The following is a 69,599-nucleotide window of genomic DNA, read 5'->3' as shown; positions in this document are numbered from 1 at the left end:
TCGAGGATGTGGAGCAGTGGGAACTCTCACACTCAGCTGGGAGGCGTGTAAATGCTGCGATCACTTTGGAAAACAGTTCAGCAGTTTCTTACAAAGTTAAACAGGCACCTACCATGATACGGTCATTCTCCTCCAAGGTTATTTATTGACCCAAGAGAAATGAAAGCAAACGTCCACACAAAATCTGGCACGTGAATGCTCAGAGTAGCTTTATTTGTAACAGCCAAATCCTGGAAACAAGGCAAGTGTGCATCAGCAGGTGAACAGAGAAACAAGTGTGCGTGGGTGACGGGGCGTGTGGCCCAGGGGCGCACAGGAGGGCACAGAGGCCACGGCCAGCGAGGCCCCAGGCCTCTCCTAGTGCCTGGGGCAGGCAAGCCCCTTGTGGTGCAGCGAGCAGGCAGGGAGGCAGGGTGACCACCTGTGAGCTCCGAGAGGTCAGGAGAGATGCACGCTGCACACCACGCGCCCGGCAGGCGCAGGGCCGGCAGCAGGCAAGAGCCCTGCCCCCCCCCAGCTCGCGTTCGGGGGGAGGGAGTGGCAGCTGCTCCTTGAGGATGGTGCCCTCCCCCCTCCCCACTCGAGTGGAGCCAGGAAGGGGCTGTGGCACTGCTGGCATCCGCTACCACGGCGCCCCGGCCTCAGTAGCCCCCAAGCCCAGGCAGAGGGTGGAGGCCAGAGGGTCCCCCGCCCCAAGGCCCCCTCACACCCCTCCCTATCACGTTTCAAGCATCTCAAACATACGCAGAGCCTCTGACGGGCAGCCCTGGGGTTGGGGAGACCACCCCCCCAGGCGGGGGACCCGGCTGCGATCCATCAGGGAGGGCCTCTAGGGTCTACAGCCCCTTTCAAGCAGAGCATCTCCCGGCCCCCAGCCCCCCTAGAGCGGGGGCAGTAGTGATTATGCTGAGGACTCAGCTTCTAGGAAGGAGGGTTTAAAGACCCCGCCTCCCCCTGCCTGGGCCCAACGCAACGAGGGGACAGATGCCAGAAGAAAGGTGGGCGGGAGGACAGAAGCGGGGGAGGGCGATTTATGGCATAAACATAGCACTTGTGTGTGGAAGAAAAATATTTTCTTTGAACAAACAAGACTCTCAGCCTTGTTTCCCAGAAGCACTATTATCTCCAAAGAGCACTGCTTCTAAAAGAAAGAAAAAAATAACGGGCAAGGGGTAGAGGGAGAAGAAAAACAGCTTTGCAGCCGCAGAACAAATGCTCCAGGGCCATGGGGGCCTTTGCAGGGGGCGGCGGGCCGGGGGGCCCCGGCTGCCCTCCCCTCACCCCAAGCCCCGGGGCCTGGTCTGGGCCCAGTTCCCTCACCTCCAGCGGGCTTGGCAGCTCGCGTCTCAGCGTCATTCTGGGGGCCCACAGCCAGGCCCCCAAACCCCGCACAATTACTCGGGACCTACTGTGCGCTGGGCCTGGGAGATGCAGAACACAAGGAGCTCAGGCTGCAGCAGCACAGAGCGGTCCTGCGCCAGCCTTGCCCTTGCCGGGTAGGGGTGGGGGGAGAACGGGACGGCAGCGGTGTTGGCGCTGGACCACTTCTTTTCTCTTGCACCCCGTGGTGTGTGCCACTGGCCCTCGGGGGCGGCCTCTCGGCCCTTGCACAACCCACACCCACGTAAAGACAGGCTGATATACGTGAGGATGACGGCATTGCTGCATCCAGGGTTTGCTGTGGTTGGTTGTTGGTTTGTTTTAACATTTAGAACTTTAAACACATTTTCGGAACAAAAATCCCTAGCGTCAGATTTTGTTTTTACAGACACGAGGGTTCCCAAAGCCTGACTTGCGACAAACAGTCCCACCCGTGCCCAGCCTGGGCGCTCAGACAGGGAGGACGGAACAGCATCTTCCCATTGGTGGGGGGGGGTCTTACCATCCCCGGAGGAACAGAGAAGCCAACGGGGCCACGAGATAGGAGCCATACTACTGGGGAGATGGTGTCCGTTTTTTCTGGGGGTGAACAAAAGCAGTGTGTACTGACACCTCAGATTCTAAACATCTTTAGACCCTGACATTTTATTTCTAAAATTGCTTCTGTCCTGAAGAAAAAATTATGCACAAATATTAAGTTTATAAGAACGCTCACTGCAGCACTGTTTACAAAAGCAAAAAGCTAGAAACAACCTAGATGTCCAAACATTGGGGATCAGTTAATAACGAGTAAATAAAGTTGTCACAAATCACGGCACAGAAGATTATGTGAGGCAGAAACATGTGCACCACGTAAACAAACAATCAAAAACAACATTGGGGACTTCCCTGGTGGCGCGGTGGTTAAGAATCCACCTTCCAAAGCAGGGGACACGGGTTTGAGCCCTGGTCCGGGAAGATCTCACATGCCGCGGAGCAACTAAGCCTGTGCGCCACAACTACTGAGTCTGCGCTCTCGAGCCTGCGAGCCACAACTACTGAAGCCCACGCGCCTAGAGCCCGTGCTCCGCAACAAGAGAAGCCACTGCAATGAAAAGCCCGTGCACCGTAACGAAGAGTAGCCCCCGCTCGCTGCCACTAGACAAAGCCCACACACAGCAACGAAGACCCAATGCAGCCAAAAAAAAAAAAAAAGAGAACATTGGGCAAAGTTGGTAGGGTATAATCCCATTTTAATTTTTTCAATATATACATACACTATTACTCCAAAGAGAAAAGCTAGAAAGTTATACTCCAAACTATTAATATTGGGACTTGAATTATTTTTCCTTTTGTTTACCCACACTAATTAGATTTTCCAAATGAACATTATTTATTATTATTATTATAATTTTATTTTTTTTGGCCACACCGCACAGCTTGCAGGATCTCAGTTCCCCAACCAGGAATTGAACTCAGGCAATGGCAGTGAAAGTGCCGCATTCTAACCACTAGACTGCCAGGGAAGTCCCAAATGAACATTATTTTATTAGAAAAAAAAAAAAAGACTGATTTAAAAACTGAATTCAGTAGGATAATGGCAATTAACAGGGAAAGTCTGAACAAGGTACAGAAGTAGTGCAGGAAAAGAAGTGGTTCATTCTGTTTGGAAGGGCCAGGACCAGGGAGAAACCCTCCTAGACCAATGTCAAAGTCCTCTGGATTTTGAGGGACATGTCAATGTTTGCCAAAGTCAAACCCCAGCAGAGGAAAAAGCGTAACCAACCAACAGGAGACAACTGGTACCCATGTGTGTCCCTGAGCCTGGCTCGTCAGACAGCCAAGTCCCCAAGGAAGGCGCAGGTTCCTGGCCTTGCTCCTAGAGGGCAGAAGCAGCCAGTGTGGGAGCTTAAAGCATATGGGCTTGAACTGTCTCTGGGTCCGCTGAGAGCAAGATGTGCCAGCAGTAAAAAGTGTTGGGAAGCACACGTTTATTTATATAAAAATAAAGGTACTCGGGAATTCCCTGGAGGTCCAGTGGTTAGGATTCGGTGCTTTCCCTGACATGGCCTGGGTTCAATCTCTGGTCGGGGAACTAAGATCCTGCAAGCCGTTCAGCACAGCCTAAAAAAAAGAAAAGAAAAAAAAGGTCCTCATCTCTCTAATACAGAGAGTACCTATAAATCAGTAAGAAAAAAACAACAGAAAAATGAAAATCCCAGTGGCCTTTAAAATACCTGAAAAGATGGGAGTTCCCTGGCAGTCCAGTAGTTAGGACTCTGCCCTTTTACTGCCGAAGGTACGGGTTCATTCCCTGGTCGGGGAACTGAGATCCCACAAGCCGCACGGTGTGGCCAAATAAAGTAAATAAATTAAATAAAATACTTGAAAAGATGTTCAATTTTGCTCATAAAAGAAATGCTCAGTAAAATTACACTGAGTTACTGTTTTTCACCCACCAAGTTTGCAAAATCCAAAAGTTAGAGAACACCCTCTACTGGCAAGACTATGGGAAACAGACACTCTTGTATATTGTTAGTGGGAATGTAAATTGGTTCAACCAATCCCCGTGGAAGACAATTTGAGCAGTATCTACCAAAATTACAAATGTATATACTCTCTGATGCAGCTATTCCTCTTCTAGGAATTTATTTTATAGATACATGCACATCTGTAAAATAACAGATATTCAAGTGATTAATTTGTAGCATTCCATGTAATCACAAAAGACTGAAAACCATCTAAATGTCCAACCACAGGAGATGGGTTAAATACATGATAGTACACCATCCAGTGGAATACTACGCAGCTGTCAAAACTGAATGAGGAGGTGATGGGAGCAAAAATGACTGAGCAAGAACCTTCAAAAATTCACTCCTCATAAAATCAATGGAAAAAAACGGGCAGAAATCAGAATCAACTTCTTCAGAGCTCTGGAAATTAACCAGAGGCTTGCAGCAAACTGGAATGTGTTTAAGAAAACTGACTGAATCTCAGTAGGAAAAGCAAGCTTTGTGGATTTTTAATTTGTCTTATCCCACCTCCCTTTCTCAGCTTTGAAAACTAACAGCCCACATTCCCAGCCCCAGAAGTAGCAGAACTGATCTGAGGCTCTTCCAAAGCCTTATTCCCAAAAAACTGGCATTATTGGACATGTGGTTCCATGGAAGAACCCACTGGAAAAAAATTATCTTTATTTAACCTAACTCAGAGCTCACTCAGTGCTAAAAAGCCTTTCACAGAGGGGCATTTATCTAAAACAATTACAAGCGAGTGTTTTTTTTTTTAAAGAAATACTCTTTTATTTATTTATTTATTCATTCATTCATTCATTCTTGGCTGTGTTGGGTCTTTGTTGCTGTGCAGGGTCTTTCTCTAGTTGCGGCGAGCGGGGGCCACTTTTTGTTGCGGTGAGTGGGCTTCTCATTGTGGTGGCTTCTCTTGTTGCGGAGCACGGGCTCTAGGCGCGCGGGCTTCAATGGTTGCAGCACGTGGGCTTCAGTAGCTGTAGCACATGGGCTCAGTAGTTGTGGCACACGGGCTTAGTTACTCCACGGCATGTGGGATCTTCCTGGACCAGGGCTTGAACCCATGTCCCCTGCTTTGGAAGGCAGATTCTTAACCACTGCGCCACCAGTGAAGTCCCAAGCAAATGTTTTAATGCTACAGCTGCCTGAGGCAATGAATAACAGTTGGAGCAAGTAACAGACTAACCAAAATAAAAGATAAATAAATAAGTAATAAATAGATAACAGACTGACCAAATAGCTGAGGAATGAGATGTCTATGGAGGGCTTTGAAAAGCTCCAACATATTTGGATCTTACATCTTTGGTGGGCAAGGGATCTCTCTGGGGCACTAATCTCATTTGTGAGAGCTCTGCCCTCATGACCTAATCACCTCCCAAACGCCCCACCTCCTAATACCATCCCCGTGGGGGTTAGGATTTCAATATATAAATTTGGGGGGACACAAATATTCAGACCATAGCACTATATGATTGCACTTATATGAACAACCTAGAGCAGTCAAACTATAGAGAAGAAAAGTAGAAGGTGGGGGCCAGGGGCTGGGGGAGGGGGAATGAGCAGTTAGTGTTTAATGGGGACAGAGCTGCAGTTTGGGAAGATGAAGAGACTTCTCGGGATGGACGGTGGTGACGGCTGCACAACAATGTGAATGCACTTAATGCCACTAAACTGTACAATTAAAAATGGCTATGGTAGGGCTTCCCCGGTGGTGCAGTGGTTAAGAATCTGCCTGCCAATGCAGGGGACACAGGTTTGAGCCCTGGTCTGGGAAGATCCCACATGCCGCGGAGCAACTAGGCCCGTGAGCCACAACTACTGAGCCTGCGCGTCTGGAGCCTGTGCTCCGCAACAAGAGAGGCCGCGATAGTGAGAGGCCCGCGCACCGCGATGAAGAGTGGCCCCCGATTGCCGCAACTGGAGAAAGCCCTCGCACAGAAACGAAGACCCAACCCAGCCAAAAATAATTAATTAATTAATTAATTAATTAATTAATTAATTAATTAATTTAAAAAAAGGTTATGGTAGGGCTTCCCTGGTGGTGCAGTGGTTAAGAATCTGCCTGCCAATGCAGGGGACACGGGTTCGAGCCCTGGTCCAGGAAGATCCCACATGCCGCGGAGCAACTGAGCCCATGCGCCACAACTACTGAGCCTGTGCTCTAGAGCCCACGAGCCACAACTACTGAGCCCGCGTGCCACAACTACTGAAGCCCGCGCACCTAGAGCCCGTGCTCCACAACAAGAGAAGCCGCCACAATGAAAAGCCCATGCACCACAACGAAGAGTAGCCCCCGCTTGCCGCAACTAGAGAAAGCCCGCGCACAACAACGAAGACCCAAGGCAGACAAAGATGAATAAAATAAATACATTTATAAAAAATAAAATAAAATAAAATTTTAAAAAATGGTTATGGTAGTTTAAAAAAGTGGGGGAAGGACAGAGTGTATATTCATATTTGCTTGTATATAAAGAAACTCTAGAAAGAGACATAAAAAACTAAAGCAGTGGTTCCCTGAGGGCGAGAGAGGAATGGGTGGTGAAATGGGTGGCTGAGGACAGGAGTAAGAAAGGACTTCGCACTAGGAATCTTCTCATATTTATTCATTGGTTTGTTGGTTTGTTTGTTTGTTTTTGCCCTACCATGCGGCTCCCAGGATCTCAGTTCCCCGACCAGGGATTGAACCCGGGCCACAGCAATGAAAGCGCGGAGTCCTGACCACTGGACCGCCAGGGAAGTCCCCTTTATTCATTGTTGAATCACATGAATATATTCCTATTTCAAAAATTACACTTAAAATCAAAACCAGTGAAAAAGAGTAACTGTGAACCATGAAGAAATGAATGCGAGTCTGACCAAACCTCTGGATCCAGCTGCCCACTTGGAGGAAACACAGACCGGGCACAATGGCACCTCGGGATGCCGTCAGCAAAAGCCAGACCGTGGGACGATCTCCAGGTCCGCCGGCCTAGGCTCTCCAAAATATCAATTGTTCAGGAAAGAAAGGGATGGATGGGACCCTCTGGACAGGACTTTCAGACACGGCGACGAAACTGCGAGATGGAGCTGCAGAGTCGGAGGGGACGCTTGGACTGCTGGGCGAGGGAGGTGGTCACGGCCGGAGCATCGAAACTCTGCTTCTCGGTACTTTATGCTAACTCATCAAGCTGTCTGTTTTCTCTGACTTTCTGTACTTTTTTTTTTTTTTTAAGAAAATGTTAAAAGAAACGCAGGCCTTCCACGCCCTCCCCGCCGAGCAGGGGAGCACTGCTTTGTGGCTGGAAACGGAGTGTCCGCTGGCGTGGGGCCTGCAGAAGGCGGCTGGCGGACAGGCCACGGCTGGCGGGGAGGGAGCTGAGCCTCCCTGGTTTGTTCTGGAGAGCAAGGTAACCGTGCACAAAGCTTATGGCTCCTCTGCTGAAAACCAGGCTGTGTCTTTGAAGAATTCCCTCAGATCACCGAGGCTTTGCAAAACGCTCTCCCCTCCAGACCTAGGCAGGAGCACCTGGACCACCCACCCCAGGGCTGGCTCTGGGTTCTCCTCATCCCACCTTGACTTAAGGAGGGCCCCTCTCCACCCCCAGCGATGGTCTGAACTGCCCAAACTTTCCTTCTCATGGGACCCAGACTCTCTTTTTTTTTTTTAAAGAAATATATGTGTTTTTTGGGTTTGTTTTTGGTTTGTTTTTGTTTTTTTGGCCATGCCACGCAGCATGCAGGATCTTAGTTCCCCGACCAGGGATCAAACCCATGCCCCCAGCAGTGGAAGCGCGGAGCCCTAACCACTGGACTGCCAGGGAATCCCCCAGCCTCATTTTGGGGAGCCCACTCCCCCAAAGACCCCTCCACTAATGGCTGGTGTATACTTGTGCTGGTCCACATTTTGCTCTGCACAAACGTATCCTGGAAAGGACTTCTTTTCTAACCAAAATAGATATATACATATATACAAGATCTCGCAACTTGCCTTTGGGATTAATATACCGTGAACATTTTTTGTTTTAATAGATCCGGAGACGATCTGTTCTTGTTGAGAGCTTCATCCTAGAATATGTTTTTTAATGAAATTATGTTTTTTATGTGTGTGTTTTTCTGTTTACATCTCAGAATTAATTTCATCTGTGCCCATTGTAGAAAATCTGGAAAAAGAAGAGAATTAATAACACACACAAGGAGAAACCCTCCCACCCACAGGAAACGTGCCTGCATTTCCTTCCACTCATTCTTTCAGTCACCTGTTTTCCTCCCGCATTTGCTGGTGGGCTCTCAGTGCAGGATGGATGGGAGAAGGAGTGGGGAAGGGCCCCGATGGTGTATTCCTTTCCAATTGCTGATATTGTGTCAATTACCACAGCTCTGGAAGTCAGGAGTCTGACACAGGTCTCACTGGGCTAAAATCAAGGTGTCACCAGGGCCGTGTTCCCTCTGGCGGCTCCACGGGAGAATGAATCCACGTCCTGGCTTTTTCCAGCTTCTCAAGGCCACCTGCATTCCTTGGCTGGTGTTCCTCCAGCAGTGTAGGGCTGAATCCTTCTTAAGCCTCCCTCCTGGACTTCCAAGGACCCCTGTGATCCCATTGGGCCCATCAGGATAACCTTCCCATCTCAAAGCCTGCTGACTAGCAAACGTACTTCCACTTTGCCAGTAACCTAGCATAGTCACAGGATCTGGGGATTAGGGTGTGGACGTCTTTGGGGACCAGATTCTACCTCTGCAGACGGCCGGGCCTGATGCTGCCAGGACCCAGGCCCAAGGCCCATGTACGAGGTGAGTGGGAGGGAGGAGCCAGGGCTCTGAGACCACATTCCTCAATCCTGGAATACCCGGCTGGAGGTCACTGCCCTCCCTGGACACAAATGCAAATGGTGGGGAATCACCGTTTGGTAGGATTTACATCATCTTCAATGTATTAATTTTAGTTTATCTGCATTGCTCATTTGTATGCCTTAGCAGTCATTTATGTCCTGGGGGATTGGTACATTCGAAATCAGGGAACGTAGCAAATAAAAATACCTGTGTTGGGAGGTGACCTTCACGTTCTGAAGCCAGGGACTGAGATGGGGGCTGTCACCTTGCGCAAAGATGCTAAATCCACTCCCTAAATACAACTCTAAGCTCCCCCCAGCCTTAAAAAATTCCCACTTAGACCCAGAAATTTCACTAACGAGAGTCTCTCCTAAAGAAATAATTCTAAATATAGAAAAACGCTCCAGCACAAGGCTGTCCAGAGCCGCTTTCCTTGGAAGACTGACTAATTAGAAACAACCTAATTGTCCGACAGCGGGGGACCAGCGGGCCTGTGACAGCAAAGCCTCATCATTAAAAGGATGAGTCCGGGAGAACACAGGCAAGATGCTTTCATCGTGGTGAGCGTAACGCAGCACCCGGAATCGGATGATCACAGCTACAGATGGTTTTTAAAAGCAGGGAACAAAGGCTTGAAGGACATTAACAAAAACATCAGCAGACGTTCTCTCTGGCTGGGGAGGACGGGGGCGATTTCTCTTCCCCTTTGTTCTACCTCTCGGAATTTTTCAAGTTCCCTGGATGAACATAACAGAAAAGTCTACCTTTAAGTGAATTGGTTGTGTTAACTGACTGGTGTGTAAAATTAATCCAGTCCCTTTGCGTGGGTGTGTGAACGTGTGCGTGTTACACATGAGTGTGAGTGCATGTTACACATGAGTGTGAGTGCATGTGTGAGAGTGCAAGCGACGGGGAACTGGAGTGCGTGTCTGAACGTTGAGCGTGACTGGGTGTGAACGTGAATGCGTGGGTGGGCGTGAGGACAAATGCTACAGGTATCAACGTGTGTGTGTGTATGCAAATGTATGTATGTGAGTGGATGCATGTGTACACATGGGTGTGAATGTGGAGGGGGCATCAGTGTGGGTGTGTGACCGAGTATGTGATTACATGACAGTGTGAATCATGCAAGTGCTCGTGTGAATGTGTGAGATGGGTGGGGTTTAAGTATGTGATACGAATACGAATATGGGGCTGTTTGTGGACCTGCGAGAGTGGGTGTGACTGTAAGCGTGAGTGTGTGAATGTCAGGTGTGTGCAGGAGGGTACGGCCGTGAGCGTGTGTGTTGGAGCGTGTCTGTGAATCTGTGTGCAGTTGTGAATGGATGTGAGAGTAGTCATGAGTGTGTGTGAACGCTGGGTGTGTGCGCACACGTGAGGGCCATGACTGATGGCGCGTCTCTGGAGGGGCAGACCCCTGCCCTCCCTGCGGTGGGGAGAGGACTCCCCGCAAAACTGCCCGCCCGGGAGAGGCCCCTCCAGCCCTGGAAGCGGGCGCCCCGCACCCCCCAGCACCTGCCCGGCTCTGCACAGGCTGCAGGAGCCCCCAACACCCTGGGCCTCGCCAGCCGCCGGTGGACAGCCCAGCCCCGGCGGCCCATCTGCACGGGCTGTGCCCCTCGCATCTGTCCACCATCCTGCCCCCAGCAGGGAGGAGCGCCCGGCGAGGGCCCAGGGTGGCCGTCCTGCTCCTAGACCTTCCCCATCGACTCCCCCAGGCCGGGAGCCGGGGCTTCAGCTCAGCATAAGAGCCAGCGGCCGCGCGACAACCGTGATGCGGACCTCGCAGAGGAGACCCCGGGGCGGGGCCCAGCCAGGCATCGCCTCGGCGTCTCGGGCTTGAAACCCAGAGGGTGCCCATTGCACAGGGAGGACAAAGGAGAGACGCCAAACAAGGGACATCGGGTCATCGCTGAGAGGCCTGGTCTGAGAACACGGAAGAGCCCACCCTTCCGCAGAGGCCTCCCTGATCCCCAACCCAGACTGCGGCCCCTTCCCCGCCGTCCCCTCTTGGGTGGCACTTACCACGGCCGGGAACGCAGCTCAGGTGGGCATCCTGGTCAACAGCCAGCACCAACCGCCCAACGTATGAGTGAAGGTGCTTCCAGAAGATCCCAGCCCCCGCAAGAGGCTCTGGACGTGGTGGAACAGAGGCGAACCACCTCGCCGTGACCTGTCCCTGCCCCACGGAAGCCGCGAGCATCTCCAAAAGGCCCCTTACAGCCTGAAGTTGGGGCGGTTTGTCGTGCGGTTTCCTCGGCCTTGCTCCTCCCCCTCCCCACTTACCCGTCACCCTAACGATCGCGTCTCACGCGTGTGTGAAGCGGAGCCCCCGGCATTTCTCGTACCCGCACGCCCATCTGATCTCCCCCTGCTGCTGCCTTTGGACACAGCAGGGCAGAGGGTGGGTCCTGCCCCTCATGGGAAGGTCACTGCTGACCCCTTGAAGGACCGTCCCCTCAGTTTTCTCGCCGGCTCCCGGGCGGAAGTGAACCATGGTGGCGAGTCCCGTGGGTGTGCACCAGGCTTGGGGGACCCACTCAGGGCTCAGGCAGGATCAGGAAGGACGGAGGCTCCCGTCTCCACGCTGCCGCTGCAGCTCAGGCGACTCTGGCCTCGAGGACCACCCGGGGGCTCAGGGGGCATCAGCGAGCCCTCCTCGGCCCACCTGACGGTCCCTGCCCTTGTCACTCTGTCCTGCAGCATCCCTGGGGCCCACCTCTGTCCACGGCGCCTCCCAAGTCCAGGTCCCCACTCCTCCCCAGACGCCTGCCCTGGGCATCCCTGCCTCAACTGCCACCTTCCATCCCCCTCTGGCTGCGGGCAGAGCCCCTTCCTAGAACCCTGGTCTGGTGGAGGAAGTATCCGCCTAAAACTGACGCTGCAAACCAGCCAGTCACAACAGGACAAGTGCTGTTACGGTTCCACCTGTATGAGGCCCCCAGGAGAGTCAGGTTCACAGAGACGGAAGGCAGAAGCGTGGGTGCCAGGGGCTGGGGGAGGGGGAGGGGAGTGGTTAGTGGGGCAGAGTTTCAGTTTGGGAAAATGAAAACGTTCTGGAGATGACGGTGGTGAAGGCTACAGGACGACGAGAATCTATTTAATGCCACTGAACTGTACACATAAAAACGGTTAAGACGGTACATTTTATGTTACGTACTTTTTACCACAAGTGAAAACTACAAATATGTGTATTAAATAAAAAAGAAACTGACTCAGTCCCCACAGGCCCCAGACAACGGCTGCGCTGACTCTGCCTCCGCCAGCCTCACGGAGGCCTCGTGCAGGGAGCAGCTTCGGGCCACACCAGTGTCCCTGCACCCCTGCCCGCCAGCCCCTTCCTGGCCTCGCCCCTCCTCACAGCCTCTGCAAAGGCCAACTCAGCGGTCGCCCCCTGATGGCCCCTGGCAGCGCCTGGCGCCCCGCGTTGGGTCTCACATCCCCATCCAGGGACCCCCAAGCGGCCAAGCACAGACTCCGTCCTCAACACCTGAACAGCAGCGGGTGACCGGAGCGCCACCGCCTAAGCTCGCCCTCCAGGGCTGCAGAGGGGGTCGCAGAGGAAAGGTCAGGGGGCGCCCCTGCTGGAAGGACCACACAGGTTTTCTAAATCAAGTTCACTTTATTTGAAACTTTTCACATGCCACAAATTTACATGAAAATACCCATTCAAAATGTAGCTGGAACGAGAAATTCAGGAGTGGCCTCACCAGAGGACAGGAGGTTTGTCATCAAAAGGCAGGTGACGTGTATTCGGTCGTTTAGCACCTGGTCACGCACGTGCCGTGAGAAACCCTGGCAACTCACCTCACCCCTCTTACCACTGGTAACGTGCTGAGCGAGACTGTCCAGTCAGAGGGGCAGGCAGATGGGCGATGGTCAGAGGGCAGCGGTCCCGGGGCTGAGCGCCGCCAGTGGCTGCGGGGTGCCACGTGCCCACGGCCACACGTGCGAAAGCACCCTCACATCTCGTACCCCCGCCAGTGCAGTGGGCACAGCGGGGAGGCCTCGGGGCCGGCCGGCTTGGAGTCTGGCGCAGTGGGTGCCCTGACCCTGTGACATCAATGCAAAACCTCACACTTCACTGGCTTTTGAAAGAGCTTTAGAAAGTAATTTAGATGATGTGGGTTGGCCTGTGTCGGACCGAAGTTTGTTTGAATTCCTGTGGGTATTTGCTCATCCCGCCCAGTGGAATCCTGTGCAGTAGATGCAGACAAGACCGGCGACCATCCCCCGAGCCCCTCAGCACAACCTCGCCCCTATCCTGTCAGAGGGGGAGGGGGACTGGGGCTGAGGCCACAAGAACCACAGGGGTCAGCGCCCATGTCCCCCTCACCTCGGGTTTGCGGCTGAAGCCGTGGGGGGGGGGCCTGCTGCCCCGGCCGCGCTGCACCATCCTCACCCACGAACTTCTCTTACTGCTTCTCACAAGGTCTCAGCAATTTTCAAATCCTAAAGGAACAAACAGTGAGAACAAGAGGAAGCAGGAGGTGGCCGGCTGCCCCGGTGCCACTCAGAGGAGGACGTGAGGGTGGGCCCATCAGGGCAGGTCCCCTTCCTGCCAGGCGGGGCCGGGTGGGGGAGGGGGGCCTGAGACCCGCCGCCTTCCTGGCCGTGCACCCAGGGAGGCCACTGACACAGTAAGGCTGCGACTGCTGGCTTCAGATCCCCCGGCCAACAGGGACCCGGGTGCCCCAGTTACCCCCGCCCAACTTTCCCAGCCCTGGCCCCTGGCAAGCTTCTGCCCCCTGGGCCGGGCGGCCTGCAGCTCTGGATCCTGGCACAGGGGGGTTAAGGGAGTGTCACCCTCAGCACCCAGCCCTGCAGACCTGCCCAAGGAGGGGCGTCGTCCCAGGCCTGAGTGGAGAGGCCCTCGGAGGCCTTGCGGAGGAGGGACCCTCAGACCTGTCTCCTTGGGTCCTCGGAAGGACAGCTGACAGGTGGGGATAAAATCTGTCCCCTTGTTGTATGAGAGTGAAGTGCCCTTAATCCAGCCTCCTCAGCTCAGAAATAAAAACACTCGCACGTGACAAAGAGAAAAGCCACCGACAGCAGGGAAGGGGGCCTGCGGGTCTCTACTCTCCTCAGGCTCAAGAAGCCTCCCTGGGGGAGCACCTGCAGGCCCGGCCAGCTAGGCTGCCTGATGCTGCGGTGGCAAAGCCACAGCCCTCAGCCCTGGGAGCAGGCAGGGCCGAGGGGTCTAGGGGAGAGGAGGGGGCACAGGCAGAGGGGCGGCCTCAGGAGGCCGGGGGTTTCTCTTTTTAACAGAGAGATCTCCCTGATCCCCTCCTCCCTAATTCCCACCTCCCCCAGTGTCTGCCTCATGCACACAGCGTGCACACACAGCGTGCACACACACACGTGCACACCAGGAACAAGAGCCCGTCCACAGCAGACTACACTCACACGTATAGGCGCACAGACGTCCATGCATGCACCATGCACACGCACACATGCATACACACGCACACACGCATACACACACACACACGCAGGCGCCAGTGCTGACCAGGCCCCTCTCAGCAGGCAGCATATGGTCCGTCGCTTAACAGCCCAGTTCTGCCAATTGGGGACCATTAGGGTGGGTTCTTTTCCCAGCATAAAATGCTGCAGAATATAAATTGCAATTAACACCGGTGCCAAAATAGCACTTAGCGAGAATAAGCACATTATTAACATCTGGTGAATCCTGACTTGGGTGGAGAAGCAGCGGAAATTCTTGCTCTAAGTAAAGGATGGTTGAGGGGGACACTAAAAATACAAGGCCTCTTGTTTGGGGGCTGCTTTCCAAGGCAGCTCGTGCCCCAGCCTTTCGTGAACGGCCCCTCCCAGCCCTGTTTGCTGGCATAAATGACACTGCTGGTTAAAACTGCTTGCTCATGAGAACAGGCCATCCGGGCCAGAGCACGAAAAACATGCCCAGAAATGGGGTGGGGGACTCCCACCACCTCTCAGACCCTCATCTACAGCGTGCGGCCCTAACGAGGACCTTGGCCCTGTCTCTCCAGGGCCCAGGGCAGCCTGGCCTGCGGCCTGCACGGCCAGAGGAGCGGGCCCGGTTGTGACTCGCAGGCCAGGTCAGGACTGCGGAGGCGAGGGCTGCAGGTCTGGTGGGGGTCCCAGCTGGGGGCAGCCGGCAGACCGGTCCCTCTGGGCAGGAGGCGAAGAGCCGCCAGCGGCAGCTGGGGAGGGAGGAGGGCACCCCACGCTCCAGAGAGGAGACAACTGCACCCTCGGCAAGAAAACCACAGCGCAGGGGGAGGAGCCCCAGCTCCACCCGGTGCCGTGGGGAGGTGAGAGCAGGGCCAGGGCCGCGGGGACGGGTGGAGGCCGCCAGACAGACTGCGCTTAGGAAGAATCGACCGGAGCACTCGCGGGCCTGTGTGCGTCCCGAGACCCTGGCCCTACGAGCACTTCCACCATCGGAAGGCCTCCTGGACCCCCTCGGCCTGGCAGGGTGGCGGCTGCTGAACTGTCTGCCCCTTGAGAACCCAGGGAAGGGCAGGCGAACGCAGGCCCAGGGTCCAGGTACCGGGCCCTGCAACAGGCAAACTATAGGACACGCTACACGACACGGGGGCGACCATCACACGGAACAGAGTGGGAAGCGGGCTGGGCTGGGGGCCACTGAGCGGACGGCAGCCGAGACGGGCCGCAGCGGTGAGGAGGGCCTGGGGAACCTGCACCCCCAGCCCAGAGGGAGAGGGAGGCCGGGGCGAGATGGGCCCAGCCCCTGGCGCCCTGGGGAGGCAGCCTCTGCGGAGACCCAGGTGCCCCCGGCTGGAAGCTGCCCCGACGCCGCCCAGCCTTCCCTGGAAGTCTCCAGGAGCGTCACCGGGAGCGTTGGGGCAAGACGCTGCGTGGAGGGAACCCAACCGGGGCCCCTCAGAAGCCCACCAGCCGCAGGGATGACAGCTCTGGGGGGAGTCTCGCGGCTGACAAGGCAGAAGCACCGGGCGGCACGTGGCGGGAGGCCCAGGACACTGGGAGGACATCCCTCGTTTTGGGAGTAGCTGCGTTGCATTTTTTTAAAGTGCTAAATAAAGCTATCTGAAACGGGGTAATGTGATCACTCCTCCAGCCCCACGCATCCCTTCTGGGTTTTAATATTTCAAGGTTTTCTAATGAAGCAGGTCTATCCGTGTTTCCCCAGAAACACAGACCTTCACAGGGACCTGCAGCTTCCCTGCCCAGCAACCCGCTGCCGGCCCGAACCTGTCTGATGTCACCTGGCTGGACGCATACCAGAGGCGTAACTGGGTTAAATGGAAGGAGGGGAGAGCCCCAAATCTGCCACAGCACCTGCAAGCTCCTCCCCGCCTCGGGCTCACAGCCGTCCCCCCACAGAGCCTGGGGCAGGTGACCAGGAGCACAGGAGCCAAGGGCCACCCCTGGGGGCCGGGGGGCAGCTGTGGGGTCACGTGGCGCTCTGGGGACCAGGCCCCCAAGGAGTCAGCGCCCCGGCGATGCGTGTCGCAGCCCCGGAGCACGCCGGCCAGGCCCGCAGGTCGTCCTCCCGCCGGCCCTCCTGCCGGCCCTCCTCACGCATCTCAGCCAGAGCGTCACCGAGCACAGGCTCTCCACCAGAGGAAGCCCCTAAGGGCTGGGGAGGGCGGTGGCCCACCGGGGGTCCGGGGTCCTCGGGCAGGGGAGCAGCCGCGGCGGCCGTGGCACAGGCCGGAAGCCACACACCTGTCCGGGGCAGTCCTGCCTCCTCGGCCACGGAGGCGCAGCGGCCACAGGCGGCGACGGGCAGGTGGGGGCCCGCTCCGGTCACCACCACAGATTTGGCGGCTCCTCGGCCACTCTGCTTTTAAATAAGGTGACCTCGTCCAGGTGCACCATGGGAACGTCTCGGATGACATCGGTCAGGCCCTCGTGGAGCAGAGGGAAGATGACGACGTTCAGCGCGGGCCGCTCGGCCTGGAAACTGAACCAGAGGCAGGCTGTTAGCAGGACCACGGAGGGTGGGGGGGGCCGGGCTTGGGGCGTGCAGGCGGCCAGGGCCAGGCTGCGTCCCGGAGCACCGGCCGACGCAGGAACGTGCCTCCGGGGCCCCTCACGCTGAGGCCCCAGGGAGCGGGCAGGAGGGCAGCCTGTCGGGGCGGGTCCCTGCCTTCCCGGGCAGCGGGGGTCCCTGAAGGTAACACCCAGCGGGCTGCAGAAGCAGCGTCTATGGTCACTGGAGGCCCCACAGCCAGGACACCCGCAGGGGAGTGGAGAGAGGGGACAGGCGGCCAAACCCGCATGCCCACAGGCCACCCTCGAGGGACATGAATGCCCAAGTCAGGTAAGGCAGCCACTCTGCCAGGAGACCAAAGCAAGGCGGCCGCCGGCAGCCACGAGCCTTTGTCTGAACACGTGACAAGGAACTGTCACACGACCCTCCCACCTTCCGCACCCACGGGTGACAGGCTCCACCCCGTGGGGTGCGTGACAATATCCACAGAGCATCTGCCAGGCCAGGCACCACACTGGAGCTGGCCCCAGTGGCCGGCCAGTGAGGTGACCATCTCCCTTTCCACCTGGAACCCAAGGTGACTCTGGTCATGGGAGAACTTCCATCCCATGGGGCTCGAAGGGCGAGAGGCAGGAAGGTGCCCACACAATTTGCCAAAACTAAAGCCAGGTCCCAAGTCCCGCGCCTGCTTCAAGGAACAAGGAAACCGCAGTCCCAGCCTCCCCCTGCCCCCGGCCCCCCGGCAACACTGAGCTGGATTTGCTGGATTTACGACATATGTAAAATGAACGCCAGAAAGGCACTCATAAAACTTCATGTTTTGGCAATAAAAATGCCGAGGAAACACCTCCCGGTTCTGTGCGCTGCGTTCTGCTGCCGGCAGCGGCGTCTGCGACCGTGAACCGGCAAGCCCTCACCTGCAAACCCGCTGTGCGACCTACTCTACTTGAAACAAAATATTCTCAGGTGTGGGACGTGCGTGCAAGGCTCCTGCCTGCCTGCCATCCTGAGGCTCTTAACGAGCTGCTGTCAAGATGCTGAAGGGGGATTAATTTCTCACCGAAAGCCAGGAATGCGGCGGCGTGCTGTCCCTTCCCCGCCGCCCTGACCGCTGACGCGCACGCAGGGTGGAGGGGCCGCCCCAGAATCAAACCGACCTCCTTCTCAAGGCTTTCTCCACGGTCGGCACCCGGGTCAGCTCGGAGCTGGGCAGGGCTGGGGGGCCTCGCCCGCACCCGCCTCCCTGTAAAGCCCTCCCCGCCCGAGGAGCCGGCGCGCTCCCCCAGCTGCAGCCTCTCTGTCCCCACCCAGAGTGAAGCCTGGAGTCGGTGACGGGACAGAGGACAAGGGGCAAAGGCAGAGAGCGCGATCACTCCCTTCCGAGTGCAGGGCTGGGGCTCCCCCGGGCGGAAGGAGGCAAGTTCTCGGCTGGGGCTCGTGTGCGGGCCGAGCGCTCCGCGGGTTCCGCTGGGTCACCTGCACACGTGTTCTAATGTTCATTTGTGCGATTCAAATACAGTTTGAGACTTAGGTAAATAGACGCAATGAAATAAAATAAAACTCCTTCCAGCTACCCACGTTCAGAACTAGCCTGATGACCGACAGCAGGACAGGTCACCTCTTGGGACCACTCCCCTGACCAGGGCTAATCACATCACTAAAGACCCGAGGCTGCAGCCTCTGGCCTGGAGTCACGAGGACAAAGCCAGGCCTGCAAGGTCCATGGGTTCACCTTCAGGCGCAGGCGTGCGTTCCCTCCTGGAGCACTCCCCCCTCCCTGGGCATCCTCCCGTACACGCACTCCCCAGGCCCAGCTCTGCACTCGGCTGCCCCTGATGCCATCCTGGGCAGCAGAGAAGGCAGAGCCCTGCCCCCGCAACCGTGCTAGCCTGGATCCCATCTGGGGGCGAAAGAGGCAAGATCTACGGAGCCCACACGCTAAGCCCGCGACAGGGGCCGCTCACTCGCTCTGAAACCTGCAGAACGAGCTGCAGACGCCACCGTGGAGACGCCCCTCCCCGAAGGGTCCGAGGGTGACTCAGGGCTTTCAAAAACACAGAGGTTCAGGAAAGTTCAACCATACTTACTCTCTGCCATTTGTAACAGCCGGAAGGGAGATACCACATTGAGGAAAATTTTCTACCTGAGGCTGTTAAAAACACACCAGGGGATTTAAAATGGGGCCTTTGGCTATCTGAAAAACCAGCTGCCCAAAATACGTTCCTTCTCTGAGCCTCCAGGAAGCAGGCAAGATTTTGCTTGTTTTAAAACCATTGTTTTGGGCTTCCCTGGTGGCGCAGTGGTTAAGAATCCGCCAGCCAATGCAGGGGACACGGGTTCCAGCCCTGGTCCGGGAAGATCCCACATGCAGAACAACTAAGCCCGTGCGCCACAACTACTGAGCCTGCGTGCCTAGAGCCCGTGCTCCACAACAAGAGAAGCCACCGCAGTGAGAAGCCCGCGCACTGCAACGAAGAGTAGCCCCCGCTCACCACAACTAGAGAAAGCTTGTGCACAGCAACAAAGACCCAACGCAGCCAAAAATAAATTAATTAATTAAATTAAAAAAAAAAAAGCACTGTTTTGTTTAGGGAGAAAATACTATAGAGAAAGCGCAAAGGAGAGCACGGGGGCCTCCCACCGCACCCACTGCCCAGTGGCTCTAACAGCCCCTCCCCCGTAGCCCTGCACACTCTCCTGCTGTGCTGAGCATATTCTTTCTAGACACGTCTCAAAATGTCGACAACCTGAGTCAGGTTTGGTGAATTTCCTTGTCCACCCCGCCCCCAAAGCAACAAAACACCCCGCGACCACCTCCTCCCACGGTCCCGCCCGGCCAGCAGGGCGCCACACCTGCCTGGCCACTTCTCTAGGGGATGCAACTTAGGGAGCCCTTTAACTATCATACGGATAAACATCCTTTAATACAGCATAATCACAACTGTGCTTTGAGTTGTTTCTTCAGAATAAATTCCAGAAATAGGGTCACTGGGTCAAAATGCATGAACACTTTCACACTTGAAAAGGCAGGTCTACAAAGCACTCGGGGCCGCACTTCAGGGCCACAGCGAGAAGCCGGCTGAGCACCTGCCCCAACGGGGCCGCGAGAACGCTGCTGCAGAGCTACCAGAGGGAAGGAGGACGGGGAGGGACTGCCCACTTCACGCCTGCCTGTGACCATCGTGGAGGAGCAGAGAACTGGCCTGGCCAGGAGCGCTGGGCTCCAACTCGTCACAGACACAGGCAGACGCACGGCAGCTGCAGCCCCCAGGACCTCAGGCCGGCCACTGCACGGAAGATACGGAAAGGGGTGTCCCGCACAGTCACCACGCTGGCAGCAGCTCTGAGCCCGACGCCCCCCGAGTGCGTGAAGGGGGCCCCGGGGACCTCAGTCTCTGCACCTGGTCCTGCGGGTGCCGCAGAGCTGGAAGGGCTCTGGGAGGGGCCGGCTGGGGACGCAGCCTGCAAGCAGCACTGGCTCAATCATCTAAGACCTGAACACGTGCTGGGTTTGTTTCTTTGCCTGAGAAATTAGAAAAAAAATTAAAGTTGACAGCCTCTTCCTCCGCAAATAAAGGTCTTATAGAAAAGCCAAAGTCAGAAGATATTTTATAAAAGCCACTCGCACTATAACAACTATCTTCAAGAAGCACAGAGGCGGGCGGTGGCCAAGAATAAAACATCCGCCGAAGGTTCACAGAACTCAGACGATGCTCCGGGCAGGCGTGTGGGGTGCGCCCTTCTCAGCTCCCCCCCAAACTTGCTGGGACCCACAGGGCACCTCGGAGCGGCCTGGAATCTGCCCTTGCGCAGAGGAAGGGGGTGGGAGAGACCCTCGGTGTCAGCTGTCATGGTCCGAGGCGGCCCCCAGGTCCCATGTGGGACAGGACTGTAAATCCGCGGGCCTGACCCCTGGAGCCCCTGGAGCTGGTAACTCCAGTGCGAGGCTCTGTCACCAGAAAGGCCTGAAGGACAAAGGCCAGGACAAAACAGAATACAGAGGAGCAGGTTTGGGACGTCCCCAGGGCTCCTCCCCTTCCCCCCCACCCCCCGCCAAAGACGCTACCAGGGCCTCTCCCCAGGAACGACAACATAGATTTCTCGTATCCTTCCAGAAACACTTTATGCACGTGCCGGCAGAGAAACAGATTACGCCCCTGCTTTTGTTTGAGGCACACTTTGAAAGATTCCCTTTGGTGACCCCAAGTGCTTCCTCGTTCTTTTATTAGCTGCATTTCATTCCATCAACTGGAGGCATCATAATTTATTTCCCAGTCTCCTACCGACGGACGCTTGGGTTGTTTTCAATCTTTTGTTAAATCGAACAGCACCGCCATGAAGAGCTCTATGCAAACCCCACGGATAAGCCCGTCCGTAGAACCGAAGCCTTAAGGCGGGAGCTTAGTTGGGTCAGGGGTGTGAGTTCAGATCCACAGAGGTGGCCCACCTACCTTGGGCCACGGGCTGGTCTCCTCCCTCCACTAACACAAGCGGGCTTTGCCTGAGGGGGTGGAAAACGTTATACCGAAGTGCACCCCGGGCAGTGCAGCCCCATGGGACCAGCACCCGCACGAGACACAGCAGCCACGCCCAGAAGCCCCGGGACCCCGAAGCAGTCACCTCCTCGACCCCTACCTGAGCGGACCACTGCCTGCTTTTGAACTCTCCAGAAACACAGTTGTTCTCGCTGTAATTCAGTTCCTGTGTTTCTCACGGGGGAGGCTGGGTGCTTTCTCTTAGTTAAGAATCACCTGCAACCCCTGTCCTGTGCCCTCAGACCCCTGCCTGGTTTGAACGGTGCTACTGGTCCTGTCCTCACTGCTGGGCAGGCAGGAGACCAGGACAACCCGACCTCTGGCAGTGACAGGACCTGCAGATCATTCTCCTAGTTTGTCATTTTCTGTAAATGATTTTTAAAAACACGCAAAGATATTCAACTTCATTCACAAAAAATGAGTTGAAAACCACAGTTAAGTGTCAACAGACGAAAGGACAAACAAAATATGACCCATCCATACACTGGAATATCACTCGGCCTTAAAAGGAAGGGAATTCTGACACGTGCTACAACATGGATGAACCTCGAGGATATTATGCTAAGTGGAATAAACCAGACATCAATGGACAAATACTGTAGGATTCTGCTTCTGGGAGGTACCTACAGGGGTCAAGGTCATAGAGAGCAGAACGGTGCTTAGCAGGAGTTGGGGGAAAGAGGAGAAGAGGGGTATTGTTTAACGCATATGGAGTTGCTGTTTGGGACGATAAAAAGGTTTTGGGTATAGACTGTGGTGATAGGTACACCACAGCATTTAATGCCACTGAACTGTATACTTACAAATGGCTAAAATGATAACTATTATGTTATAGATGTTTTACCACAATAAAAAATTTAAAAGGAAGGAACAGAATCTGCCTTCAGAGAAATGGAGAGATGCCCAACGCTCGGAACTACCCTGGTGACCTGGCACCGCACGTCGCCCGCCCTCACCTCCCACGGGGCTGATGCCGCCAGCTGGGGACTCGTGCCAGCCTTCTGCAGCCCAAAGCCAGGAACACCAGGCATCACCGTCCCCAGGCCTTCGCTGGAATCAATCCCCCAAGAGACCCCTAAGGAAAGGGAGGTGTGCGAACCACGGCAGAGACAGGACGACAGAACACAGCTGCGTTCTCGTCACAGAAAAGACAGCCACCCTACGCCGTCCTCGAGGGAGGGACCCTCAGGAATGCGAAGCACGGCCCGGCGTCCAGTAGGTCCCCAGGGACGTTCCGTGCTGTTGCAGCGTGAACACCAGCAGGAGCCCAGAGCCTGACCGCAGATCGAAGCCTTGGGCCCGGCCCCAGAGACCTTGCCTGGAAAACGAGGGGCTCCAGTGACAACGGAAGAATTCCTCTTCTGGAGAATTCCGCCGCTCTACGCCCAAATCGCCAAGAAAGGCTGCCCGGCGGTGGGAAGAGGCCTCGTGCCCGGCAGCAGGCGCAGCCACCGCCCTCGCCCCCCCCTCGGTGGCCTGGACAGCCCTGACCACCGGAGATCCTACGCAGCGAACGTCTTCCACACTGATCAGTCGCCGGGGCTGCAGTCGCGCCCCTGACGTTCCCCACTGGCTGCTGCCCTGGGGCCCACGGCGCGCGGCCTGAGCCCTGCCGCCTCCCAGACCAGCCTCTTGGGCGTCCACCACAAACGGAGCCAGAACTCGCCGGCTAGCGAGCCCTGCGTCAAGGCCGCAGATTCCCCCAGTTGAGCCTGCGGCGGCGAAACCCTGCTGGCCTGGTATTTTTCGTGGCACTCCCAGATCACCATTCCAGGCAGGAAGGACAAACGGACCCCAGAGACCCGTCCCGCGCGGCAGTGAGCTGAGGACCCAAGATGGGGTTCCGCTGCCCCTTTAATGCAATTACGGTGGCGACACAGCACGCTAACGCTGCATTTCAGAATCCACTTTCAATTCTGAAGCTCCCAGTGTGCCCCAGACTTAAACAATGCATCCCTGTATCTGTAAACCTCGCTGGTTCTACACTCGTATCCCTGTATCTGTAAACTTCCCTGGTTCTACACTCGCGTACAGAACACAAACACGGAGGGGCGGGAAGCGCTGCATCTGGGCGGGAGGCCCTGGATCCCAGGCGCCCACCAGCAGCACGGCTGCCTGTGTCTGCTCAGGTCTGGGCCGCTGCCTCTTGGCCTCGCGGGCCCACATTCCTCGCCGGCAGGAGACCGTGTGGGCAGCAGTCCAGGGGGAGGGGAGGAATTTCCACATGGGCTCCAGAGACGTGACCCCGTCCAGTGGGATGCTGGGCCTAGGGGGACGGAGGACCAAGCCCGCTCCCGCCCCAGGGTCGGGGTCCGCCCCACACTCCTGAGAAAGGGGGCTGCGGCCAGTCAACACGTGGGGCCTGGAGCGGACGAGACCCCCGAGGGCGCGGCCCGGGAAGGCCCCGCCCTGTGGAAGGTGCTCAGCCCACTTCAGAAGCAGCGCGCCCTCACCCGGATGGCTCGGCTCAGACGGGGACACGTCAGGCTGAGAGCCTTTTCCGCCCTACCATCCTGCTTCCTCGAAATAAGCGCCTCTGCCCCTTGGACCGGGCACCGTGGGTTATTACAGGAGGTGGCAGAGGGTGGCAGAACAGCCACACTGGCCTCCAACACCTGCTGGGCCATTTACCCTCGGGACGGGACGACCAGGACGCCCCCGAACCTCACGGAGCTGGGCTGCCTCTTTTGTCAAGGGGGGAGAAGGCACCGCCACCAGGTGATCGTAGGGGACCCCGAGCAACGCCACCAAGGCGGGCACAGACAGTCGGCAGCGAGCCACCACCAGGAGACAGCGGCGCCGGGAAGCAGGGACGATGGCTGCTGGTTTACAGACAGGACACTGGGCTCAGAGAGGGAAGTGATGGGTTCAAAGTCACAGAGCAACGAGGCCAGGAGGTGAGCACGGCGTGGGATCTGAGGGTGCAGGGGGGGGGTCTGACCTCAGCGGGACGCCACGTGTCACCCCACGTACTACCAAAAGAGAAGCGAGTGAGGACACCGCCCTCACCCAGCCCAGAGTTCACGAGGCCTCGCAGGGAACTTTCAGGAATGTGAGAGTCAAAGGAAATCGAGAAAGCTCTGAAATCCCTGGGAAGGGCGCCCCACCCGCTGCATGTCTGGGAGAAATTGGACAGCAGAGGCGTGGCTGGGTGCACAGCACGGAGACGCCCAGGGCACCCCCGCGACAGGCCACAGGGCCCGGCTCCGGCTCCTGACCGGGCCAGACGGCTCCTCGGTGGGTCAGGCGGTACTGACTTGGCCAGGAATGGCGACTCAGGGTTCGTAGGAGAGACAGGAAGTGAAACAGACAGAGAGGCTGGCTCTGCTCACTGGGGAGGGTGTCCCCGAGGCCAGGTGGTCGGGGGAGCCCAATGGGAATCCCGGGAACTCAGGGCGTTCCCAGGGCAGGAGCAGGGAGGGAGGCCAGCGGGAGAGCTGCTCCCCGGGGCAGCCACAAGGCGTCGCTGCTCTCAGCGGCACTGGCCCAAATGAAGTCCAGCCTGGGGCTGGGGCCACCAGAAGGGCCCAAGGTGAGGGAAGATGCAGAAGAAAGCTGCTCCAAAACCTCGCGGAGGCCGCCTGCCACCGGACGTCCGAGAAAGGTCCAGAGGCTTACGTTTCAAACTTGAAAGAGCAAAGTCAAGATCCAGGAGATAAAAAAAGAGAACGAATGCTGATCAGGACACCACTGTACACACAGCACCTCCCACCTGGGCCTGCTGTGAACTCACCTTACGAGGGAGGAAACCGAGGCAGCCCATCTGAGGCCACCGCCACCTGAGAGGTCCCGGCGGAGCAGGGACCCAGAGCTGCAGGTCTCGGTGCCAAACCCACAGAGGGCACGACAACAAGAAGAAACAACTGCCGATGCCCACCGGCTGAGACGTATCTCCACGTGGGGCAGGCATGGAAACCGGAAGGAAGTGCTGACCCGGGGAGAGGCACGCCTTCCTAGGGACAGGCCTGCAGACACAACACCAGCCCCACTGGCTGAGTCACAGGAAACGGGGGCCTCTCAATGCCACACGGGTGAGTGGGCAGGTGCCTCAATAGTCCTCTGAGCTTGAGGCAGGGAAAAGGGTGAGAAGAAAGAAACGCATCAGAAAAAGTGACAACAGGGGTTTCCCTGGTGGTGCAGTGGTTGAGAATCCGCCTGCCAATATGCAGGGGACACGGATTCGAGCCCTGGTCCGGAAAGATCCCACATGCCGTGGAGCAACTAAGCCCATGTGCCACAACTACTGAGCCTGCGTTCTAGAGCCCGTGGGCCACAACTACTGAAGCCCGCGAGCCACAACTACTGAAGTCCGCGCGCCTGGAGCCCATGCTCTGCAACAAGAGAAGCCACCACAATGAGAAGCCCGCACACCGCAACGAAGAGTAGCCCCTGCTCTCTGCAACTAGAGAAAGCCTGCGTGCAGCAACAAAGACCCAACACAGACAAAAATAAATAAATAAATTAATTTATTTTTTAAAAAAGAAAGAAAAAGTGACAACAACTCCAGCCTCTCCTTTTCATGCGCCCCCGGGGTGGAATGCGGGCCTGCTGTGAAGCCCCGGAAGCGCCAGGCAGGCCGGTTACCGTGAGCCACAGCACCACCTGCTGGGCGCCTCGCAGAAAAGCAGCTGGGACCCCACTGCGCTGCAGCAAAGGCCTGAAGGGGACACAAACACTGTCCTTCCAGTGCTGGGGTCCTGCTGCACCATCACCGGCCTCTCGGAGCCTCACTTTCCCCACCTGAATGCTGGGGCTTAGGGCGTGTAGCTCAAAGGGCTTTTGGAGGTGAGAACAACAGAGACAGTACACAGCACCGGCACCAAGGGAGCGCTGGTGAAGAGGCACTAGCGCGGCCCCTGGCATCCAGGACAGGGCCCAGAGCAGGGGCTGGAAGAATGCTGGCTGGAGGAGCCCACAAAGGGGGCCACGCCCCAACACACACAGGGCTCCCAGCACCTCAGCCGGCACCAGGCGCTCAGCGGGTCCCCGCCACGGCCCAGGCCTGTGCCAGGGCTGGGACACGGGGGACAGAGGGGCTGGCACAGCTTCCGCCCAGGAAGTCCACTTAACCAATGCCAGCCTCAGGCCTGGTCTCGAATACTGTGCACCGAGGACCCAGAAGGAAAAAAGAGCTATTGCACGCTGGCCTTCAAAAAACTCATCATCTAAAGGGGGATGCAAAGAACGTAATAATTTTGGGGGGAAAGTGCTATGCGCCCTAGGAAAGGGGCAGGTGTGTGCTGTCTGAAAGGCCAGAGGAGGGAGCTCCCAGCCCAGCGAGAGGCTGCACTTGCGTGGGCCCCGCAGACAGGAGCAGGCTGCAGGCAGGAAGAAGGCTGGCAGACAGGGACCTCGTGAGCACAAGACTCCCAGGGCAGGGACGACCCACACCTAGTGCCAAGTCCGATCAACTGGCCTGGAGCCCTGTGTTGAGATGGACTCTGAGGATCAGGAAAGGACAGAGCAGCTTCGTCAGCCAGCAACGCCCGTGAGGGATGCTCCCACCCTCCCCTGTCCATCACAAGCACAGCTCTTCTGAACTGCCTGGTGACCTTGGATGTCCTCCACTGTGGGGAAGGCTCCTGTGTGTACACACAGTGGGAAAACCAGCAGTGCCCAAAGCTGGTCCCCCCACTGCAGGAAGTCACCCCTCAAGGCTGAGAAGTGACCGAATCCTACACGGGTCTCGGAGCCCCTGGAGCAGAGCTCATCCACCAGGGAGGTGTCAGCTCCCAGGAGAGGAGCCCCCGTGAATGTGACCTACTGCAGGTTTGCGAGGGTGAGGGGTATCAACGTTCCTCCCGGCTGCTTCGAGGGCAGAGGCAGGCACAGCAACGATGACGTCACGATCGCCACACCCGAGAAAAGCAGGTTCCACCTCCTCACACACCCATCGCCAGCCCAGTGGGCAGAGAGCAGGAGGGAGAGAGCGCTGGGTGGAGTGGCCACACCACCTGCCCGGCACCCTGTTTTCCAGACAGCTACCGTCTGTCCCAGAGCCCACGTGGCTGGGCGCCGTACAGCCTGTATCCCATTTAGCCCACCAGCTAAATTTAGCATCAGCTCCATCGCAGAAAACGGGGACGCCGAGGGGTGGATACACGACGGTGAGCGGTGAGCGGGCCCCTTCCCCAGGGGCCCCAGCCGGGAAAACCCAGGCTGAAGTGAAGGAAAGTCAAGAGTACACAGAGTTAGCTGTGTCGGCCAGACCAGAATCACCACAACGTCGTGTAACGGATACCAAACGGCATAAAAAATAACTGTTTGCAGCTTTGTTTAATGACACAAGAGACACCCATGATGTAGTGTTAACTCAAAAAAATCAGAGCACAAAGCCATACGATAACTCCAGCCTGGATATGCTGGCTGGTGGAGCCAAGGGGAACTTTCACTTGAAAATAGCTTGATGCGTAGTCTAAATTTTTTTTTTAATATTTATTTAGTTAGTTAGTTAGTTGCGGCATGCGAACTCCCTAGTTGCGGCATGTGGGATCCAGCTCCCCAACCAGGGATCGAACCCGGGCCCCCTACATTGGGAGCGTGGAATCTCAGCCACTGGACCACCAGGGAAGTCCCTGAATTTTTAGAGATATTATAAACACCAGGAAGGGGAAAACCTTAGCTAGGATTCCTCCTGGGAAACTCAACAGCAAACCACGAGGACAGGGGACCACCACGAGGACTGTCCGGCAGGGTGGCCGGAGCCCTGTGACTCCGGAGACCCCCTGGCGATGGCTCTTCTGTAATTCTGTGACCAGCTGGGCCTCGTCGTGGTCATGTCCCGCCACCCGAGGGACACGGAAAGCTGGGAGAGGAAAGCTGCGACACTCTAGGCCGTGCCTCAACGAGGCGGCCACCTTCAGCGCTCCGCCAGGGGCACCGCTGACGTCGGCGGATTTCCGCTCCAGAGGCTTTAAGTGCTTCACGCCCCTGGCGACCTGCTCAGGTCACATCCCCCCCAGGAAGCGCTGCTCCAGGCCTGCACTCCAATCCTGGGCACTTATCTAAGTTCTAGCTGGACCAACCATCAAACTCCAGGACCCACTAGGGGAAGACGGGGCCTGGTTTGAGGCCGCACGCCTTCCGCAAAGGCCCCTGACGGAGGGCAAAGGGCGGGGAGCGCTGCCCCGGAAGGAGGGAAAATTGCTTTAAACCCTCTGCCTTTTAATCCCCACAACCACTCGAGCAACCGCTGCCCCTAAATGCAAACAAAGTGCAGAGACATAGGAAACTCAGAGTTAAATTTGCCTCAGTTCACAGAAACAAAGTGGAATGAAGGTCCCATTGTGAATGTGCTCAACGCCACTGAACTGCACACCTTGAAACGACTAAAATGATAAACTTTAGGTTATTTGTATTAAAAGGTCTTTAAAAAATACCATCTGCTCTTACTAAGAAGAAAAGACCTTGGCATCTCAAAGGACGTCAGCAGAGCTGGCCAGCGGGCGCACGGCCATCAGCCCTCACGATGGTTGACCCCAGAGGAGCCACTTGAGGTCAGCCTAAGACAGAGGTGAGTGACCTGATAGCAGGGAGCTGCAGTCAGTTATTCTGAGACTTAAGTTCCACCCCCTCCCCGACTTCTCCAGGGTGAGTTGGAAGGCTCAGAAATCCCAGGGGTCTCTGCACTTGACATTAGCGGCCCTCACACAGGCCGCCTTGGACCAGGAGAACTTCCAGAGCACTGCAGAGGCACGCAGGTGAGAGAAGTCACAGAATATGCAGCAGCCCGCCCGAGTGGACCCTGCGGACACCACCTCACTTAACTGCTTCCCTACAAATCCTAGGCAAAGCCAAGTTCACCACCTCCTGCTGGACAGACAGTAAATACTCACTTGACCAAAGGTATCTGGCAACTTGCTCAGTTAACACCCAGCGGGACCTGCATTTACAGGAAGTCTTTGAACCTTCTGCACACGCAGCAGTCAAGTTCACGTCTGGCAGTTGCCGGGGAGATTCCCCGTAGCCATCACTCAAAGCCCACGGAGCTGTATTTTGCACACAAACCAAAAGGCTTTGCTACCTAGGTTCTCAGACCAAGGTACAGGACAAGTGGCAGATTTAAGAGGAAGCTTAGGGTGTATGGGGGCCAGTGTGGGATGTCATTAAACCCACAGCCGTAACCTGAATCAACGGTGAACACAGTGGGCAGGGAAAGCCGGGAGGAGAGAAGCAGCCTCAGGACCCGAGGCTGGGGGCCCACGACGGGCGCCAGCACAGGCGGCCGCAGCACAGGCTCTCTGGTCCCAGGCCCCCCGCCCCCTCCCGAAAGGAACCCCACAGTAGAGTCCCCAGGGGATGTGAAGAGACGATCACAAACGAGGAGACGATACTGGGCAATTAGCACATCAAACGATGCTCCTCGCAAACAGACGCGACGCAAGCTCGCACGGCAGGACACGCTCACCCAGGAGCCCCGGGAGAGTCTGGCAGTGTCTCGCACGGGCAAGGACGTGGGCCAAGAACTCTCACACCCACAGGGGAAGCCGGGCTTAGGAGAACCGTCCTGGAGAGCAAGCGACTGGGCCACCTCCCGAACACACCCCGCACCGCCGCCTCTAGGGACCTGCGCAGCTGCACCCAGGACAGCCCGCACGAGGATATTCACTAGAGCAGAGACACACTGGAAACAACCAGGCTCTCCCTCAACAGAACAGACACACAGCGTGATGAATCCGCTTGCGGGGCTGCCACACACAGCACTTGGCAGGAACACACCAGCTCCACGGGAGCCACACATGGCAGATCTCAAAACAATGTTGGGTGGACAACACGGGCTGCACACCCAGATGCAACATTACACATTCAGGGACGCTGGGAACACAGGAAACAAAACACTGTGCTTCTCACGGACACTTGGATGGATTTCTAAAATTTAAAAAGTACACTCATACTGGAGGTTCAGGGAGCCAAAGTGGCTTTATTTTAATCAATATATGATGATCCTTTATTTCTATCTTTTAAGTCTCTCAAATGTCAAAAGCAATACAGAAAAAGCCAGACGCAAAGGACAAACGCTATATGGTTATACTTATAGGAGGTCCCTGGAGTAGACACAGGAAGTAGAAGGGTGGGCGCCAGGGGCTGGGAGAGGGGGAGGGGGGTTAATGTTTAATGGGGACAGAGTTTCAGTTCGGAATGGTGAAAACACTTAAAATGGAAAGAAAACAAAACCGTTAAAATGGTAAATTTTGTTATGTGTACTTTACCAGAATTTTTTTTTAATGCAGAGCTGTCAAAAGAAGGAGCAAGAGCTGGATGAACTGAGAATGAGCCATTTCCAAGATATGTTATGAAGTGAAAAAGCAAACTGAGTATAAGAAAGAAGGGGATCGGGAAAACATTTGTGTACCTGCTAATCCTACAAAAGAGACATAGGAAGGGTAACTGAGAACCGGGAACACTTGTCACTGGGTACAGGGCGGGGTGGGGGGGGACAATGTGGTGGTGGTGGGGGCAATGCGGGGGGGGACAATGCGGGGGTACAATGCAGGGGGGGACAATGCAGGGGGGACAATGCGGGGGGGACAACGCGGGGGGGGACAACGCAGGGGGGGACAATGCAGTGGGGGGGGGACAGGAGGAGGCTGAGCGGCGGCGCAGCTCCACGCACCCCTCACACACAGCTCTGACTCTCCGACTTCAGTAAGGCTTCGAATGCCAGAAAAACAAGGAAGCAAGCCACGCAGGACGTGGGGTGAACACAAAGTGGAGTCCGAGGCAGTGGGAGCGAGGAACATGGCCAGGCTGAGGGAGACGGGAAGAGGCCGGCCCCAGGTCACTCGAAGACGGTGTTTGATGGGGCGACCTGGGTGCCACCCCCAGGAGCAGAGCAGCTGCCCCACGTGCACACCGGGGGGACGGGACAAATCAGCAAACACAGCTCAGGGAATGGAGAGCCAGGCCCTCTGCTGCTGAAGGGAGAGGCTGCGAGGAAAGAAGGGGGCAAAGTGTGATGAGCTCTGTGATGCAGGGTTGGAATCAGAGGCGCAGGATGAACGCGCTGTTTTTAATAGAAATGCGGACACCTGGCCAGTGCCCTCCAAGTGTCAAGGTCACGAAAGCCAGGGAAAGGCTGCGCCCGTCACAGCCTAGAAGGCCGAGGAGACCAGGCGTGGCGAGGGCTCTGAAGCGAGTCCTGCACAGAACAAGGACGAGACGGGGAAACGGACGGGATGCTAAGGGCTGCAGGTGAGTGGCAGCACCACGCGCACTCCCGCCTCTGACAGCGGTGCCAGGGGAACACGTGAGGGGCTGGATGGTGAAGAGGGTCCCGTCACGCTCGAGGGAGAGGGGGCTCCCGCTACGCAGGAAGCTGAGCCCGGGGCAGACAGAAGGCCGGGGGGAGGGGGTTCGCTCCATCACCGCCCAGCACTTTCTAACTCCGAGAAATAACCTCTGGACCCCCAGGGAAGCCGAGGCAGGAAGAGCGCCCGAGCCCCCGCGATGCGCACTCACCTGCGGAGGAGGGACTGCTGCAGGCTCCGGCAGGTGCTGAGCGACTCGCCGGTGAACAGGTGGCACACGACCACGTGCAGGCAGCGCGCCATGAAGGCCAGCACGGCCTCGGGCTGCAGGGTGCCGCTGCGGGACACCAGGCACAGGCGCTGCAACGCAGAGCACTGGCTCAGCGCCTGGAAGAACTGGGCGTTGGCGCTGAAGTAGGGCTGCTCCAGCCTGCAGGGAGAGAGGACGGACGGCGTGAGCTCGCGGAGACGGACGCACGCTGAGCGGGGCTCCTGGTCCAGGGCCCAGACCGGCTGTCCCCAGGCCCATCCACACCACAGCCCCCAGGGGCTCCGGGTGAGGACTCAGACCCCTGGGGTCTCCCTTGGTGATCCTGACCTGGGGGGAGACCCTGCAGGCCCGATGCAACCAGGTGCCCACAGACCCAGCCAAGCTGCTTCGTTCGCTGCTCTGACTGCTCGGTGCGCCTATAGGCCCAGAAGAGCGCGTGGCAACTGAATCGTGTCCCCCAAAAGATCTGTTGCATTCCTAACCCTTGGTACCTGCACACGTGGCCTTATTTGGAAGCAGGGCCTTTGCAGACTGAGTTAAGATGAAGTCACGTGGGACTGGGGTGGGTCCAATGAGCGGTTCCTTAGACGCCTTGTGACGGCACAGCAACACAGGAACACGCAGGGAGCTCGGGGCGGACTGGAGTGACACGTCCACAAGCCAAGGAACACCTCGCACTGCCAGCAGCCGCCGGAAGCCAGGGGACAGGCCTGGAACAGGCCCCCACCCAGAGCTTCCAGAAGGAACCATCCTGCCGACACCCTGACCTGGGACTTCTGACCTCTTAACTAGGAGAGGGTGACTCTCTGTTGTTTTCAGCCATGCGGTTGGTGGTCATTTGTCAGGGCAGCCCCAGGACACTAGCACAGGAGCCAGGGAGACGGAGCTGGAGCAGGAAGAGAGCACGGAGATCGTCTCATGGTAAATCACACACAAAGACCAAGACAGCCTCACGGACAGAGGTCAAAGTGGACCCTGTTCACCCAAAATCTTCCCACAAGAAAACCTATTAACAAGGGTTATCCCTGGAGATCAGCACCAGGCTCGGCAATCGTCCTTATTTTATAGCACTCAGCGGTACCTCGGTCCTTCTCAGGCACGTACGTGCCTCACCTGATGCTTTTAAAACCGTTCTGACTGCTGCGCGGGGGCCCGGTTACCCGGCCAGAGCCGCTTCAAGGCTGGCGGCACGAGCGGGAGAGGCCAGGCAGACATGTCCATGCAAAGCAGGCAGAAGGCACACAGGCACTGCAGCGGGCGGGAGAAGGGCTTCACGGATGACGGAGATCTGGGCACGTGTGCAGGAAACTGCAGTTCGGGGGCTACGTCTGAACCCGATGGCTGAAAAGGAGGACGCTTCAAAGGGTGGCCACTGGGCACCCGGCAAGGCTCTCTCTCAACGAGCCATGAAGGCCTCTGATGGACATCGTGCCAGCCACGTGGGGCCTCAGCCCTCCGAGCGAGCCGGCCGGCCCGGGAGGACAGCGCTCTGCCAGGCTGCGCCTGAGCTGCGGGAACAGTGCCTCAGGCCGGGGTGACGCTGTCCCCTGAGGCCGGCCACCCCCAAGGCCCAGGCCCCGCACAAGTCACTCCCTGCACAAACATGGCGTCTTGCCCGGGACCGTGGGTCTCTCTGAGCCTCAACTCTGCCCACGGGACAGACACGGACCCTCCGGGTGGGCCGGGGCAGCTGGCAAGACCCCCATCTCCGTGCGAGACCCACAGGGAACCCCGAGAGGCCTCTCTCTCCCCGTAAACTGATGAGGCCGAGTGGGTGACTTCCTGGGACGCCCCTGAGAGGCTCGTCTGCAGCTGTAGGTTCTCATCATCAAAGGAGAGAAGCTTCCGGGGTGAGTGGAAAGGCCCACCCCCATCCCCGAGAGGCGGTGGGCCTGCAGTGGGGACAGAGTCACCACCACCGCCCCCCCGCCAGGCTGAAGGAGAGCCCAAGCGCTCTGGACGCAGCGACGCCCCGGGCAAGGCTGACCTGGACGCAGGTGAGGGGCCGTCCACAGGCCCAAACGAGAGCCGCACGAGCCTCGGACACGGCCTCCACGGCCCTGACACCCGGAAACACTGACAAGTCACAGGACGGGGTAGGGGTTTTAAAATCAAGCCTGCAGTGACGGCATGTCTGTTCCAAGCCATCCTGTACGGACGGGAGCCACCAGTCACTGAAATGCAGCAGTGAGACTGCGTTTTTATTTTAATTACACGTAAGCAGAAGTTCTAGCAAGCTCCTAAAACTGTGGGGGGAACGCGGGTCTCTCTGGGGTATGATTCTGAAAAGCCTCACACTCTCCCCGTCGAGGGTTCCGGGTGCAGCAGGAAGGAAGCCCCCGGGCAGGGCTGCTCGGGCACAAACACCAGGGAAAGGGCTCCCCAAGGGCCGCAGTGGTCAGCGATGCCTCACCCCCTGGACGCCACTGAATGAATTTCATCCCTAAAGAAACGGGGAAGAAGTCAGGGAGCCGCGAGCCGGGCCTCTCAGAGCTGCGAGCCAAGGACCCGAGCCCCCTGAACCCCCTGGGCCCAGAGAGTAAGCAAGCGCATCTCGCCCATGGGTGTGAATGTTCCGGGAAGCTTATGTTTCTTAAGAAAATGTCTGAACACGTTATTTGGTTCTATCTTTTTAAAAGATCCTAAGGTAAGCATACTGTGCCGACCTGAAAGTGGGAAAACTGGAGGGGGCCAAAAAGCGCTGACCCGCTAGTCGTCCCTGGAGCAGTGAGGAAGCTGGGCCGCGGGCAGCGGGAAGGACAGGCCTGCGGCGCCTCGGTCACTAGGTGGCGATGCGGGTCTGCGCTACCTGCTGGGGATCTCACCACTCAAGCAGACAGAGGGGAGAGAGAGGGAGCCGCGTACTACACGCTTTTGAACATTTTTTTTCAGCGTGCCAGCCACTCCAGATTCCTCCCCCTGAAGGAAGCCCCCGTCATGGGTGCTCAGGGCAGGCAGGCCTGGTGGGCCGGGCGAGGCTGGCACGTCCACACCGTCCCCCGCTCCTCCAGGCGGTGGGCTGGCAGAGCTAACCTGACACGAGTGACGGGCAGTGCCTTTGCTCAGGGCAGAGGAGGAGGAAGGGGCGCCTCTGTGACTGGCTTCGCCCTGGGGGGCGGGCCTCAGCCTTCCGACCTCGAAGGGTCTGGCCTCCGATGCTTGCTCTCCGAGAGGCTCTGTGGGCACAGACGGGCGCTCGGGCCGCCCCTCATCTGCCTGCCCACCTCTCAGGCGCCCCTCCGAGCAGCGCCTGGGCCTGGAGGGTGGCCCTGGCATAGCCTCCAGGGCCTGGCTCCAAGAAGCCCTCTCGCTTACGCCCAGACGCCGCCCCAGTTCCGAGGTCAGGGGCAGCCCAGGGTGACTCAGGGTGACGCTCTCCCTTCCCCTCTCCACCAGGCAAGGCTTCATCAGGTGCCCTGCTCTGCCCAGCTTGGCATCCTGCCGCTGGCGAGGTGCACCAGAAATCCAGAGGCAAATCCAGAGCCTGCGAGGCCCCAGCGGGACGACGTGTTCCCGCAGAAGCGGCCCTGGCCCCAGCTGGCAAAGAGCTGCAGTTCACGGGCCTCTCTGGTGGGGACGGCGGAGGCCGCCCGGGGAAGTGCGGGAGCTGTCCGGGGAGGCCGCCCTGGCAGCGGTGTGGCAGCCTCTGCAGTGCCTGCCCATGGCAGGCAGGCACCATCTGCTCCTTCCCCTCCATCCCCCCGGGCTCCGCTTGCCACAGAAGGCAGGAATCCAGAGGAACGGGGCCATTTGGCCAAGTTCTAGAAACTGGTGTTTGTTCCGAACAGGCAGTACCCGGCTCCGATGAGGTGTGGTCTCAGCAGCCGTGTGCACAGAGAGCCCATTATGAGTGGCGGTCAGGTTCTCAGGTCGGCCCACAAAACCCACACTGCTTGCACGACCCTGCCCCGGGGGAAGGTCTGGGCCACAAGGATCACGTCCGAGGCCCTGGAAGTCACTTGGTGACCACTAAACGCCAGGTTACCCCATTTGACATCCAGCGACCCCACGAGACAGGACCCGCTCCTAGCTGCCCGCAGACCAGCTGTGTCTCCTCAGCAAGTTCATTAACCTTCTGGGCCCCACTTTCCTCATCTGCAAAATGGGACAATAATAGCGACACTCCCAAGGTTGCTAAAATGTCAAAGACCTGTAAGCATGGGGCGAGCACGTGGCGGCCGTACAAATACAAGCCAACGGGGCAGCCACGGTCCGCAGCAGTCTAAATAAAGGGCAGTCTCTCCCTTCAGCTTCCACAACACCCCCAGCCCGCCTCCTCTCTCCCGGACAGCTCCTGCCCGGTCTCTTCTACCAAGCCCTCATCCTCCTGACCAGTTCCTGTTGGGCGGTCTCTCCAGTCCAAGCGCCAGCTGGCAGACCTGGGAGACGGCTCCTCCTCTCTGGGGGCTGGGGGGAGGGGTGGGGGCGGGGGGTCGTCCAGGCTTCTCCAACCCACACGTGTGCAGCCTCGCCCCTGCCTTCCTCTCTCGGCCGATGGCAGCCACGTCAGCTCAACGGCTCAGGCCAGAAGCCTCGGCACCGCCTGGACCCACCTAGCCTCGACACCCATCCCATGCACCCAATCAATCAGCAGATTCCCTGTGAAGTCAGAACCTGGCTATTTCTGGCCATGCCCCAACCCCTGCTTTCGCCCAGCTGCTCCCTGCATGTCTGACATGCCCCTGACAGTGGCCCTGCTGCTGCCCCCAGGCCGCTTTCAGCACAGCAGCGTGACCTGCCCTGCTTCCATCCCGGCTGCTCCTGAGACCCTGGCACACCCACCTCGGGGCCCTGCGCTCTCAGCTCTCCAACAGAACCTTCTGGGCAGAGGGGAGTGTCTGTATGTGCTCTGCCTAGCACAGTGGCCACCAGCCCACGTGGTTACTAAGCACCTGAGACGTGGCTGATGCCACCAAGGAACTCGATGCTTGGTTTTCTCTCATTTTAGCTCATGTAAGTGTAAGTCACCCTGTGGGTCGTGGACACCGTGCCGGCTGATGTGACTCCACCTGCCTGGCCCGGGGCACTCTTCCCCCAGGTTCTGCTTTCTAACTCGTCTCCCCGAGTTCCCTGCTCAAAGCTCACCTCCTTCATGAAATGTACCCCAACTGCCGCCCCTGCACCCAGGCATCCCTCGTCCTGCTCTGCTTCTTCTCCCCGGCATTTGTTACTGTCTAATATACCATATACTTCCTTACGCTGACTGTTGGTCTATTTTCCCCACTAGAATGTAAGCTCCCCAAGGACAACGATCTTTGTTTTGTTCAGTGTCCTGGGTGCCTGGAACAGTGCCTGGCATAACAGGTGCTCATATATTTGTTGAATGGATGAAGAACCATAACATGTATTATAAGTGCCAAGTCCTGTTCTAAGTGTCTTATAAGGATGAATCCCTTTGGTCTGAACAGCCCCACTTTACAGAACAAGGACCTGGGCACAGACAGCCCAAGGTCCACCCAGGCCTTCTGACTCTGAGGCCCCTGCTGTGGGTCCTGCCTGCCTCCACCCAAGGCTAGGGTCTATCTCCTGGACGAGGAGACGCAGGGACATGGGACCAGTTTGGACGCCACGCCCACTCCCCTCTCCTCCAGGCAGAGCAGCCCTGAAGGGGCCAAGCACAGGCCTCGTGCAGGGAATCCAGCAGCCCAGGTGAGCTGGGAGCACCTGCCGTCTCCATGTGGCCCTGCAGGCAGCAGACATTTGATATGACCCTGTGGGACTTCCCTGGTGGTGCAGTGGTTAAGAATCCGCCTACCAATACAGGGGACACAGGTTTGAGCCCTGGTCCGGGAAGATCTCACATGCCGTGGAGCAACTAAGCCCATGCGTCACAACTACTGAGCTTGTGCTCTACAGCCCGCGAGCCACAACTACTGAAGCCCACGCGCCTAGAGCCCATGCTCTGCAACAAGAGAAGCCACCACAATGAGAAGCCCGGGCACCATGACGAAGAGTAGCCCCCGCTCGCCACAACTAGAAAGAAAGCCCGTGCACAGCATCGAAGACCCAACGCGGCCAAAATAAATAAATTAATTAATTAATTAATTTAAAAATATGACACTGTGGACATGAGGCAGAAAGGACGTTGGAGAGAGAAGAAGGCCAGTTTTCATTATCTGCCTTGAAGCACTGTGACTTTTTATTTTATTTTTATTTTTTTGGCCGCATCGCGCAGGCACATGGGATCTTAGTTCCTCGACCAGGGATTGAACCCGCACCCCCTGCAGTGGAAGCATGGAGTCTTAACCACTGGACCACAGGGGAAGTCCCGTGACGTTTTAAACTACATGAATGTATGACTTTATTTTACTTTCACTGATTTCTCTTTTGATCAAACACTCCTCAATAATCGGCACGTGGTTTGACCACAGCGTGGTTAGAAAAGGTGCCAGGTTTAACAGGGTAGCAAGAAAGCCAAAACACTGAAGACAAAAATGACAGATCCAGAAATACTCTGGTTCTGAGTTTAGTTAAATTAGAACTCAAATGCTCCCTCAGGCTCCCCGAACTAAGGAACACTCATTCCTGATCACGAGAATCCAACAGGGTAACAGGACAGCAGACCTGGTGGCTTTTCGTCTGTTGGATGTATTTTGCAGTCCACCTGCAGCTTCAAGTTACGCATGGCCCACTGACCACTCACTTCACAACAGTCCTCCCGGAAAGGCCACTGATGTGACAGCGAAGGCACAGGAGGGGACAAGGCGGGAGGAGGCACTGGCTGGAGATGAACCAGTGAAAAGAGAAGGAGCCGCGAGGGATCTGGGCAAGAGGGGCAGCATCGTCTGCGATGGCAGCCCAGGCTCACCCCGTGAAGGGCGAGGGGCAGGGGCTGCGGTCAGGGCCCCTCCCCACTCACTCACAGGTGGCACCCCACCCCACAGGGCAGGAGGGGGCCAAGCCACGTGGGAGGCCAGGCTTGGACCCCGAGCCCCAGCCCTCACGCCGGCAGGGACCGGGGGGGGGCCCGCAGCGTGTGTTGCCCTGGGGGCGGTGGGCAGCCTGGCAGAGAAGCTCTGGGAGGCTCCAGGGCCGGGGCAGCAAAGCTCCAGCTCAAATCCGGTTCATTTCCTGCCTTCTAGGGGGAGAGTGGAGGTCCAGACAGGACACGCTTGTCTCCGTTTTGTGTGGCTCGGGTGCCCAGGTCGAGCTCTGGGCTTCGACGACCCGGGCGGACCTCAGCTCCTCCCTCAGGCGTCCGCTGCCTCTCCATGAAGCAGGAACGACGAAGGGCCCAGTGAGGGGATCAGACCAGACAGCGCCAGAGAGCTCCCAGCCTGGTGCCCGGCCCGCAGCGAAGACACACGGTGAGTGCTCACTGGTGCGGCGATGAGGACACACGCGCGTCCCCGTGCCCCGATGCCGCCCTCACCCGGCTGCCCCACCAGCTCCAGCCTCACGGAGACCAAGCCCAGCGGCCACCTCCTCCCCCACCTGAAGCCCTTGCAGAGCTGAGGTCTGAGGCCACCACAACGTTTAGGAAACTGCAGTTTTTCAAGATCAGATCTGTAGACATTCTCAAATCCGGCTCAGGTTAACAAAGGCTGACCCTCTAAATGCTGGGCCCTCACGAGAACAGCCTTCACTCCACAGCATGAGTCGCCGGGGATCATTCCGCGTCGGGGCCCGGGAAATCGCCAGTGGCCCTCCAACGACTGCCTGGGTGGGGGAAGCCCTGCCGAGGTCCGTGGGTCCCACCACCCCGCACTCTCCCGGGGCGGCCCCTCAGGTCAGCCCGGCCGTCCTGCTCCGGGCACCGCCACGTCTCAGCAGCGTGCGGCCCCCTTGTGAGCCCGCCTCTCCACCCCCCCTCCCCCCGGCCTGGCCCCTCCAGTGCAGGTGGGAGGCCAGAGGGACCTCTCCACACTGGAACCCGGACCCCTCCCTCTGCGGGCTGAAGTCCTTCGGCACCTTCGCCTCACCTGACGCCCCCGTGCCCCCCGATCAGAATCATCTGGCTTCTGAGCACGCTGCTCGGTTGTAAGCCTCTGGGGCTTCTACACACGCTGCCTTCTTTCCCGGAAAGCCTTGCGCCTGCATCTCCTGGCTAGCCCCGACTCATCCTTCAAGAGTCGCAGAGCTAGGCTCCACTCCCGGCCCCCACTTACCAGCTCCGTCGTCTGGCAAGAACAGTGTCCACCTCGTGGGACGGGCATGAGGATTAATAAGGTCACGTACGCAGCAGCGTCCTAGAGCCCAGGCATGGAGACAGCCACAGGCGACGAGGACGACGTGCCAGGCTCGGGCGGCACCACCTCCCGCACACCCTCCCTGGGCGCCGCCAGCCGCTGCTTCCCGAGCCCCCACACCCCCCGAGCCCCGCCACCATGCACAGTCCCTTGTCAGTGCCCCCCAAGACTCTCAGCCCCTGGAGGACAGGCCTGCACCCCGCTCGCCTCAGCAGGTGCGCAGCAGGTACGCCAACACCCGCTGAGCCAAAGGCCACGTGCCTCGCTTCCCCTCCGCGCCCCGAAGGCCTCCAAAGGGCCAGCGGAGGCCACGGAGGGACGGCGGGCGCCCTCACCTGAGGTCCTTCAGCCGCCTGCAGTGCTTCAGCATGTCCGAGAGGGCGGGCATGTAGGCCACCTTGCCCATCGTGCCCAGGTGGGCCAGGGAGAGGGACTGGAGCTGCTGGCACTGGAGGCCGATGCTGACCAGCCCGGAGCCTGTCAGGATGCTGGGCAGCTGGGCCAGCGTCAGGTGCCTCAGGAAGGCCAGCTGGCCGATGGCGGCCACCTCCGAGTCCCCCACACTCTGCGCCCGGCCGCAGGGGGGCAGCGAGTTGCGGATGGCGGGCTCGTTGCGCGGCATGGCAGACGAGAAGTTGGACCCGATCAGCTCGAGGCGGTCCAGGAAGGGCACGCTCTTCAGCAGCGACCAGAACACAGAGGATGGCAGGGGGCCCGCCTGCCCGGAGAAAGGGTCAGGGCCAGACGGCACGCCGATACGGACCTTCTTGCCGAAGCCGCGGGGCACGGCGTGCGTGGCAGGCTGGACGGGCGCACGGTCGGCCCGTGGCGCCGAGTCAGCGACGGCGCAGACGGGCAGCGACAGGGAGCGCAGGTGGCAGAGCCGGGCCAGCAGCTGGCACAGGTGCCGGCCGGGGCCCTCGGGGCTGTGGTGGTGGGCAGCCGAGAGGTTGAGGTGCCGCAGGTTGCCACAGGCCGCCACCAGCGTCTCCAGGATGCCACTGTCGATGTCGTCCTCCGCCTTGCGCAGCAGGGAGTCGGGCGCCAGGCAGTGCGCACAGCCGCTGAGGTTCAGGCCGGCCAGGCTCCGGAGGTCCCTGCCGCCGTCGATGACGCGCCGGACCAGGTGGCCGCCGGACAGGGCACAGCGGCTGAAGCTGAAGTAGAAGGGGCTGCTGAACTTCATGTGCTGGAGGAGGGCCGAGCCGTTGAGCCAGGACTTGGGCAGCTGCAGCGCGTCCAGCGCCACGTTGCGGGCCATGGACTCCAGGAGGTTCTTGGTGGCCCCGCTCTCGGCAAAGCTGCCGGGCACGGAGATGAGGAAGGCGTGCAGGTTCTCGGGCGTGCGGTCGCTGAGCACGGCCAGGTACAGGCGCACCACCTCCTGGTTGATGTAGCCGGGGGCCAGGCGGGCGTAGAAGACGCGCAGGTGCTGGTAGCGCGGCACGTTGCTCTGGCCCACCATGAGCTGGCCCGAGAGCACGGCGCCCTCGCGCGTGCGGTCCAGGATCTCGAAGTACAGCAGCAGCTTCTCGAGGCTGGTGCAGCAGGGCACCACGCCGTACGAGGGCGTGTACAGCGTCTGCTTGAGCTCCCGCACGCGGCTCAGCGTGGCCTTGCACTCGCCGCTCAGCTGGCTCGCGTCGAAGCCGGGGCTCACGTCGATGGCCAGGGAGCGCAGGCGCTGCAGGGCCGACAGAACCTTGGAGAGGCGCAGGGAGGTCAGGTGGCAGCCCGAGAGGTTCACCTTCACCAGGCCGCGGCAGCGGGCCACGTGCTCCACCGTGCTGCCCGACAGCCAGTAGCAGCCGGCCATGCTGAGCTGCTGGACCTCCCGGCCGATCTCCGTCACCAGCCGCTTCACCTTGTCCTCGCTGGCCTGCGGGTGGGCGGGGGGGGGGGGGAGAGGGGCTGCAGGCACCGGCGTCTCCTCCACCCTCGCCCCCCAGACCGCGCCTTCCCCTGTGACAGTCAGGGAGCCACGGGGGGCCTGGCAGAGGCCCCGCTCCAGCTGAGGAGGGACAATGAGGGCAGGGCTGGCGCCTCGTCCCTCCCCGCATGCTTACCTTCCACCGACAGTCAGGAGTCTCGGCCAGGCGGGAATGGAAGATGGGGCAGCCCCTGTGGAAAAGTCTGGTGGCTCCTCCAAAAGCTAAACAGTTACCACGTGACCCACAGTTCCACAGCCAGGTGTGCACCCAAGGGGACTGAAAGCGGGGACTCAGACTCCTGCACACCCATGTCCACGGAGAACCGTTCACAACAACCGGAAGGTGGCAACAACCCAGCCGTCCATCAGCGGACGAACAGATGAAGGCAGTGGGGTCCATCCATGCAGTGGACTTCTACTCGGCATGGAGAGGAATGAGATCCTGACGCTGCCACGGCATGAGTGAACCTTGAGGACATGACGCCCAAGAAGCCAGTCATAAAGGTCACATATTGTACGACCCCACTTATATGAAAGATCCAGAATAGGCAAAATCAGAAAGAGAAAGTAGAATAGAGGTTACCAGAGGCCTGGGCAAAGGGGAAATGCGAGTTATTGCTTAATAGTTCCAGAGTTTCTGTTTAAGGCGATAAGAAAGTTTCGGAAAGAGTGATGATGGTTGCATAACGCTGTGAATGTACTTAGGGCTAACGAAATCGTACACTTAAAAGTGGTTAGGGGACTTCCCTGGTGGCGCAGTGGTTGGTTAGGAATCCGCCTGCCAGTGCAGAGGACACGGGTTCAAGTCCTGGTCCGGGAAGATCCCACATGCCGTGCAGCAACTAGGTCCGTGTGCCACAACTACTGAAGCCCGCGCACCTAGAGCCTGTGATCCGCAACAAGAAAGCCACTGCAATGAGAAGCCTGCACACAGCAACGAAGACCTAACACATCCAAAAAAAAAAAAAAGTGGGCTTCCCTGGTGGCGCAGTGGTTGAGAATCTGCCTGCCAATGCAGGGGACACGGGTTCGAGCCCTGGTCTGGGAAGATCCCACATGCCGCAGAGCAACTGGGCCCGTGAGCCACAATTACTGAGCCTGTGCGTCTGGAGCCTGTGCTCCGCAACAAGAGAGGCCCGCGCACCGCGATAAAGAGTGGCCCCCGCTTGCCGCGACTAGAAGAAAAAAAAGCCCTCGCACAGAAACGAAGACCCAACACAGCCATAAATAAATTAATTAATTAATTTTAAAAAAAAAAGTGGTTAGGATGGGAAGTTTCATGTTAGGTGGGGTGTTTTGAAATCACATAGTGGAATCACGCCCTGGAAGCGTTCTTTGGCTGTCGCTTTCCTTTACGTCACATGCACTTTCATATCATTAAATATTCCTCAAAAACCTGGCCTGCACGGCCTAGGAAGCCACAGGACGTCCAGTCGGGGGCCCAGTAGCCACTGAGGCCTTCGGACGACACAGCACCGAGCATCCATGTACATAAGGCTTGTGCACGTGATCACTTCTCTACGGCAAATGTACACACACAGAACTGTGCAGACGAAGGACACACATTCTAAACGCTCCAGACAGACTGTGCACCTGCCCTTCCTCTACAGTAAAGAACCCTCGTGGGCAGGAAGCCTGGCCTCAGCGCTCTGAGGAGTGAGCTCAGCTCTCCATCAGGGAGGAGCACAGAGCTCTCACAGAAAGAGGTTGAGCTCTCAGGGGCCTCACTCTGGGTTTCAAGGCATCACTGCCCAGCCAGCAACAACAGGAGGAGCCCCTCCAAGTCCCCTAAAATTTGAGTTAAGGGCAAGGCCTCTGTTTATCTTTAAAATAGGTCATCAACTGATTTTCCAGGTTGCAGGCAATTCGGCGAGGATAGGATAATCTTTTCAGTAAGTAGTGGTGGAAGGCGTGAATAGCTATGTGCAGAACAGTGAGCCTCGCCCTGACCTCACAGCATATGTGGAGATGAACACAAAAGGGTCACAGGGCTGCCATAAGAGCTGAAACTATAACATTCTATAAGACGACATAGAAGGGTGCTGGGAATACTGGACAGCCACAGGCAAAAGAATGAAACTGGACCACTATCTTACACCATACACCAAAATTAACCCAAAATGGATTAAACACTTGAACGTAAGACCAGGAACCATAAAGCTCCTAGAAGAAAATATAAGTAGTAATAAGCTCCTTGACATCAGTCTTAGTGATGATTTTTTAAAATCTGACACCAAAAACAACAAAAGCAAAAAAAAAAAACAAGAGGAACTACATCACCTGAGAAGCTTCTGCACAGCAGAGAGAACCATCAACAAAATGAAAGGCAGCCTATTAAATGGGAAAAGAGATTTGCAAATCATGTATCTGATAAGGGGTTAATATCCAAAATATATAGAGAACTCATACAACTCAATAGCAAAGAAACAACCCTATTAAAAAAATAGATAGAGGGGCTTCCCTGGTGGCGCAGTGGTTAGGAATCCGCCTGCCAGTGCAGAGGACACGGGTTCGAGCCCTGGTCTGGGAAGATCCCACATGCCGCGGAGCAACTAAGCCTGCAAACCACAACTACTGAGCCTATGTGCCACAACTACTGAAGCCCATGAGCCTAGAGCCCGTGCTCCACAACAGGAGAAGCCACCCCAATGAGTAGCCCCCACTTGCTGCAACTAGAGAAAGCCCGTATGCAGCAATGAAGACCCAACACAGCCAAAAATAAAATAAATAAATTTGTAAAAAACAAAACAAAACACTAACTCAAAAAGATATCTGCACCCCATGTTCATAGCAGCACTATTGATAATAGCCAAGATATGGAAACAACTTAAGTGTCCACCAACAGATGAACGGATAAAGATGTGATTGGAATACACACACACACACACACATACACACACACACACACACACAATGCAATATTACTCAGTCATAAAAAAAAAAAGAAAGTCTTGCCATCTACAACAACATGGATGGACTTGGAGGGCATTATGCTAAGTGAAATAAGTCAGACAGAGAAAAACAAATACTATGAGATCTCATTTATATGTGGAATTAAAAAAAAAACTCTTATAGGGATATAATATACAGCACAGGAATCTAGTCAATAATATTATAATAACTTTCTATGGGATGCAATCTATAAAAATATCAAATCACTACTATGTTTTACACATGAAACTAATATAATACTGTAAATCAACTATACTTCAATAAAAAATAAAAATTTTAAAACCGAGCTCACAGACACAGAGAACAAATTGGTGGTCTGGAGGGAGAGGAGTCAAAAGGTACTAACTTCCAGTCATAAAATAAATAAGCCTGGGGATGTAATGTAGGGCATAGGGACTATAGTTAATAATACCATATTATTGTGCTCGCTTCGGCAGCACATATACTAATAATACCATATTATTATTGCAAATATATTGCATATTTGAAAGTTGCAAGAGAAGATCTTAAAAGTTCTCATCACAAGAAAAAAAATTGTAACTATGTAAGGTGACAGACGTACCTTGACATGACCATTTCGCAGTGTATACAAATATCAAAACTTTACATTGTACACCTGAAACTAATACAACGTTATATAAGAAGAAGAAAGAAGGGCTTCCCCAGTGGCGCAGTGGTTAAGAATCCGCCTGCCAATGCAGGGGTCACAGGTTCGAGCCCTGGTCTGGGAAGATCTCACATGCCGTGGAGCAAAGCCCGTACGCCACAACTACTGACCGTGAGCTCTAGAGCCCGTGAGCCACAACTACTGAGCCTGCATACCACAACTACTGAAGCCCGTGTGCCTAGAGCCTGTGCTCTGCAACGAGAAGCCTGTGCACCACAATGAAGAGTAGCCCCCGCTCGCCGTGACTAGAGAAAAGCCTGCGTGCAGCAACAAAGACCCAACACAGCCAAAACAATAAATTAAAATTTTTTTAAAAGTTAAAAAAAAAAAGAAGACAACATTGGAGAAAATCTTCATGACCTCAGGTTTCACAAAGATTTCTTCAACGGAATACAAAAAGCATGAACTCAAAATTTCAATAAATTGGACCTCACCAAAATTAAAAACTTACGCTCTTCAAAAGACACTATTAATCAAAATGAAACGGCAAGCCACAGACTATAAGAGAAAATATTCACAACACATCCCACAAAGGACTTGTACCAGAATATATACAGAACTCCCAAAACTCACTAAGAAAAAGATAGACAATAACGAATGGGCAAAAGCCTTGAACAGACACTTCTGAGAAGGTACACCAATGGCCGGCGCACCTGATGAAAGCATAATGGACGGCATCCTCCATCAGAGAATACAAGTTAAAACTACAATGAGATACCACCTCCCATGCATCAGAACGGCTAAACTGAAAAGACTGACAACACCAAGTGTTGACGAGGATGCAGAGCAACCAGAGCTCTCGGATGCTGCTGGTGGGGAGAGGTGGTGCCTCCAACTGTGCTTAACTCCACAGGAAAGCCCAACACTGACAGTGGGCCCACACGTCCACTCCTGGGTACCCATCTACCAGGAAGTCAGTCTCCCTCCTGGCCCAGTGCCAAGGCCCAAGACCCTTCCAGAAGAGCGCCTGCTCTACCTGTGCCCTGGCCCAGATGGCACGCTACCTGCACTTTTGGGCCCCTGACTTTTGCCGTGTCATCCCTGCAAGTGCCCCACCACTGCCAGGCTGTGCGGGGCCTCAGTCGGGCACCTCGGTTGTTCCCCATCTCTGCCCCCCGCATGCCAAGCACCACCCCCAGGCCCCTCACCTCATAGTCCTTCTGCAGCAGCACCGTGTGGGTGAGGCTCTTGTCCAGGCACAGCGCTGCGAGCTTCCGGCAGGTGCGCCGGACGTTCAGAATCAAGTCTATGCTGGGGACGTGGCTCAGGATGTGCAGGAGGATCTCATCGGAGAAGCCCAGGAGGTGGGCATCATCTGCCACCGCAGCTGCTGCAGGGGGCGCATCGCCATCGTTGGATGTGTCCTGAAAATAAGGGGCACCAAATTCCATGGGATCCCCCAGGGTGGCCCGCAGGCAAGGGAAGCCTTCACCGCATTCCATGGGGAAGAAGAGGCTGTTACCAAAAATCTTAACTGCAGAGCAAAAAGTCCCCAACATTCTCCGAAAGCCCCTTTTCAATCTGCACACCAGGATCGCTCTTCAAAAGTAACAGATTTGAAATTTAAGAGAGATTTTTCCTACTGAAGGTCTCCAGCCAAGTCTGGCAGGTTTCCAACTCAACTCATGACCATCAGCTGAGGTTGTTCATTTGTAAAAGCTGCTATTCCCCCCCCACCCCGCTCTGCCCCGAATGTCAGGCTGTATTCTTAAAACATCCTTGGGCAGGTGAATTCCATCAAGAAACAATGATAATTGGTCTTCACCAATAACAACAGTGCCTTCACCTCCCAGGGTTGCTCTGACGGGTAATGAGTTACCATTATGTGTATGATATGTGTATCAGCTCTTCAGGACAGCGCTGGATGGGGAAAGGACGAGTCAAATGAGAGAATGAAACTATGAGGCCCTTATAAATAAGAAACAGCACCTACCAGACCAATGACATTTTTAAATCTCAAGATTCGTAACAAACAATAGGAACGGCACAACTCCTCTCCACTTATCAGACTTTCTGGTTAGAAATCCATGTTGGGGACTTCCCTGGTGGTGCAGTGGTTGAGAATCCGCCTGCCAATGCAGGGGACACAGGTTCGAGCCCTGGTCCGGGAAGATCCCACATGCCGCGGAGCAACTAAGCCCGTGCGCCACAGCTACTGAGCCTGCGCTCTAGAGCCTGCGAGCCACAACTACTGAAGCCCGCGCACCTAGAGACTGTGCTCTGCAACGAGAAGCCACAATGATGAGAAGCCCGCGCACCGCAACAAAGAGTAGCCCCTGCTCACCACAACTAGAGAAAGCCCACGCGCAGCAATGAAGACGCAACACAGCCAAAAATTAAATAAAATAAAAAATAAAAAAAAAAAAGAAAGAAATCCATGTTGGTATTTCCAGTAAGATGTCCACTCGTCTTATTGTTTCATTCTGCTTTTGCAAATATCTACAGAAGGTTTTCTGCCCTAATGTGGGCTTCCCATCTTACTGACCAGTGCCTGTACAACCAAGACAAAGAGGGGACAGACCTATGTCAGTGTGCCGTGAAATCCCCAAATCAAGGCCAAAGGAACTGGGATGCTCTAAGAAAAGCCCATGGTGGGGAGGAATCCCTGTATCTTCCCAACACCTCCTGAAGGGCCCCTCCTGCCTTAAATGTCCTCACTGACGGGGTGCCTCTCTGACACTCCCAGGAGAGTACCCAGAACTATTTCTACTGCCTTTTCCAGTGATTCTGTCTACGAGCCCCGCCTCCTCTGTCCTGCCTCTTTTTCCATACATATTTGCATGGATGGAAGCCTCCAGGCTTGGAAAGCCCTGCTGCTGCCATGGCAACCGTTAAGTCCAGGGAGGAAGGGCCTGTCTGCACACCCCACGCAGGCACCAGGGGTTTCCCCGGGAGCTCTGACTGCGACACCCCTCCAGCCCCTGCATCCGGCCGAGCCCTTGCCAGGCCGGGAGAGGTTTCCCCGATTACTGCCCACCCTTTCAACGGCATCGGCCCCTCCCACTCTCCCTTCTTCCTGAAAGGCAGCAGCCAGACTTGCCTTCCCTTCCCTCCTTCCTTCTGAAGTGCCCTCAATCCTGTCTCCCTCCTCCCACCTTTACAGGGGCAGAAGGCAGCCATGAGACCCAAGTCCATAGCTGCCCTGGGTCACTGTATTCTGGGGTCTAGTGTTTTGAACCATACGTGACTTTCCTGAGAAATTTCCCAGACCCAATCATCCGGGATCATCCCAGACACCTGTTAAAAAATCAGATTCCCAGGCCACATCCTAGACCTAGGGACTCTATCTCCCGAGAGAGAGGCTGGGACCACGGGCAGTCCTTATCAGGCAAGCTTGGTATACAGGGCTCCTGGGCACAAGTGGGAAGAGCTGGGCCTGAATTCCACTGAGCAGCCTGAGGCTGACCCCTTCTGATGCCCGATTCGCAGATTTATCAAAGTAAGAACGCCACTGCAGAGCAAAGAGAACACAGGGCAAAACACTCCCAGACACTCCAGCATCATGTAATTTCCAGTTACAGTATGGAATACTGAATTTCTCTTAAAACCACCTAGAAATTACATGAATTAAACAAAAACAAAACAGGAGGTGAGTTGCAGCTTCCTCCGTCCAGTCTCAGCACCCCCGACACGATCATCTTCTCCACATGCTGTGCCCCAGTGCTGTCCTTAGGCCAGCACCCCATCCTGGGACAGGCGTTCAGGGCAGCAGGTCATATTGGTTCCCCCGGGTCTCCCGACGGCCAAGCCTGGGAGGCCCAGGCGCGCTGGGTTTGCAACAGTTGAGTCTTTTCCCTGGAACGGAGGCTTCATTTCTAAGTCCGTGCACCTTCCCCCCAGGAAAGGCAGCGAGTTCTGCAGAGGTAACGGCACATAGGGGGCCGCCGCCAGGAGGGAGGGAGGAAGGAGGACGTCGAGCTTCTTCACCTCCGAGCGGGGCTGTGTGAGCGGCCCCCGCTCGCCACAACTAGAGAAAGCCGGTGCACAGCAACAAAGACCCAATGCAGCCAAAAATAAATCAATCAAATAAATAATAATAAAATTTTTTTAAAAAGAAATAGAAAAAAAAACTGGGCAATGAGTACATAGAGGGAAGTTCATTACAACATTCTTTTGCAAGTGTGTGGAATTTTACATTTTACTTTTGTTTTTGGTGTTTTTGATCACAGGAGTGGCCTGAGGGATGCTTCTCACATTGCCCCTCTTCTTAAGCCTCTGCTTCTCCAGTTGGCATTTTCCGGAATGTCCCCTGATACACAGCACTCAGGCCTCCAAGCCTTTGCACAAGCTGCCCCCTCCACCCAACGTGCCACCACCCAAAAGAAACTGCTACTCTCGGAACTTCAGCTCAAAGGCTCCGTCCCCAGGAAGCCCTTCCAGCATCCCCCAGACACACTTAACTCACCCTTCTCCTCCACTGCCGCCCCAGCTTACCCTCCTCCCCCTCCAGTCTCCAGCCTCATCAGGTGAACTGTACTGGTTTGTTGCTTGCCTGTCTCCTCCCTAGGCCAGGAATGGCTCCTGAACAGGGATCACTTTTTAATGCCCAAGGGAAAGAGCCATTGAACTGGGTGTCAACGAACCACGGCTTCAGAATCATTTGAAGAGCTATTAAAAACGCAGAGCCCGACTCCTCAGAAACTCAGGGAGCAGTCCTAGACATCTGCATTTTAAGCCCAGCAAGGACCCCCAAAATCAGACCACCCCATTCTGAAATCAGAGAGTGGGGATGGTGGCACAACCTTGTGAATATATTTTAAAACCACTGCATTATGCACTTTAAAAGTAAATTTTGGGACCTCCCTGGGAGCCCAGTGGTTATGACTTCGTGCTTCCATTCATTGCCGGGGGCGTGGGTTCGATCCCTGGTCAAGGAACTAAGATCCTGCATACCACACAGTGCAGCCAAAAATTTTAAAAAACTGAAAAAAATAAAATAAAAGTGTAAATTTTATGGTATGTTAACTATATCTCAGTCAATCAATCAATCAATAATTAGACTGTCCCAGACACTTCCCTGGTGGCACAGTGGTTAAGAATCCGCCTGCCAATGCAGGGGACACGGGTTCAAGCCCTGGTCCGGGAAGATCCCACATGCCGTGGAGCCACTAAGCCCGTGCGCCACAACTACTGAGCCTGCGCTCTAGAGCCCACTAGCCACAACTACTGAGCCCGCATGCCGCAACTACTGAAGCCCGCGTGCCTAGAGCCCGTGCTCCGCAACGAGAAGCCACCGCAATAAGAAGCCCGCGCACCGCAACGAACAGTAGCCTGCAGTCACCGCAGCTAGAGAAGAGGCCGCATGCAGCAACGAAGACCCAACACCACCAAAAATAAAAAAATAAATTTATAAAAAATAAAAAAATTTTAAAAATAATTAGACCGTCCCAGAGAAAGGGACCTTGATCATGTCCAGGATAGAGCAAGACTCCCCCTCTCTCCTCTCAAGCCAAAAGACCCTCACTGGGGCTTCCCTGGTGGCGCAGTGGTTGGGAATCTGCCTGCCAATGCAGGGGACACGGGTTCGAGCCCTGGTCTGGGAGGATCCCACATGCCACGGAGCAACTGGGCCCGTGAGCCACATCTACTGAGCCTGCGCATCTGGAGCCTGTGCTCCGCAACAAGAGAGGCCGCGACAGTGAGAGGCCCGCGCACCGCGGTGAAGAGTGGCCCCCGCTCGCTGCAACTAGAGAAAGCCCTCGCACAGAAACGAAGACCCAACACAGCCAAATAAATAAATAAATAAATAAATAAAATTTTAAAAACTTGCTATCACTACACATTTTATAAAAAAAAGACCCTCACGATGGGACAAGAGGCCTCACTGGGCAGGGCCCCGACATATGATTCAAGGAACAGAGGGGCCTTTGCGCCAGGACCCCTAAGACCAAGGTGCCTGACAGCCCCCCCCACCCCCGCGCAAGCACACGCGACTAACGGGAATCTGCTAACGCAGCCAGGCTATACCCCCAGGATTCTTCCTGAGGGAGCTGGTACTCTCTGGCCCTTCAATCCTACTACCAGCGAGCAGGTGGGCCCCACACCTTCCCCCTCAATCAAGGGGCCACTTCCGAGCCAAATCCGCTTCAAATGAAGAACAGCTATCGGCAACCCCAGCCGCCTCCCACGCACTCATGCCGCACGCGCTCCTGCTCCCCCGAACACGAGCAAGCCCGCAAGGCTTAGGGAGTACGCTCGACGGCCTGAGTCCCGGACCACAGGTATAAATACACGTGCACACAGGTACACAAACAGGTAGGTGGGAATCAACAAAAGGGAAGACCCTAGTCACTGTCCGGATCCCCCATTTCCTGGTCTACAAATTCCCTGCACCCCATTATAGGAACTCGGTGGGTTTCTCCGTCCGACTCAGATTTGTGGAGCACTGGGAAAGAAATTCAGGGTGAGTCACAAGTCCCCCAGGTGAAATGGCTTTTCCTCCACCACCCCCCAAGTCACACAACAAGCAGGCTCAGAGGAAAGTGGGCTGGACTGAAACCGAACGTTCAGCGACACAGGATGGGATGGGAAGGGAAGTGGGCAGGGAGGAGGAACGTCTCAGAGCTCCAAGGGCTGAGCCAAGGCACAGGGGCATGGGAAGAGGGCCTGGGAGACCTAGAGGAGCTGGAAACTCTGGGGAAGGCGGGAGAGGGGGAGAAGTCTGCCGATCAGGAATGCGGGACCGGCAAACGGATGGAAAACCGAAAGTTGGGAGAGCTTATGCCTTCGGATACAGGATGAGGTCCTAGGGGGCGGGATGGGTCAAGGATGGGGGATGGGGGATGGGGTAAGGGGTAAGGGGCAAGGGGCAAGGGGTAAGGGGCAAGGGGCAAGGCCAGGGTAGGGATGGGAAGGACGGGGCGAGGCCAAGGCCAGGGTCGGGGCAGGAAGGACCAAGCCAGGCCGACGCCAGGGTCGGAGTGGGAAGAACTGAGCGGGGCCGCGGCGGCGGGGGTCAGGATGGGAAGCACAGAGTCAGCAGAGGTCAGGACGGGAAGGATGGAGCGGGAAAGGGAGCGAGACGGAAAGGACGCAGGGGAACAGGAGTCGGGGTGTGGAGGACCGAGCGGGACCAAAGCCGGCGGGAAGGGAGGAGAGTAGAGACAGGCGCCTGGCGTACCTCTCTGACACTGGCCATGTCGAGGGCGAGACGAGCCGCTGCCGCCGGAGCCAGAACTCCGAGGCCTTCCGCCTGGCTGACCAGGGATGCTCAAAGCCGGCGCGTCCGAGGCTCCACAGACACCCGGGGCAGGGGGCGGGGCCTCTCGCCACTTCCGGCGCCCGCCGATACGCACTTCCGCTAGCCCGCGGGCGGGTCCCGCGCGGCCGTCATGTTGGGTGCGGCGTGCAGCCAAGGACCGGGTAGGGCTGGGTAGAGCGCGGGCATCCCAGCCCGGCTGCACTTGCTCTCCGACGTCATGTCCCGCTCCTCGGCTCTCTGCACGCCCCTTTCCAGCCACACAGGCCCCCTCTTGCCGGCCCAGCACTCTCCTGACTCTAGGCCTTTGCATTTGCCGGCCCCAGTGCCTGCAGTGTTCAGAAACCACCTGTCAGAGAGCCGGTCCCTGAGCCCCTTGCAGAAAATAGCATCACCCCCTCCCCATTCTCGCAAACACACACCTAACCTAACAAATAACCTTGTCCTCTGTTATTTTTCTCCATAACTCTTTGCACTATCTGATCTACTGTACCTTTTTTTTTTTCCTGTCCTCCCCAATAAACTGTAAACGCCCTGTACCTAGAAAGCTCCCTGACATGGGCGCTGAATAAATATTTTCTGGGTAAATTAGTGTATGGATGATATGCTCTCACCTGTAACCTTTTGCATTTACAAATCATTTACTAATAAAGATTTGTGGGGAAAGAAAGAACTGGATATGAATGCTAGAAGTCAGAAATGAAGACGTTGAGGCTTCCCTGGTGGCGCAGTGGTTGGGAATCCGCCTGCCAACGCAGGGAACACGGGCTCGAGCCCTGGTCCAGGAAGATCCCACATGCCCGCGGAGCAACTAAGTCCGTGCGCCACAACTACTGAGCCTGCGCTCTAGAGCCCGCGAGCTGCAACTACTGAAGCCCACGTGCCTAGAGCCCATCCACCGCAATGAGAAGCCTGTGCGCCGCAATGAAAAGTAGCCCCAGCTCTCCGCAACTAGAGAAAACGCCTGCGCAGCAATGAAGACCCAACGCAGCCAAAACTAAATAAGTAAATAAATTTATTAAAAAAAAAAAAAAAGAAATGAAGATGTTGACTGGGCCATGCTCCCTCCAAAGACTCAAGGGAAGAATCCTTCCTTGATTTTTTTAAAATATATTTTATATTTTATTTAATATATTTTAATATATTTTAATTTATTTATTTTATTTATTTAAATATAAATTTATTTAAATTTATTATTTATCTTGTTTCCAAATAAGGTCACATTCTGAGATTCCAGGTGAACCTGAATCTTTGGGGGACGCTATTCAACCCAGTACATCAAGCTTCATATCACACTCTCCCTGGGCCTCATTCCCCTCCCACCTCACCAGGTTGAGCCAGTTTGTATCCAGAGAACTCTGATGGCTCCAACTGTGGGCGGACCACCATGGGGACAGGCACAGTCCTTGCCTCAAAGAGCTCATGGTTAGGTTAAAGGTTAGGAACCACTTGAGGCAAACACGTGTTAACGGGGTTCCCATTGTTTTTTGTTTACTATCAAAACCTCAACAGTGAAGCCCAACTCTGACTCAGGCAGGCATCTGAGGGTTTCACAGAGGCCCACGTTCTTCTGACTCCCTGACCCATTCCTTTTCTTCCCCTATAAGCCATAATCAGGTATGTTTCTCATTGTGGCAGATGTGTTTATTTTCCCTCCCCCACTAGAACAGGGCATGGCTGCAGCAGACCCTTGATCAACATTTGTCAAATCAATGATTGATTAAATGAGATTATGCAGGTACGTATCCAGCAGAGAGGAGCTATTCAATACACAGAAGCTGTAACCTCTACCACTCTTACTCTTTCTAATGAGGAAGGAGTCTCACATTTCCTGGGCATCCCCAATTCTGAGGAACATTTGAGTTGGAAATCACTGCGTGTGGGGCGGGGGAGTCAGCCCCGGTGCCTCACTGCTCTCACTCTGTCACAAGCCTTTCCAGGTTTCGATGACACTTCCTCACAGCGTCCACCGAGAAGTGTAGGTGAATGGATAAATGAACTGTAGTCCATCTGAACCGTGGAATAATATTCAACACTAGAAAGAAATGGGCTATCAAGCCGTGAAAAGACATGGAGGAGGGACTTCCCTGGTGGCGCAGTGGTAAGAATCCCCCTGCCAACGCAGGGGACACGGGTTCAAGCCCTGGTCCGGGAAGAGCCCACATGCTGCAGAGCAACTAAGCCTGTGCGCCACAACTACTGAGCCTGTGCTCTAGAGCCCGCGAGCCACAACTACTGAAGCCCGCGCGCCTAGAGCCCATGTTCTGCAACAAGAGAAGCCACTGCAATGAGAAGCACGCACACTGCAACAAAGAGCAGCCCCCCCTCGCCACAACTAGAGAAAGCCTGTGAGCAGCAACGAAGACCCAACGCAGCCAAAAATAAATAAATAAATAAATAGATAGATAAATTTTTAAAAATAATAATAAATTAAAAATTAATTAATTAAAAAAAAAGACATGGAGGAAACTTAACTGCATATTACTGAGTGAAAGAAGCCAATCTGAAAAAGCTACATACTGTATGATCCCAACTACATGATGTTCTGGAAAAGGCAAAAATTATGGAGATAATAATAAGATCAGTGGTTGCCAGGACTTAGGGAGACCAGGGCAGGGAGGAATAGGCGGTGCACAGAGGATTTTCAGGGCAGTGAAACTACTCTGTATGATACTGTAATGGTGGATGCCTGTTCAAACCCATACAATGTAAACACCAAGGGTGAACGCCAATGTAAATTACGGGTGATACGATGTGTCAATGTAGGTTTCATCAGGGGTAACAAATGTGCTGCTCTGCTCTGCTCTCTGGCTCTAGCCGGGATGTTGATGGTGGAGGAGGTTATGCAAGCCCGGGATGTATGGGAAATCTCAGTACCTTCCTCTCAATTTTGCTGTGAACCTAAAACTGCTCTAAAAATTAAATTTTATTACTTTTGAAATATGTATATCTGACCTGCTCACTCCTGAAGGCGCTCCCTCTGCCTTTGCCTGTGTTGTTGCCTCTGTCAGGTGGCTCTCACCCCAACTCTGACTCATTTCTCAACATCCCTTCCACAGAAAACCTTCCCCTCCCCCCGACCAGGTCACTGTTCCATTATTCTCTGTCACCATTCCTCCAAGTATTTCTTTTTTTTTTTTTTTTTAAAGAAATTCATGTTCTTTATTTATTTATTTATTTATTTATTTAGGACTGTGTTGAGTCTTCGTTTCTGTGCGAGGGCTTTCTCTAGTTGCGGCAAGTGGGGACCACTCTTCATCGCGGTGCGCGGGCCTCTCACCATCGCGGCCTCTCTTGTTGTGGAGCACAGGCTCCAGACGCGCAGGCTCAGTAATTGTGGCTCACGGGCCCAGTTGCTCCGTGGCATGTGGGATCTTCCCAGACCAGGGCTCGAACCCGTGTCCCCTGCATTGGCAGGCAGATTCTCAACCACTGCGCCACCAGGGAAGCCCCCTCCAAGTATTTCTTGAAGGCATTTATCCCAGTGGATAATTAAGAGCCATCAGTATGAGTTTTTGGTCCACATCTGTCCTCCCACCAGTCCAATGCCATCCACTAGAATTTTCTACAAGGTTGAGAATGTTCCATACCTGTGCTGTCCAATGGGCACTTGAAATGTGACTTGTGCAACTGAAGAACTGAATTCTTGTAATTAATCTAAATATAAATAGCTATGTGTGGCTCGTGGCCCCCTAGGGGACAGTGCAGCAAGATTGGAAGCCCTGGGAATTCCCTGGCAGTCCAGTGGTTAGGGCTCCACACTTTTACTGCCGAGGGCCCAGATTGGATCCTGGCTGGAGAACTAAAATCCCACAAGCTGTGTGATGCAGTGGGAAAAAAAAAAAAAAAATACTGGCAGCCCTGTGAGGGCAGGGACAATGTCGCAATACTACTGCAGAACTCCCTCCCTCTAGAACTGTGGGGCTGCTTGAAATGTTAAGTTGAATGATGACTAAGGTGAATGAGTGAATGAAGGCGCCAACCGTGGCTCTGAATGATCCCAGCTCCCGAGTCCCTTGGGTGATTCCAGGCTAGAGGGTGTGTTCCAATCCTGCCACTGGCCCCTCAGAGCTGCCTCACAGCCCCAGGTCCCCCCAGAGAAGACAACTGGCCCGCAGAGGATCCAAGAATCCTCCCTGTGTCCTCACTGCTGGGATCCAGGAAGACACGTCAGGATGAAAGGAACCACCCAGGGTTCTCAGCCCCCGCACTTGCCAAGACTCCCCTCCTCTCAGGGCACCTGTTAGGGTGGAGTTCCATCCAGGCAGGGGGTGCTTCACAGAGGAGGGACATTCCAGCAAGAGATGGTTTCAGCTCCTTAAGAAGGTGAACCTCAGGTGGTCAGAGCGGCCTCATGGGGGAGCCAGCCACCTGAGAAAGCAAGGAGCCTCCTGGCCCAGGGCAGAGGTGGCTCGAGGGTCAGAGTGCAGAAGCCAAAGTTCTGTAAAGGATGGTTGTGTTGGGCTGAACCTGGCCTTTTCTGGCCTGTTGCTCTGTTGGGCTTCACAGGTATTAGGGTCAAATTCCAGCTTCCTCACTTATAAGGTGGGTCACCTGGGGCCAGCGCACCTGTCCTCCCTGAGCTTCAGTTTCCTAATCTGTAAAATGGGTGCTGAGAGGAAGGCGGCAGGTAATGCAGCACCCTCTGGCTTAGCCCAGATGATCAGCCCAGCTGTTGCCCCGGGAGGAAAGGAGCAGCACCTAAAGGGTCAAATGTGTGTCTCCTTTCAAAGGAAAAGACTGAGGGAGCACCTGCTCACAGCACCCCTCCAGCTGTTACTGACATTCCCATTTCTCAGATGGGCATGTGGACAGTAACGTGACTTCCCAGGGCCACATAGAAAAGACACATAGCCCCATCCACCCTCCCATTCATCCCCGGGCCTCTGTCCTCAGTCAATCAGGGCCTCTGCCTGAGACATGCACGCCCACACTTCCACCTGCCCAGGCGATGTCGACTGGCCAGCTCCCGCATCCCTCCCACAGGAAGCCCTCTGAAGAAGCCTCCTGTTCAAGAGCCACGGATACCCCCATCCCCCCATCAGCCAGGTTTATGGTCCTTTATTACCTTATTTGTTGGAAAAGGGCAAAATGATGATTGCTTTTTTTCCTTTTTTTTAACCTCTATTTCTTAGTTTTTTTTCAGCTTCACTGAGGTAGTTTGATGAGCTTTGATGTATGTCTACACCCGTGACACCATCACGCATCAACATGATGAATGTCTCCATTTTTCCCAGACCGACACGCAGCTGCTACTCTTTCTTCTTCTCATTATCACCACTGGTACTGGTACATTCCTATTTATTCTGTCTTGCCCAGTAAGCTGGGCACCTCGTGAGGGCAGGAAACACACCTGATTTCTTCTCCACTGCATCCCATGGCGCGGCGCAATGCCTAGCACAAATAGTGTGAGGGAGGAAGGGAGGAAGAGAGAAAGGGAGGGAGGGAGAGAGGGGAGTCTCCAGACTGACAGCTTCTCCAGTGCAGGGTCTGTGTCCAAGACATCAGCACAAGTAGGTACTCAACTCTTATCGGTGGAAACTTACTTGCAGCTCCCAGAGCCCAGGGCTCACCACCATCCCTGAATTAGACCAAAAGAGCTGGAGCTGACCGGAGAGGGGCTTCCCTTCCTGGTTCCCGGGCCTCTAAGACTGCACAGGGTCAGGGCGAAGCATCCTCCATGCTCTTCCTCTGGGCCAGCTGATAGAGGGCAGCGCCCTGGGGAACAGGACACCTTCCGGATGGCACATTCTGCACCCGCCATGCTGTTTCATGTACTGACCTAGGAAAATCTGCCCAGGTTAGCCCTGGGGACCGCGGGCTCCCCTTTGATTTTTGAAGCCATCAGGAGGTCGGACAGCCCTCTTCCCACCACACCCCCCCAAGATGCTGCACAAAAGGTGCCTTTCTGAGGGTCTGCACTGTCCCTAAGATGGGAGGCGGTGGGTCACCCCATCCTCGCGGGCCACAGCTCCCACCGTCCCCAGCGGAGCCCTGGGGGAGCCCCAGGTTCATGGAGGGGAGGGGGCCCCCCAAGGCCTCAAATCTGGATCGACTTGGGGGCCAGTTTCCGTGTCTCACTACCTCTGGCGGTGTGGGAGAAGTCTCACCCACTTTCCCTCCATGTCAACCACAGCTTCTAGCAGAGTGGAGGCCAGCCAGGCTTGGAGAAGAGTCCCAAACTGACCCCGCACTCCAGGCTGCTTCCCGGGGAAGGTTCTTGGGAGAACTGGGCCAGATCTGCACTTGAAACTGGGCACCAAGAATAAAGGATGGCGTCCACCCTCCGGTCAGAAGAATAAAGGATGGTGTCTACCCTACGGTCAGAAGGATGCAGGCCTCAGCCATGCCCCCAGCCAGAGACAAATAGGGCCATCTCTGCCGACCCCACATCCCCTTGCCCACAGGCCTCGGATGGGTGGCGCTGTCCCTTCTATGGGGGTCACTCCAGGTGAGTGGGCAGGTGTTAAGTTTGAGACCCTACCCTCAACCTCAGAGCCCCTGGCTCTCCCCAGGTACTGAAGGGAAGGTGAGGACAAAGCCTGTGGCCTGGGAGACCCCACTATCCCAAGAGGACAGTGAGGAAGCAGCACTCACAGGGACGAAGGTCCCCACCCAGTTCTGCGAGGTGGGTACAGGGACCACAACTCCCTAGCTCCCCACTCTCCCAGCATCTGGACCTCAGAACCCAGCGAGAAATACAGGGGAACAAGGGCCAGGCAGGGAATTCACTCAAACAGGATTAGAGGCCAGAATCCCTAACTCCTCCCACATAACGCCACTCCCCAGACCCTTCAGGGTGAGAGGCGCCTCAGAGCACCCCCAGTGCCCCAGCCTTCTCCCCACCGTCCAACAACGCCAGCCACAAGCCACGTGTTTCTTCAAGGTGTGCACTTTATTGAACTGGTCTCAAGTCAGTGTACAGGTAAGCCCTCCGCACCTCAACCCGCTCCCAGGGGGACCAAAAGCCTTCATACATCTCAAGTTGGGGGACAAAAAGGGGGGCCATGATGGCTGACCATTCAAAATAAAACAAACAAAAAGAACAAGTATTAAGGCAAAGATTAAAAAAAAAAAAATTGTGGAGTACATAATTTACACAAAAGCAATGCTATCACCCTCCCCTATGTGGACTCGGGCGAGGACTGGCCCTTCTCCTAAGGGAGAAGTGGGGCGGTTTTTGGGAAGGCAAGGGACTTCCTGTAACAATGCATCTCACGATATTTGGAATGACTATTAAAAAAAAAAAAAAAAAAAAGAACAATGTACAATCAAAGTCCTCGGCCACATTGTAGAACTTTGGGGATGCTCCATCCAACCGACTGCTGTCACCTTCACCGTTCCAGTTTTTAAATCCTGAGTCAAGCGCAAAAAAAAAAAACAAAACCAAAAAAGACAAAAAAAAAAAAAAAAAAAAAACCAAATAAAGCCATGCCAATCTCATCTCGTTTTCTGCACAAGTTAGGTTTTGTCAAGAAAAGGGTGTAACGCAACTAACAGTCCGCCTAGAAGCATTTGCGGTGGACGATGGAGGGGCCGGACTCGTCGTACTCCTGCTTGCTGATCCACATCTGCTGGAAGGTGGACAGCGAGGCCAGGATGGAGCCGCCGATCCACACGGAGTACTTGCGCTCGGGCGGGGCGATGATCTGGGGAGAGAAGGGGCAGTGAGGGCTCCGGCCGGCCCAGCCCTGGTACACCAGGGGCCTACAGCAAGGCGGCTGCCTTGACAACCACCACGCTCATCTGCACCCCCCAGGCGCCCAGGCCAGCTCAGGCCAGGCACTCACCTTGATCTTCATCGTGCTGGGAGCCAGGGCGGTGATCTCCTTCTGCATCCTGTCGGCGATGCCTGGGTACATGGTGGTCCCGCCAGACAGCACCGTGTTGGCGTAGAGGTCCTTGCGGATGTCGACGTCACACTTCATGATGGAATTGAAGGTAGTTTCGTGGATGCCACAGGATTCCATGCCTGAGGAGAAAGAGAAGCCAGACTTAGCTTCCAGTGTGACCAGAGTGACCCTCGTGTGGGGCGGGCATGAGACCTCCTTACTCACCCAGGAAGGAAGGCTGGAAGAGAGCCTCAGGGCAGCGGAACCGCTCGTTGCCAATGGTGATGACCTGACCATCGGGCAGCTCGTAGCTCTTCTCCAGGGAGGAGCTGGAGGCCGCGGTGGCCATCTCCTGCTCGAAGTCCAGGGCGACGTAGCAGAGCTTCTCCTTGATGTCACGTACGATTTCCCGCTCGGCCGTGGTGGTGAAGCTGTAGCCACGCTCCGTGAGGATCTTCATGAGGTAGTCCGTCAGGTCCCGGCCAGCCAGGTCCAGACGCAGGATGGCATGGGGGAGGGCGTACCCCTCGTAGATAGGCACCGTGTGGGTGACCCCATCACCGGAGTCCATCACGATGCCAGTGGTGCGGCCAGAGGCGTACAAGGACAGCACAGCCTGGATGGCCACGTACATGGCTGGGGTGTTGAAGGTCTCGAACATGATCTGCACAGAGAGATGGACCATGTCACACCTGGGAAGCCACCGGGAGCAGTCAGGCCAGACTGGGCAAAGATTAAAAAAAGATTGCAAAGACATGCAAAGAGTGCAAGGAACATGACTAAGTGTGCTGGGGCTCCCAGGACGGGGATTCACTTCAGATCTATTGTGCACCTACTGAATACACACGCCAAGGCCACTTTATAGCAGCCTCGTCGGCTTTGTCACACGAGCCAGTGTTAGTACCTACACCCACAGCACTTTATGCTTTCAACACCTAGTCAGAAAAGCAAACACAAGAAAAAGATTCCATCTGGGAAAAAGCAAATAGAACCTGCAGAGTTCCAAAGGAGACTCAGGTCAGAGAAGAAAGTCCTAGGAAAATGGCAGAAGAAAGAACAAGTGAGAAAGGGCGTGGCAAAGAAGGGCAAGAAACGAGGTGCAGGGGGGCGCCCAGGCGAGGCCGGCGGGCCACTGACCTGGGTCATCTTCTCACGGTTGGCCTTGGGGTTCAGGGGGGCCTCGGTCAGCAGAACGGGGTGCTCCTCGGGGGCCACACGCAGCTCGTTGTAGAAGGTGTGGTGCCAGATCTTCTCCATGTCGTCCCAGTTGGTGACGATGCCGTGTTCGATGGGGTACTTGAGGGTCAGGATGCCTCTCTTGCTCTGGGCCTCATCACCCACATAGGAGTCCTTCTGGCCCATGCCCACCATCACACCCTGCGGAGGGAGGAGCAAGGCGCCTTCAACTCAGGCACTGCCCCACCGACCCTCACCCAGAAAAACGAAGGCCTCCCCCTTCCTCCCTCCGCCTGCTCCCGAGAGGGGAGCCCCACCCACCAAGTCAGACCCGAGGCGGGCGCCTTACCTGGTGCCGGGGGCGCCCCACGATGGAGGGGAAGACGGCCCGGGGAGCATCGTCACCCGCGAAGCCGGCCTTGCACATGCCGGAGCCGTTGTCGACCACAAGCGCAGCAATATCGTCATCCATGGCGAACTGCGGGGAGACCAGGACCATGAGCCGTGCGGCCGCCCCCGCCCTACCCACTTCCGGCGCACCGCGCCTTGGAGCCGCCAGGGGGCGCCGGCGCGCGCCCAGATTGGGGACAAAGGAAGCCGGCCGGCCGCGTTATTACCATAAAAGGCAAACGAGGGTTGGAGGCGGCCCCGCCGCTCGCGGCAGGAAGCCAGGCCTCCGCCCCCCCACACCGGGCGCCGGCCCCGCCCCGCCCAAAAAACACCACCCGGCGAACGCGCAGCGGCCACACCCGCGGGAGCCGGCGGCGCGAGAAGGAAGTGCGCGCAGGCGCTCTCGCGCCGCGGCGACCCCACCCCTTCCGGCCGGCCGCCCCGCCCTCGCTTCCCGAGCCTAACGCGCACACGCACGCGCACTGGTGTCCCCAGCCCCCACCCGGCCCTGCTGCCCCGCCGCGCCCACCCACCCTCCCGCCTCGCCGCCTCGCCGCCTCGCCGCCCCGCTGCCCCGCCGTCCCGCCGGCGGAGCGAGCCGCCCGCTCGGACAAAGACCCGCAGCCGCCCCGGTCCCGACGGAAACATTCTGGGAGCGCGCCCCGAGCGCAGCTCCGGCCCCGAGCTAGGAGCCCATGAGTTCACTCCCCGCAGCCGAGAGGCTGTCCACGGGGCCGGGATCGCGGGGCTGCCTGCCCGGAGGAGGCGCGGGCCCAGCGCATCAGCGGCCCGGCCGGCGCGGGGCCCTACCTGGTGGCGGTGTAGACCGGCGGCGAAGGCGGAGCGGCGAGGGCGAGGGGGCCTGTGCTGGCGGAGTGGACGCGGTCTCGGCTGTGGCTGCGCGTCGCGCCGCCGGGTTTTATAGGGCGCCGCCGCGGCCGCTCGAGCCATAAAAGGCAACTTTCGAAACGGCCAGCGCTGATTGGCCCCGCGCCGCTCACTCACCGGCCTCGCCGCACAGTGCAGCATTTTTTTACCCCCTCTCCCCTCCTTTTGCAAAAAAAAAAAAAAAAAAAAAAAGAGAGAGAGCGATGGACTGGGAGAGAGCGAGAGCGAGATTGAGGAAGAGGAGGGAGAGAGTTTTGGCTTTGGGTGCTGGGCCCGCGGGTCGGGGGGTGCGAGCCCTGGGCCGCCGCCCCGCTGAGCAGTGCCCGGTCCGGCCCCGCGTGGCCAGGCCTGCACCCGGCCTGCCTGCCTCTCCGGGTCCCCCCACACCGGGACCCTCCGGGTGTGGATGCCCCAGAGCAGTGAGCGACCCGGTGGGCAAGGGTCAGCACAGATGCGAGGGTGCCTGCTTGCTGTGGGAGCATACTTAAGGAACAGTTGTGGGGGGAGGGGTGGGCAACGAGTCACCCCCTTTGCCCACGTTAGCTCCAGTGCCCAGAAAGCCTGGGTTACAGGGGGGCCTCTGACTGGGGGTGCTGAGCTTGCTGAGTGGGATTCTCCGTTTGCTAAGGTGCACATTACTACTCAGAGACCTCGGGCTGAGGACCATGGTGTTTCATGGGGGAGTCAGGGGGGCTGGTGGCCATTTAACAGGGGCTTCAAGACCACAGTACCCAGGGACAGGGCCGGCCCCCAGGGGCCAGCAGCTAGAAGTTCCCTGTGAGGAGGACTCCAAATCTCCCCTGCTGCAGACCTGGGGAGTGGTGGGCTCTGGAGCAGAGAAACTGTTCCCATGGAGCTGGGCTGCCTCGGAGCTGCCTGGTCACGCCCAGCCAAGGCCAAGCCTGGGCTGTTGGCCGGCGACCCGGGCAGCTGCCGGCCACTGCTGGGCGCAGGCAGGCAGGGCCGTTCGTCACAGCTCTGGGGCCCGGGGCCCACCGTCCATCGTCTGTCCGTCATGTGCAGCCACAGCTGAACTGCCCTCCTGGACCATCTGGAGGCCACCAAGGACTGGGGAAGGACACTCAGTGTGCCAGAGAGGAGTGAGGGTGAGGGGGTAGAGCGGCGGTGACAGTGGCTGAAGGCCAGCTGCCCTCAGAGAAGACCCCCCCACAGTACCCGCTCCTGCCCTGGGTCTCTCCACCAAACCCTGGGGCAGACCTGGGTGCTCCACAGTGTTCTGGGTGGTTCCCTGCTCTGAGAAGTGCCAGGCCGGCAGGGAGAGCCTGCCACCCAGAGGGTGGCTGACAGTGGTCACTGTGTGGTAAAAGGAAACCCAGAGGCCATGGAACCCCCAGAGGGGCATCTGGCCCAACCTGGAGGAGCATGCATCCTCTCGGAGGTGGTGGCAAGCTGAATTTTCACACAAGGGAAAACGGGAAGGGTGGTCCAGGTAGGGGCCCTGGCCTGTCGCCCGTGGTCTGTGTCCAGGCACCCCAGGTCTGCCCAGGGCTTTGCGACACATAGTAGGTGCTCACTGAGCGTGTGTTGAAACCAGCAAAAGATTAGTCCATATATGGAGGTGGAATCTGGCCAGGGCAGAGGCAGCTTGGTCCAGCCCACTGCAGGAGGCTAGTGGTGGCAGGGCTCTTTGAAGGCTGCAGAGGCCACAAACAGGTAGAAAGGGTGACCGTCTCCCAGCGCGCAGCAGAGCGCACGGGCTCAGAGCCACCTGCCAGCGTTCCCAGGGATCTGCTCTCGGTGGCTCCCCCAGCCCCGCCCCGGGCCTGGGCAAATGTTCCCAGCCCGTCCACTCCCTGCTTCCCAGGGGCCGGACTGCCCTGTCCCTGGCCTTGTGTGTCTCATTCACGGGCGTCCGGCCAGCCACCCTGGGACCTGCCAACCCTGTGATTCAGGAGCTGTGGTGGGGGGTTGGGGGGTGGGGGGGGTGACCCTCTTTGCTGCTGGTTGATGAGGGCTGTTCCTGGCTCTTCACTAAGCCTGGTGGGTGCCGGACAGACTGGGACCAGGGCTGCAGGGCAAGGCGTGGGAGACTCGGGTGGCTCCAGGCAGCTACATGGGATGGAGAGCAAGGCTGGTCCCCAGGCAGGGCCTGTGCTGCCACCTCGCCGCTTCTCAACCAGGGGCCGGCCGAGGGGCAGGCAGCAGCTGGGTAGTCTCCTATGCATCCTTCAAGGCCCATCCCAGAAGGCCCCTCCTTAAGAGTCCTTTGGCATCTGCAGTGTATCCCCCCTCCCACCAAAGTCCACTGCACAGGGCCGGCATTTATAACTGGGCCTCCCCGACCAGTCTGTGAGCCCTTTCGGGTCTCTGACCCGTCCACCTCTGCCCACCGTACCCTCCCCAGGGCTCTGATCTGTTGAATGAATAAGTGACCACTTGGGTGTCCTAGGCCCTGAGAAAGGACCCTGGGAAGATGGAGAGTTGGGGGTTGGGGGCTGCAGGCCTAGGGGGATAGGAGGAGCTGAAGAGAGACAGCCAGCCAGAGGAGGAAAAGAGGAAGTGGAGGGGCCAGAGGAAGAGGGAGGAGACCTCCGGAGAGGAAGTGAACAGGTTCTTTGCTCTCGCTCTCCGAGAACTTTGCCCTTGCAGGGAGTTTTCAGAGCTGTCACCCGGGCAGGCACACAGCCCCCGGGGCCCTTAGCTGGCTCAGCCAATGGGGACTTCACTTGCGTTTCTGGTGCTTTTTTTTTTTTTCCTCTTGCGGGTCCCCTCCCTGTGAGGCCTCCAGGCCAGGGGACCTTTACAGCCCATAGCAAAGGACCACTCCCCGCCTTCCTCCAGAACTGGCCACCCAGCCACCTTGCTCTGGGTGTTCGGGCCCCACTGCTGCCCTGACCCGCGGGGAACCCAAGCTCCATTTTTCAGAGGAAGAAACTGAGGCAGGACAGAGAAGGGGAGGAGACCTTAGGAAGACCTTAGACTGTTGGCTCCAGGAGGGCAGAGCCCCTGCGCACTGTAGGTCCTCAGTGAGGAGCAACTGATGAGCAGCATTCTAGCAAATACACCCCTTGCTACAGATGAGGAAACTGAGGCCAGACTGGAAAAGGGCTCGGAGTCCGGTGTGAGGGACTCCAGGTGTAGGGCCTGGAGGCCTCTCACTGCCCCTCCCTGGGTAAAGTGTCCCCTGCAGTGTGAAGTGTCCTCAGGGACTGGGACCAAAGGCTGTTCCAAAGTCTAAGTTCTTGGGTCCCACCTCTGTCCTCAGTGCTTATCTCCTGAGGCCCAGAGAAGACAGCCACTGGCCCTTGGTTACACAACAGTGGGTCCTGAGGCCCCAAGCCTGCACGCTGTCACCACCTCTTTCCCCTGCCCTCGTCCCCTGCTCCCAGGATGGTCTCAAGAGGCAATTCTGGACTGCTAAGGTCCTGGGAGGGACTGGGCTTGGGGTGCCTCTGCCTCCTGCCCAACTTCTCCTCAGCCTTCAGGGCCAGCTCTTGGGCTGCCCCCTCCAGGAAGTCTGCTATGACTTCCTCCCTCCTCTACCATAACAGCAGTAAGCTTTCCTGCCCAGAGAGGGGAATTGACCCAGCCAGGATTACACAGCAAGAGCACAGGCAGGAGCTCAACATCCTGGATCACACTGCTCCTGCATCCCACACACTAGCACCGACCAGCCAGACGTGCTTCCAGAGAAGAACAGCACCAGACAACACACTGAATAAAGCAGGTGTGATCCCTGAGACAGACCTCAAACAAGAGAGCAAAAGAGAACAAGTGCTGATGCCCAAGAAGGAAAGCAGCGGATTTTCTCGGGAAGGAGGGAGTCAGGGAAGGCCCTCTGAGGAGGTGCCCAGCCAGCTGAAGGGGGCCCCGGAGGCGGGAAGGATGGGCTGGGCCCTGTGTGCTCTCCTGGGCATCAGCCAGGGCCTTGGTCCCCATCCTGGCCCGGCCTCTAGCCAGAGTCTCTCCCAGGGCTGTCACTGGGCAGCCTCCAGCCCCTCAGCCTGCCCTGGGCCTCCCCTCCTCCCTGATAGAGTTATCCGCCCAAGGGGGATCCCTGCCCCGGAGAAACTGGGAACTTCCAACACTTCTTGGGAGTGTTTTTAAAAATCCTTAAAAACTACCCTCTCTCTTCCTGTCCCCCAGGGCACCCAGAGAAACGCCACCCTCCTGGGGAGTTCCCAGCCTCGCTTATTTGATTGAATTTTTGAGAAATAGATGTAAGTTTCCCTGGGCTTCCCCCGCTACACACACCCAGCTGAGCCCCTTCTGCCGATCCTGGACCCTTCTGCTGGGAGGGCTGGTTGTCCCCGTTCTCCAGATGGGAAACCGAGGTGACCCAGGCAGACCCTGAGTGCTGAGAGGGAGAGGCCCCTTGGGGCCTGACAGCCGTTCAGGCAGACTGGGGGCATCTGGCCTCATGCCCCCCGCCCCAGTTGTGGTCCCAGGCGGCCTTTGAGGTCCACTCCTCACCTGGGCCCACCTCAGCCCACCGGGAGTGGGTGGTGACCTGGTGACTCGGAGCCCTCAGAGGCCAGGTTCCTCTGGTTCTCCAGACAGAGGCCCGAGAAGCTGGGGGACAGGTTGGGCCAAGTGGGGTGGGGTCAGCAGTGATTTCAAGTTCAGGCCAAGCAGGGTTCCGGAGCTCCTGGGCCTGACGCCCCAGAGTGTTGGCAAACACGCCCACGGGAATGGCACAGACAGGAGGCCACGGGGACCCTGCGCCTCAGGCCTCTGTCCCCAGGCTGTGGAAAGGGGCAGGGGGGCATCTGGCCCCAGGGGGACCAGGAGCAGTCAGTGACATGGGGTCTCCCATCCCAGGCACTCAGGGTCACTGGTGTGGGCTCAGCCCCTTCCTGGCAGGGTGGCCTTGTTCCTGCTCCCTTCCTGGCTGAGCCAGGGGCTCCGAAATGCCCTAGGAGCTGCGGGAGCTGGGGGAGCGGAGGTACTACAGCTCCCCAGCTGGAGGGGCCAGAGGAAGTGAAAGGGGAACAGGAAGGGGGAAGGGAGGTGTTGGGAAAGTGCAGGCGGGTGGGCGGGGCGGAGGTGACTCAGGAGCCTCAGGCTCAGCTACCTCAGGGCGAAGCCCGCATCTGCATCCACGAGAGGACAGGGAAGGCAGAGTCCCCAGGGGCCCGCGGGAAGCAGAGCCGAGACCCACCTGCGCACACGGAAAGCTCACCGCACCCCTGCCGGCCAAGCAGGAATCTCCCCATTTCTCAGAAGAGCCAACTGAGATCAGTGAGAGCGGAGAATCGATTACTGATTACCAGAACCCAGGAGTCTGGGCTGGAGCAGGGCGAAGGCCCACAGCCAGTCTCGAGGGGGCCCCCTGAGTCCCTGAGCCTCCAGGGGGCTGCTGTTCTCAGGTGGGCAACCCGAGGCTCAGGGCGGCCAGTGGGCAGCGCAGAGCGGGCTCCCTGCTTGGCCGTGGGGCGCACCTGGGGCCCCCCGTGGGGCCCTCCTGAGCTGGCGCTGGCTTCTCCAGCCTGGGGCCTGGGGCCCATCCAAGCGGAAACCCAATCAGCTGGGCCGCGCAGCCGCGTAACCAGGCTCCGCGGCCAGAAATCTCAGCCGCCGGCTGGGCTGGCCAGGAACCTGAGCCGGCCCGGTGGCCTGAGCTTCCTGATGTCTCCCCTACGCCCAGCCCTGTGCCAGCTGCCGGGGAGACAGGGGACCAGCTCCCCCCCTTGGCCTGCACTGTCTACTGGGACACAGTCCTGACCCCATGAGACTGGTTCTGTACGAGCCCAGAGAAGCCCCATCTCAGGCTTGGGTGTGATGGGTCAGGAGGGGAAGGGGTTTCCCCTGGCACAGCAGCCCCTATTGGGGACCGGGGGCAGTAACCAGGGTTCCCCCTCCCCAGAGGGGCCCTGCTCCCTCCATTTCCCGGGTCCCCAGTGAGTAATTTGGGCTGTCTGAGTCACCCGGGCTGCTGAGACCCCTAGCACTGGGGGCACACAGGTGCTCCTGAGAACACGTGTGCCCACACCTATGACCCAGAACACACGTAGTGGCCAGGCTGGGGCGCTGGTCCCGACCCAGGTAGGACTCAGCCATAAACCCACTGTGCACAGGGCCAGGGGGCCGCATGCTGTGCCCTCTGAGCTAAGCCAGAGTGAAGGGAGCCCCAGAGCAGCTGGGGACCCCAGGAAAGAACATGGCACCCTCTTCCCGCTGCGAGGCCCCACAGAATGGTCAGCTCGGCGTCCCGTCTTTTGGGGACCCTGGTCTTTCCTTTTCTGATCCACTTTCAGGCTCTGTGTTAAGTAGGACTCAGTTCTATCACTCAACCCTGGATGTCCTCGGAAAGGGACTCAGCATCTCTGAGCCCACCAGGGGCAGCAAGACCGAGTGTGGATCGTGCCATCTGGGTGGGCCTTCTGGACCTTTCAGGGGCTTGTCACAGACAGCCTGGAAGGTGGCCATCACCTGCCTACTTACCAAAGGGAAAACCAAGGCCCAGAGATGGGCAGAGTCTCACCCAGCATCACACAGCACATGGGGCAAGCCAGAGCCCAGGCCTGGAGGGCTGGGGCTTCGCATTTTGTGTGCTGCCAGGACGGCACGGAGGATGCTAAGATTTCTGCCGGGAGAACCAGGCTGGTCTGTCCAGGATGGGTGCAGGACCCCGCTCCCCTCGGCCGAGATGGCTCTGAACACAGCCTGAGCAGGCCGACCTGCTGGGACAGCCCAGAAGCCGTGCAGGA

The 69,599-nt window shown here is 56.9% G+C and overlaps 2 protein-coding genes across 5 annotated transcripts; both read right to left on the bottom strand.

Annotated features, from left to right (window-relative positions):
* Positions 1-12,317: 12,317 nt before the first annotated feature.
* On the bottom strand, positions 12,318-52,691 carry FBXL18 (F-box and leucine rich repeat protein 18). Of its 4 annotated transcripts, XR_005016491.1 has the most exons (6): positions 46,593-46,723; positions 41,962-42,293; positions 40,231-41,774; positions 31,647-31,865; positions 16,386-16,623; positions 12,318-13,145 (listed from the first exon to the last, which is right to left on the bottom strand). XR_005016491.1 is itself a non-coding variant. In XM_036826056.1 (5 exons), the coding sequence occupies exons 1-5, from the start codon at positions 52,580-52,582 to the stop codon at positions 16,467-16,469; spliced, it is 2,154 nt and encodes a 717-aa protein (XP_036681951.1). In that variant the 5' UTR covers positions 52,583-52,691; the 3' UTR covers positions 16,457-16,466. The 4 variants fall into 4 exon arrangements, 3 of the variants coding, with proteins under 3 accessions (XP_036681951.1, XP_036681952.1, XP_036681950.1); XM_036826056.1 differs by lacking the exons at positions 12,318-13,145; positions 41,962-42,293 and adding an exon at positions 52,565-52,691 and having other exon boundaries at positions 16,457-16,623; positions 46,593-46,808; XM_036826057.1 differs by lacking the exons at positions 12,318-13,145; positions 16,386-16,623 and adding an exon at positions 30,089-31,115.
* Positions 52,692-59,515: 6,824 nt separating this feature from the next.
* On the bottom strand, positions 59,516-62,971 carry ACTB (actin beta). Its single transcript, XM_036826077.1, has 6 exons — positions 62,851-62,971; positions 62,000-62,128; positions 61,612-61,851; positions 60,700-61,138; positions 60,433-60,614; positions 59,516-60,291 (listed from the first exon to the last, which is right to left on the bottom strand). Exons 2-6 carry the CDS (start codon positions 62,120-62,122, stop codon positions 60,148-60,150), a joined length of 1,128 nt encoding a protein of 375 aa, XP_036681972.1. The 5' UTR covers positions 62,123-62,128; positions 62,851-62,971; the 3' UTR covers positions 59,516-60,147.
* Between the last annotated feature and the right edge of the window lie 6,628 nt (positions 62,972-69,599).

Source organism: Balaenoptera musculus, chromosome 15 (assembly GCF_009873245.2).
Source record: "Balaenoptera musculus isolate JJ_BM4_2016_0621 chromosome 15, mBalMus1.pri.v3, whole genome shotgun sequence".
NCBI classification, from domain to species: Eukaryota; Metazoa; Chordata; class Mammalia; order Artiodactyla; family Balaenopteridae; genus Balaenoptera; species Balaenoptera musculus.
This window is presented reverse-complemented; position numbering and strand designations above follow the sequence as displayed.

Bases quoted from the DNA above. Each gene is read 5' to 3' on its own strand.
- FBXL18 (XM_036826055.1), bottom strand. From the start codon at position 42,225: ATGGACCCCACTGCCTTCATCTGTTCGTCCGCTGATGGACGGCTGGGT. The intron at 41,775-41,961 runs GTAAGCATGCGG...GCCCACCCGCAG, and splicing joins CTCCTGACTGTCGGTGGAAG to GCCAGCGAGGACAAGGTGAA. The intron at 31,327-31,646 runs GTGAGTGCGCAT...TGTTCTGTGCAG, and splicing joins CAGCAGTCCCTCCTCCGCAG to GACTCGCTTCAGAGCCCTCG.
- ACTB (XM_036826077.1), bottom strand. From the start codon at position 62,122: ATGGATGACGATATTGCTGCGCTTGTGGTCGACAACGGCTCCGGCATG. The intron at 61,139-61,611 runs GTCAGTGGCCCG...CTCTCTGTGCAG, and splicing joins ACCGTGAGAAGATGACCCAG to ATCATGTTCGAGACCTTCAA. The intron at 60,292-60,432 runs GTGAGTGCCTGG...TTCTCTCCCCAG, and splicing joins CCAGCACGATGAAGATCAAG to ATCATCGCCCCGCCCGAGCG.